At 45.7% G+C, this 72,089-nt stretch overlaps 1 protein-coding gene across 1 annotated transcript; it reads left to right on the top strand.

Annotated features, from left to right (window-relative positions):
• Window positions 1-15,446: 15,446 nt before the first annotated feature.
• On the top strand, window positions 15,447-41,425 carry MYCBP (MYC binding protein). Its single transcript, XM_069622674.1, has 5 exons — window positions 15,447-15,748; window positions 20,613-20,685; window positions 21,995-22,043; window positions 40,482-40,611; window positions 41,293-41,425. Exons 1-5 carry the CDS (start codon window positions 15,734-15,736, stop codon window positions 41,329-41,331), a joined length of 306 nt encoding a protein of 101 aa, XP_069478775.1. The 5' UTR covers window positions 15,447-15,733; the 3' UTR covers window positions 41,332-41,425.
• Window positions 41,426-72,089: the final 30,664 nt, after the last annotated feature.

Here is a 72,089-nt window from a genome sequence, read left to right as displayed (position 1 = left end):
CAGTTGCCGAACTAAGCTTTGCTCCACGGACTGCTTCTGCCTCACCCTCTTGTTCGAACTTTGGTCCTCTGGTTTACTTGACTTCGGCTTTGTCTCTGGATATTCTACGGATCACGTCTGTCTGCTTGGTAGCCTGGCCTCCGGCCTCCACTCTAGGTGTTTACCTATCCGTATTCCTAGCCTCCAGCAACTCCTGCTCCGGGGTGCAGCCTTTACTCACATCTGGGCCACCTCTTGTACAGATAGGTAAGCAGCACCAACTTACCTGTGTTTTAGTTGTCCTTCCTGTTCTGTGCATAACTGCCTAACCTTTTGCTTTACAGCGTTCAAGGGGTTCTTCCGGCTGTTCCCAAATCGGCTCGACGGACTTCCACCTGTGGCCTCAAAGACCGCACAGGCAGTATTTCTGGTGTTGTCTGTGTGGTACTTGGGGACGGAGGTATTTATACTCTGCACGACCATCAAGTCCATAACAGAGATACCTTCTGGTTTCTCATAGAGGGGATGAGAGGTTCTTACAGTTCTTCTAGATGCAATACATAGGCTAACTCGCAGAATTCATCTAAGCGCAATACACAGGCTGACCTTCACATTTCTTCTAGGTGCAATACATATACTAATCTGCACAATTCATCTAAGTGCAATACACAGTATTGTGACAGATTAACAGAGGCAGGCTATCAGTGTGGTAAGCTATCAGTGCGGTAGTCTAACATTGTGGTAAGCTAACCTGTAGGTATAATGGTCACAATGGCTTAACATCAAACATTTGCAAAGTACCATGTTGGCCCAGTATTGAGGTGGCAGAGACTCACAGGGGTGAGAATTTCATGTGTGTTATGTAGTCAGTCCCTGACATCATAACACCAGAATGTATACATGTAGAATGTGTAGAATGTAAGCACGTACTAGATTCCAATGATGTAGTTGTGGAATATTAAGAAGAGTATCTCCCGGCGGTGTTGTGCTTCGGGGGCCTATGAATAAAGCTCTTCTACAAAGCCTTTATAGAGTCTAGCAGTTTACTACAAATTGGCGACGATAGTAACTAAAGGTTAACGTAGGCCCCTGGAGCTCCCTTGAAAATCGCAGGACAAAGGAAGCCTCATGTTACAAGCTCCACAGCGGTCGTCTTTACAAATAAATATTGGGCTGTCTGCTAATGATTTCGAGCCCGGCACTAAAAAAGACATTGCCATGGGTGTTTCAAATTATACGAGGTAGGACAGAGGAACATTTTTCGATGAAAACGCTTACCGTTGTGAGCGCTTCATATGAACTGCAGAGTAACGGCAGTCACTGCATGTTCAAGGAAGGGACCTTAGGACGTAACGTTGTGTGTGGCCATTTTGTAAAACTGCATTCAGTTACTATAGCGACCATACTACGCTGATCGCTTCAGCTGCAACAGTATTGAACACAACGTTACGCTGCCTGTGGCCATCGCATGAAGCTGCATCCTATTAGCTTGGCAACCAGTCTATGCTAATCATACAGACTGGGATATATATATATTAACTGTGATGCCGTGTCAGTATCGAATTGGAAATTTACTTCAAAGTGACAGCCAATAAAGTGTGTAACTGTTGAAGTGGGGAAACCTATGTCACATACAGTATAAATCCAAACCGGATCAATACATAGCAGGCAGTAGAGAGTGGAGCAGGAACAGAATCTGTATCAGGGCAATGTACGGAGAAGCCATATGATACAGCCCAAGTAAAATATATTGACAATACAGACCACAAAATTACAAGTGAAAACATCACTTATACTACGGATTGAAGAAAAAGAAACAAATAAATGGGAACACAAAAAAATATATATTTTTTTGTATGTTTTAAAAGAGAAACATAAACTGGAAGTACATCATGCAGCATGTCACACCTCCATTGCAATTTCTTCTGTGTCCTGGGAATCCCACGTGTCCTTGGGAACAATGGAATGATGGCTTCCAGGTGTATTTAAGGGCTATTAGTGGGAACAAATTTAATGATGATCTCAAGGAGGCTACATTACTTAACTGTGTTCGGGCAGGGGCTCTAAGAATTTTCAGATCGCTCCCTGAATTGGATGATACAGAAGGTTGTTCTGGTGATGGTAACCACAAGTTTGAGAAGGTGTTGGGGAAACTTGCCAAACACTTTGGCAAGAAGACTAATGTTGTACTGGAGAGAGGTATAGGTTCTTCTCTAGGAAACAATTAAAATCTGAATCTATTGAGAACTATATGGCATCTCTTAGAGGACGCATGTCGACATGCAATTTCACTGGCGTTGGGGATGAATATTTAAGAGATCAGCTAGTGTTGAATGTAGCTGATTCGCGGATACAACAGAGATTGTGGCAAACTAAGAACCCATCATTGGAGCAGGCTATGGAGATAGCGAGGAGCATGGAACTGGGTGATCGCTGCATGAAGGAAACATTTGACCAGATGGAAAGTAAGGAGGTCAAAATGATTTGAGAGAAGCCTAAAGAAGAATTAGAAGAATCCTTGGTGGCAATGGTGAGGAGAATGTCAGCCAACAGTGCTAGAGCCAGTTCTAGGAGAGGTAGAGTTACTGGGTATGGTAATCAAAACCAGGGACGCTGCCAAAAATGTGGCTGGTACAAACATAATGACACTGACAAAGAATGCCCCGCTGCAGCTATTGAGTGTTACAGATGTGGTCATATATGACATTTTGCAAAAGTATGTAGGAATGTGCGTGGCAGAATGGGCAGATTCAACAAACAGACCTACAACAGAATGCTGGGAGGCACCGTAAGAAGTTTTGAAGAAAACCAAGGTCATGAGGATATGCTGACTGTCAACCATAGGAATGCACAAATACAAATACTTACGGTCTCATCATTACAACAATCCAAGGGACCATGGGTTGAAATGCAAATAAATGACATACGCCATGGTGGATGTCAAGACTTTCATTGGAGAATTGCCTGGCAAAATGCAGGACATACAGAGTACTGGAGTGAGAGCAACAGGATATGGGAAGACCCCCATAGATATCATTGGATGTGTTTGGGTCAAACTTAGATTCTGTGATAGAGAGACATACTGTAAACTCTACATAGCAAGGAATGGCTCATCTGTAGTAGGTTGGGAGGAACAAGCCGTTCTCCGGGTCAGAATTCACCTGGTAGAAGAAATTCCCATACTGAGCATATTCAAGGATAACAGTGATATTAAAGCTGCGCTGGCGAAACAATTCCCCAAAGTGTTTAGTGAAAAGATTGGACTTTTGGAGGGTTTTCAACATAGGATCGTTTTGAAGAAAGGTGCCGTACCCATATCACACAGAGTTCAAGGAGTTCCAATTGGTACAAAAGAGGCATTGAGGAAAGAGCTTACGCGCCTATGTGAACAAAACATCATAGAGCCCATAGAATGCTCAGAGTGGCTTGCCCTAATAGTGCTGGTAAAGAAACCTGACAACTCTATAAGAATGTGTGTAGACTTAAGGGACCTCAATAAGAACATTTGGGTTGACAGACATCCCTTTCCGAACATAAGTGAATTGTTAACAACTATGAAGCCTGCGAAGTTCTTCAGTACCTTAGATTTATCCTCGGCTTATCATAAAATTGCCTTAGAAGAAAGCTCGAGAAATCTCCCTTGTCACTCCCTTGGGTGCATTTATGTTCAAAAGAATGCCGTTTGCACTTGCATCGGCTGCCGCAGTGTTTCAAATGTTGATGCCACACTTGTTTGGGGGGGTTTGATGGCGTACACTGCTTCCAAGACAACGTCCTGATTTCAGCTGTCACAGAAGAAGAGCATGATGCAAAGCTGATGGGGGTTTTGCAGGTGTTTCTAAAGAGTGGTCCTACTCTAAAATTGGACAAATGCAAGATCAAATGTGACAGAGTATCATACCTTGGTCACTCAATAGATGATAAGGGGATTAGTCCTAAGAAAGAGTTAATGGACACTACATTGAGTACAGCTGAGCCAGAAAATAAGGATCAATTGAGGAGTTTCCTTGGTATGACGGAATATTACTCTAAGTTTATTGATGACTATGCCAATAGAACCAAGAACATCAGAAGTCTCATGAAAAAAACAGTTAAATATGTATGGTCTAAAGAGATTAATTTGGAAAAATAAAGAATGCCATCAACCAAGCGCCAGCATTGGGAAGGTTTGACTGCAAAGCCAGAACGATCATTTCAGTGGATGCCAGTAAAACTGGTTTGGGAGGAGTACTAGAACAACTACAGGACAAAAGCTTGGTGACAATTGCTTTCGCGTCAAGAGTCTTGAAAGGAGCGGAATTAAATTACTCCACTATAGAAAGGGAAGCTTTAGGAGTGAAGTGGATCCTACAACATTTTAGAAACCTGATTTGGGGTTTACCTGTCCTGCTTAAAACAGACCACAAACCGCTGCTGCATGTTCTCCAGTCTAAAACCCCTCATCTCATATCGCCAAGGATCAGACGGTGGATGCTTGACATCATGCAGTATAATCTTCATGTGAGTTATACGACAGGTGCGCAGAATCAAGTGGCTGATTGCTTTTCCAGGTTATCAACCAGCCAAGGTACCGAGATTGAATCCATGGAGGGAGACATCATTGCCACTGTGAACACGGCCATTGCTAAAGATGAATGGAAAAATATGACGGATTCTGACCCAGAACAGCAGGGTATTAGAAAAGCTGTGGCTAGTGACTGGAAGGAATGTGGACAGGACCTTGCAGATTTTTTTCAAATCAAGGAAAAAATATCCATGGATCAGGAACATATTTGTAGAGGTGATTGTGTAATTCATCCGGTGCAAGTTAGGAAGAATTTACTCAACTTGGCGCATGAGGGACACCTGGGAAGGAGTCTAACGAAAAACAGAATAAGAAGTAATTATTGGTGGCCAAACATGTGGACGGAGGGAGAAGAAATTGTCAAGAATTGCACCGCTTGTGCCACTAGTGACAAATCCACAGTTTTGAGGAAAACACCATTGCAACCAATAGAACCTCCAAAGAATGCGTGGTCCAAGTTGGCGATTGATGTCATGGGACCATTTGAGAATCTTGAAATGGTCAGGATATACATTATAGTACTTGTGGACTACACTTCGAAATGGGTGAATGGGGAGTATCAGAAGCTAATATCACCACTGAAAACATTACAAACTTTTTATCAAGTTTTCAGTAGAGAAGGTGACCCCAAGGAGTTAGTGTCAGATAATGGGTCTCAATTCACATCACTAGATTTCCAAAGATTCCTTAGAGATAGAGCAATTGAACATGTAACAATTTTGGTGTACCATCCTATTTCAAACTGACTTGTAGAGAGAATGAATAGGTTTGCGAAGAGTGTGATTCAATTGGCTACTGTCCACGCCATTCCATGGAGAGAGACATTTAAGGAAGCCCTCTGTGCATATAGGTCAACTCCGCACTCCACCACCAATGTTGAACCTTTCACCATGATGCATGGCAGAGTTGTATCCAATCGATTGAGACCTGCATGGATTTTTATGGACATGGGTGAAGCAAAATTGGATATGGATCAGATATTAAGAAATGTAAAAGAGAAACAAGTCAAATACAAAGATTATTATGACTCCAGGAATGGAGTGAAGGAAATGATAATCAAGGAAGGAGAGTGGGTGGGCATTAGAGAACCAAAAAAGACACTCAAAGGTGAATTCAGGTTCAGATCGCCAGAAAGTGTCAAGAGCTGTCATGCCAAGTCCGTAGTATTGGAGGATGGAAGAAGATGGTCTTGTGATGATCTTGTGAGAATAAAGAAAGACTGCAATAGTCCAAGCACGAGTAAGGACAAGGACATTAATCCAAGTATACCTAGTGAGGTGTACAAAGACAATTTAATGACTATGGGTACCAGAGTGGATGATGATCCAGGAGTGGCAGGAGTACCAGACCAGATGAACAAAGAGTCTGACAACAGTCCCTGTAATGCTAGTGGTGGAGTTTTAAGTGGGGAACTATCCAAGAGATACCGGAGAATTATTCGGAATTTCAATAATTACTACTTTTATTATTAGCAGTTTGAACCAACACATGTATCCTTTTCAGTTATTCAATGCTCAATAGAAATGCCTGTTTTCACATATTAGTTGAGATGTTGGTGCATAATTTTTTCACCTTTCTTTCTTCCTTTTCCTCTATTTTTCCCTTTCCTTTTCCCTTTCCTATTCTGTTTTCCCATTTTCCTATTGTTGTTTTATATAAAGAAGGGAGGTGTTATGTAGTCAGTGTCATGATGCCTACCCCCGGAGCACCAGGCCAGGTCCAGCACCCCCGGGAGCAGGCATCATGCCCCCGGGTAAAAGCCCAGCGGCCCCTTATAGGGGCTCTTTGGACTCTGTCCTGGCGCCTTTGGCGCCAGGCTCATGTTGGACATCAGTCTCATAAAGGAAGGTGTTTTGTGCACTTACCTGATGCAGACCATGCTGCAAGATTCAGGCCTCCCTGAGACCTGAAAGGGACTATTTTTTCATTGGGACTATTTTGCCACTCGGGCGTGGCAGGGAAGTATACTTACCTGGAACTACTTTGGGGGCTATTTAAGCCACGCCCAGACAGTAGCTCACGCTTCGCGTTGTTCTGCATCCAAGCAGCTGAACGCTCACCGTGTCTGCTCCTGCATCTGGTCTCCAGCCACGCCCGCCTCGATCCTGGAAAACCTGTAAGGAAAGAAGAGAAGAGAAAGGTGAAAACCAAGAATTTTATCAAACTTCTTACCTGCATCCGGAACCTTTACGCCAGCGTTCCTGAGAAAAGACTTTCATTTAAAAGCACTGCGTTGCTCGCTGCAGCGCCGCGCTTCACTCACATGTCCTCGGGAGTTCTTCTGGCTCCACCGCGACTGTCTGCACCGGTCGCCACATCTCTGCGCCTAGGGGAGAGAAGAAGAGACAAAAGGTGAGCAGAAGGAACATATGAGGAAAGCCTAATTTTCCACCATAACACTTACCGGTCTTCTGTTGGTGGATCATTCCTCATTTCGGGTCGGCGCCGCTGCGTTGGCAGGTACCGCACCCCGGCCCCTATGGGGAAAGGTCAAAAGACATTACTGGAGGAATATAAAGACATTAAGAGGGATCGTCCTCATCGCTAACTCACCTGAGTTTACCATCGGCAAGTCAATCCCTCAACGCATCGCCTTCATTCTGCACCTGAAATAAAGGACAGATCACAGGTTAGGAAGGCAACAGAAAAGGAGGCTCAACACTTGAACTTTTGTAATCTTCATACTTACGGCATTCCGCTCGAAAAAGTCAAGTCGATTTTGCCAGCGCCATTCTGAAAACCAGTGAAGTAACTGGACAAACACGCGCCCCTGCACCAGAAGCAGGATGGAGAGTTCATCCTTTCAAACCATAAGGTGAGCTTCAACCGGGGATTTCGGAGGAAGTTAGAGAAGAACGAAGGGGGCAAGGGGGGAGCAAACACACTATTCTGCAGACTGTTAATCCCCTTTCTCATCTGCAGAAGGATATTCCTACGGGCCAGACAAGCAAGATTTAAGGGTCCTGTTCAGTCGGTGTTCCGAGTTCTGCGCATCACGCTCGAAGAGGCCACAGCAACCCAGACTAGACCAGCGCCTCCGTGGGAGTCAGGTGAGCATTACAGAACGCGAAGCCTTCCTACAAATTCCCACCCAGGCGCTATGGAAACTTCTGAGACTGATCAGTTGGCCCAACTACTGGGGGAATTATGGGCCGAAGTACACGCCGCTCGTCAAGAGACTAATGCTCTCAGGAGGGAAGTGATTGTATCAAAGGAAAGAACTGATGACCTGGCTAGACAGTTTTTGCAAGGTCAAGCTGGACACACTCCTCAACCCGGTTCCGGGGGGAACCCCGCTCCTGTGGATCCCAGTAACCCTGTGCAGATTAATCTACCTGGAAACTTGCCGCTGGCCCCACCCGAACGCTTTGCTGGGGACCCCAAACGATTCGCCGTATTCATGAATCATTGTCGTTTGCACTTCCTATGCAGACCTGGGGCCTTCCCTAATGACCAGACCAAGGTAGCCTTTGTATTGTCATATCTCAGCGGCTGTGCTGCTGATTGGTCAGTTCCACTGGTTACTCAAGATGACCCGATTCTCCGTGATTTTCAAGGATTTCAAGCAAGCATGGAAAGGTTATTTTCTCGACACTCTCAGGGGCAGGCTCTGGATGACGAACTCCTATCCCTGCGACAGGGCAATCAGGACCTCCTATCCTACATTGCAACCTTTAATAGACTAATTGTGGAAACTGGGTGGCCAGAGGATAAAAGAATCACGTTATTTTATCGAGGTCTACGCGGAGAACTTAAAGATGTCCTGGCCCAAGTTGTAAATCCGCCCCAAGAATGCACAGAATATATAGATTTAGTGGTCCAATTGGATCACAGACTTCAAAACAGAAAAGCAGATCGGTCCAAGTTTGAGACCCGGGTGTTGGTCAAGACCCACGCTAACCCCAAGGGTGCTGATGTCTCTGAGCCTATGCAAATCGGAGGGGTTAAAGGTCCTTTAATTCTAAAAGAACGTGAAAGAAGACGGCAGATGCAATTATGTCTTTATTGTGGGTCCTCTGGACACTTTCTACGAGATTGCCCGGCAAAACCGCCCAAGAAGGTGGTATGAGCCGCTGATAAAAACCATGAAGACTCTGTTTCGGGAAACGACCACGCCCGACAAGCGTAGGGGTCCGCTTGTCGAGCTTGAAAACTAACTCTCAGACCTCGCATTTCATTGTGCCAATGGTCCTCGTAGATCCGGAACAGCCTAAGCGGTTGCATGCAATAAAGGCATACATCGATAGTGGGGCTATAGGAAATTATGTGGATCGTGAATTGGTCTCTAGGATTAACCTCCCTCTGCGTCCTAACACCAGCAAAGATGCCATCACCACAGTCGATGGAACCGAAATAGCCTCAGGAGCGGTAACACATTCCACTGCTGAGGTGACACTTATAGGTCCGGACGGCCATCGGGAGGCAGTTGTGTTTGATGTAATCAAGGCTCCACAGTTTCAGGTTATTCTCGGAATCCCTTGGTTAGAGACACATAATCCTCACATTGATTGGCGAGCGAAGAGAATAACCTTCCCGGATTGTGCACAAACCTGCTACCCAGAAAATCTGAAGATTAGTCTAGCGTCTGTAACCTCTGTCTCCATGCAACTACCTCCGGAATACCAAGACTTTCAGGACGTCTTCCAAAAGGAACAGGCCAACACGTTACCTCCCCACAGATCGTACGATTGCCAAATCGATCTGGTGCCCGGTGCACAACCCCCTTGTAGCAGGATTTATGCCCTTACTGAACCTGAGAATCTGCATTTGAGACAATATTTAGATCAATACCTAGCCAATGGTTTCATTCGCCTGTCAATGTCTCCGGCATCCTCGGCTTTGTTCTTCATGCCCAAAAAAGAAGGCGACCTTAGAACTTGTATCGACTACCGCGCATTGAACCAGATAACTGTTAAAAACCGTTACCCTCTGCCTCTGATCCCTGAACTCCTTGACCAGGTGAAGGACGCTTGCGTATACACCAAGTTAGATCTCCGGGGGGCTTATCATCTGGTGCGAGTAAAAGAAGGCGACGAATGGAAAACGGCCTTCCGTACAAAATATGGATTATTCGAATACCAGGTGATGCCTTTCAGGTTGTGCAACGCGCCTGCTGCCTTCCAATTCTTCATGAACGATGTCCTTCGGGAACTCATCAATGTTTGTGTTGTCGTATATATCGATGACATTCTTGTTTACTCCTCTTCGGAATCTGATCACAGAAAGCATGTCAGGGCCGTCCTTGAGAAATTGCGCCAGCACAAACTGTTTGCAAAGCTGGAAAAGTGCATTTTCCATACCACCGAGGTTGAGTTTCTTGGATTCATCCTGACACCTAAAGGGGTCCGAATGGACTCACGAAAAGTGGATGCCATCCTCAAATGGCCATCACCTAGTTCGGTGAAAGGTGTCCAAAGCATGCTTGGTTTTGCCAATTTTTATCGCAGATTTATCCCGGAATTTTCACGTGTGGTACAACCCATCACTGCATTCTTGCGGAAAAATAAACGCTTCGAATGGACCGAGGAAGCCGAACAGGCCTTTCAGGAATTGAAAGCTAAATTCACGTCCGCACCTATTTTGAAGCACCCGCGTCCCGATCTCCCATATATAGTCGAAACCGACGCGTCCAGCTTAGCCATGGGAGCTGTCCTGTCTCAGAGAGACCCTGAAACCAACCAACTGCACCCCGTAGCATTTTGGTCCAGAAAGTTCTCGCCGCCTGAGGTAAATTATGCAATCACCGACAAGGAATTATTAGCCATTAAGTCCGCCTTTAAGGCTTGACGGCATTATCTTCTTGGTGCCAGGCATACCATCACCGTGATCACTGATCACCGAAACTTGCAATATTTAAAAACTGACAAGGCTCAATCGTCACTTCAGCTCCGATGGGCTTTGTTCTTTGCTGAGTTCGGTTTTGTAATCACTTACCGCCCCGGCTGTAAGAATGGCAAAGCGGACGCGCTATCTCGAATAGGAATGGGAGAAATAGACACAAACTCAGACCCTGTGCCGATAATTCCCGAACAAAGAATTTTGGGGATAACCTCTTTACAAGCCCTTGAAGACATTCAAGCACGGGTAAAACAACTCCTGGACTCTACAGCCTTGCAGGATTGGATCCAAAGGGGGTCTTACTTTTCAGTCAACGATGGCCTACCTTACTTCCACGGACGCTTATTTCTGCCAGAAAAGGAATTGCAAGAACTGGTTATTTCCCGTCATCATGATACCCTGATGGAAGGACATCCTGGCATTGCCAAAACTGAGGAAAAAATTAAACGACAATTCTGGTGGCCTTCCTGGCGAAAGGATATTAAATCTTTCGTGATGTCCTGTTGAGTTTGCGCCCAAAACAAAGGCCAAAAGACAAAACCCGCCGGTCTTCTTCAGCCTTTAGACATTCCACCAGCACCTTGGCACACCTTGTCGCTAGATTTTATCACGGACCTGCCCCCTTGTAATGGATACAATACTATTCTGGTTGTGGTGGATTTATTTTCCAAGATGGCCCATTTTATTCCGTTGAAAGGATTACCTTCAGCTTCTGTCCTAGCCAAGGAATTCCTCGAAAATATCATCCGTCTGCATGGATTCCCGTCCATACTAGTCTCCGACCGGGGAAGCCGGTTTATTTCTCATTTTTGGAGGAAGTGTTGTCAACTGGCACAAATCGACGTAAGACTCTCAACCAGCCACCACCCACAGACCGATGGTCAGACGGAGAGAACGAACCAGACCCTTGAACAATACCTACGATGTATGTTGCACCAATCGGAGGGTAATTGGAAGGATATTTTATGGGTGGCCGAATATGCATACAATAACTCGGTACACTCTGGAACTGGAGAAAGCCCCTCTTATACCCTATATGGACATCACCCTCGTACTTCAGACCTGGACTCACCTCTGAGCCTTAAAATGCCCGCAGTGGACCATTTGCATTCCACGATAACTCAAGCCTTCAAGGATGCAACTGCACATTTGCAACAAGCGAAAGGGAAATACAAAAAGAATGCGGATCTGCATCGGAGTGAGGCGCCTCCATACCAAATAGGGGATCAAGTATGGTTGGCTACCAAACACTTATTGCTCAAGGGACCTCGAACTTTTAATCCAAGGTATTTGGGCCCTTACTCGATCAAAGCTATAATTAACCCAGTGGCAGTCAAGCTCGATCTACCAGCTAACATGCGGATTCACCCCGTTTTTCATGTGTCACTTTTGAAACCAGTGCAACCAGGAACCAGATTAATAAAGCCACCAGAACCAATCCAGATAGATGGGGAGCCTGAATTCGAGGTGAAGAACATTTTGGATTCTAAGATCTCAAAATCAAAACTTTTCTATCTAATTGATTGGAAAGGGTACGGGCCTCAGGAAAGGTCTTGGGAACCCAGCGACCACGTACATGCACCTCGGCTGGTAAAAAAATTCCATCGGAATTTCCCAAACAAACCAAAACCGCCAGAGGGAACAACCTTGGGAGGGGCCTTGGGGGGGAGTGCTGTCATGATGCCTACCCCCAGAGCACCAGGCCAGGCCCAGCACCCCCGGGAGCAGGCATCATGACCCCGGGTAAAAGCTCAGCGGCCCCTTATAGGGGCTCTTTGGACTCTGTCCTGGCGCCTTTGGCGCCAGGCTCATGTTGGACATCAGTCCTGGCGCCATAGGCGCCAGCCTCATAAAGGAAGGTGTTTTGTGCACTTACCTGATGCAGACCATGCTGCAAGATTCAGGCCTCCCTGAGACCTGAAAGGGACTATTTTTTCATTGGGACTATTTTGCCACTCGGGCGTGGCCAGGGAAGGATACTTACCTGGAACTACTTTGGGGGCTATTTAAGCCACGCCCAGACAGTAGCTCACGCTTCACGTTGTTCTGCATCCAAGCAGCTCAACGCTCACTGTGTCTGCTCCTGCATCTGGTCTCCAGCCACGCCCGCCTCGATCCTGGAAAACCTGTAAGGAAAGAAGAGAAGAGAAAGGTGAAAACCAGGAATTTTATCAAACTTCTTACCTGCATCCGGAACCTTCACGCCAGCGTTCCTGAGAAAAGACTTTCATTTAAAAGCACTGCGTTGCTCGCTGCAGCGCCGCGCTTCACTCACCTGTCCTCCGGAGTTCTTCTGGCTCCGCCGCGACTGTCTGCACCGGTCGCCACATCTCTGCGCCTAGGGGAGAGAAGAAGAGACAAAAGGTGAGCAGAAGGAACATATGAGGAAAGCCTAATTTTCCACCATAACACTTACCGGTCTTCTGTTGGTGGATCATTCCTCATTTCGGGTCGGCGCCGCTACGCTGGCAGGTACCGCACCCCGGCCCCTATGGGGAAAGGACAAAAGACATTACTGGAGGAATATAAAGACATTAAGAGGGATCGCCCCCATCGCTAACTCACCTGAGTTTACCATCGGCAAGTCAATCCCTCAACGCATCGCCTTCATTCTGCACCTGAAATAAAGGACAGATCATATGTTAGGAAGGCAACAGAAAAGGAGGCTCAACACTTGAACTTTTGTAATCTTCATACTTACGGCATTCCGCTTGGAAAAGTCAAGTCGATTTTGCCAGCGCCATTCTGAAAACCAGTGAAGTAACTGGACAAACACGCGCCCCTGCACCAGAAGCAGGATGGAGAGTTCATCCTTTCAAACCATAAGGTGAGCTTCAACCGGGGATTTCGGAGGAAGTTAGAGAAGAACGAAGGGGGCAAGGGGGGAGCAATCACACTATTCTGCAGACTGTTAATCCCCTTTCTCATCTGCAGAAGGATATTCCTACGGGCCAGACAAGCAAGATTTAAGGGTCCTGTTCAGTCGGTGTTCCGAGTTCTGCGCATCACGCTCGAAGAGGCCACAGCAACCCAGACTAGACCAGCGCCTCCGTGGGAGTCAGGTGAGCGTTACAGTCAGTCTCTGACATCATAACACCAGAATGTATACATTTAGAATGTGTAGAATGTAAGCATGTACTAGATTCCAATGATGTAGTTGTGCAATATTGAGAAGAGTATCTCCCGGCGGTGTTGTGCTTCAGGGGCCTATGAATAAAGCTCTTCTACAAAGCTTTATAGAGTCTAGCAGTTTACTACAATGTGTTAAACTGTCAGTGTTGCAGGCTAATTAACAGGCACAAAACCAGACTCGTAGCACAGTATTGAAAAAGATAATTTGGCATTTTTAAGGGACAAAAGACCCTACTAATGAATGTCTAATTGCTCCCTTTATTATGCTCAATGGACACAGAACATGTTAAGGTTTTGAAGAGCTGCTCTGAGCTCCAATTTTACACGAAAGTTTGAGAGAGAACTGGAAAGGCTTTGATCAGGCCCGAAGCAATATCAGGAGTTTTCCCGTTCCAGACAGGGTGTGTGCGGGAGGGAGGACACAACATGTGAATTTGATACAGACACGCAAAATACAGGGCAGGTGGCCACACAACCCCAACCATCTAGAATGCAGATCTTGGAGACTGCTTGGCTATGTAGCTCAGATGGTTTGCGCCTTGGAACGGTGTACTGGCAAGTCAAATTTTGCTGGAGCTGTGCGCTGTCTTGTTACAGCCCTATTCCTCCCTTGCGTGGAACTGAGTAATAAATAAGTAAATAAGTTTAGCCGTAATCTAAACAGAATTACCACCAAACTCCCTAATGAGTCTGTGCCTGCATCCACCTCAATATGTTCCCTGAGATCTATGACAGGAGGTGGCAGAGACTCAAAGGGGTGAGAAGTTCATGCGTTAAACTGTCAGTGTTACAGGCTAATTAACAGGCACAACATCACACGTGTAGTACAGTATTGAAAAAGATCATTGGCATTCTTTAGGGAAATAACCCCCACCCATCAATGTCTAATTCCTCCCATTATAATGCTCTATTGACACAGAACATGTTAAGGTTTTTTGAAGAGCTGCTCTGGGCTCCCAAAGTCCACACAAAAGTGTGAACGAGAACTGGAAAGGTTTTGATCAGGCCCAAAGCCATGTCAGGACTTTTCCCGTCCCAGTGAGGGTGTGTGCGGGAGGTAGGGCACAACCTGTGAATTGGATACAGTCCAGCAAAATACAAAGCAGATCTTGGGAGACTTCTTGGCTAGCTAGCTCAGATGGTTTGCACCTTGGAACGGTGTACTGGCATGTCAAATTACGCTGGAGCTGTGCGGTGTCTTGTTCCAGCCCTATTCCTCCCTTGCGTGAAACTGAGTAATAAATAAGTAAATAAGTTTAGCCGTAATCTAAACAGAATTACCACCAAACTCCCTAATGAGTCTGTGTCTGCATCCACCTCAATGTGTTCCCTGTCTGACCAAAAGCATGAGCTCAGAAATGTTTCCCCATATAACAGGATACCTCTTAACCTTGAGTCTCCACGGCGGTTGAAAACTGATCCCATTGAATTTTATGGATGGCTAAGGGCATAGGCAGGCGAGTGAACTGACTCTACAGCTGCACAAAAAGTGTGTGCGTCGAGTACGACAATGTTTGTTTAATGCTCTAATTAGCTCAACTTAAAGCATGGGGGAGTGTGGTTATCCCTTTAGCACTGCACCTGGGGCTGGCAGATATGCTATGAGCAAAGGGAGTATTTTAGTTCTACATTCGAACTACATAGGCGTCGGCATTATCCTTATTGAGAGGGAAGGTGTCATTAACATTATGCATCCTTACATTGCTAAACTTCACCTTCACCTTCGCCCGGCCTTTATTGTGCTCTATGGGACTGTCAAGCATTTTAAATGCTACAAACCCCATGATTCGCCTCCCGTGTAAATTCATAGTTTCAATAAAGACACAAAAAGGCCAACAATAGAAACCGGTGGGTTGAAGCAAACGGCACACACAATCTTTGAGAGCGCCGTACGCCAGAAAACATAATTAAAGGCACCAGCACAACACATGATGCGCAGCTTCCGAGGGTGGGGTCGACAGGTGCGGTTGTTAGCGTGGAACCAACGCGCATGCGTGACGTGGGCCGCGCGCGCAGGAGCAGGTGCGACGACACGCGCAAGCGCAGAGATTTCCGTAAGCCGACAGAAGCTGCGAGTGCGGAAGCTGCCTACGCATGCGCAGAGAGTGCGGCGACGCTGGTAGCTGAGGCGACGAGTTCAAACAAATAGCTAATAAGTCGGCAAGAGCGGTGGCGGCGTCAGCGGGAGCAGAGGCGGCGGCGGGCGGTGCAGGAGGCGGCATGGCGCACTATAAGGTGAGTTGACGCTGTAGGTATCATTCCCGGGCTTGCTAGCACTCGCTCAGTTGCCCTCCCGCCTCCGGATTGGGAACCCATACCTACCAGGCGGCCCCGTGTCACTTTGTAGAGCGTGTTCTGGCATTGTCATGCCGTAATGTGTGGTCTAATATTTGTAATGGGTGTAGGAAAATGCAAAGCCCAAAGTTAAAAGCCAACACTGGCCTTGCCATGGCGACACAGTGGGCAGACCACTCCTTCCTGGTGAAGGGAGTACCTTGCAGCAGTGTGTTCTCTATAGAGAGCGGATTGCCCTCGTAGAGCAGTGGCCTGGTGTTTCAGTAGCAGCGTGTGTAGTACAACGGAGGCCTCCGTTTTCTTTTGCTGCTTCTACATCACCCCTACGTTAATGGCATTTAATCCACTGCCATGTCTTTTCTTCTCGCAGTTCCTTTCTCTCTGCAGGCTAATATAATGGTATTTATTTGAAGAAAAATGGGCTATCCATTGCAATCAAAAATGGCTTGCAGGAACACATTTACTGGTGTAGGCATGCTTGTGAATTGTCTCTGTATAATAACACAAAGATGAGAGAAAGTGGTGACTTAAAAAGATTAACAGAAGTGCTTCAAACTAAAGAGTAGTATATACAAAATTACTGTAAGTGTAGCTGGAAGGAGTAGTTGGGGGCAGGTAGGCAGGATCAGGAGAGAAGGAAGGGCGGATTTAGCAAGTGGGTGAATTAAAGCTGTTTGAGGCAATACACAGTTCGGCTGGCTTTGATTGTTGTAGGCAGTGGGTTATGGCAGAGGTAGTGTGGAAGCAAGAGGAGGGTAAGAGGGACAGTGAAGTTGAATGTAGAGGAGGATCTAAGGGAACAAGGTGATCCGGCAGGGAGACTGTTACTTAGGAAGACTGTTTATGGCTTTGTGGATGAGAGAAGGAACTTTGCAAGAGAGCAGTGGTGCATGAAGAGCCGACCAGCATGCTGGTGTGTAGAAGCAGGGCAGGATCTGGGTAGGTTGTGGAGTGTGGTTTGCAAAGCTCAGGACTCTGTCTAGAGTTTTGGAGTAGGACAGCATCAAGGGGTCTAGTTTGCTGAGCATGATGGTGGACATTAGTTTTTGTAGTGGATATTAAGAAAAGGATGGGTTTTCCTAATGTTGAGGTCAATACGAGCAGCATGGACAGTGATGAGATTTTAGTCGAGGGATGCTATCGAAGAGCACCCTGAGATTAAATGAAGGAGCAAGGTCGTTGGGTGGGAAGAAGAGTGGAGGGGGGGCATTAGAATTTTGCAGAAGTTATTTCTGCTTTTGAAGAGGCAGGAGCCATCCAGTTACCAGATCAGTGAGTTTGTTGTAAATGCATTCCAAAATGACTGGGGTGAAGTAGGGAATGAAGAAAGATTGTCATCAGCAAAGAGATGATGGTGAAAGCCAGAGGTTAAGTTGTCATCCTAGTCCAGAGGCATAGAGGGTGCAGGGTTGCAGGGACTGTTCCTTGGGGGAGCCTTATGGGGAGTGGGCAAGGGGCATGCGTTTGCGAGTTTCAGGGGATTAGAAAAGATTGACCTTCCATGTAGGAGGCAATCCAGATGAGAGCATTTTTTTGCAAAACCCAAGGTTCTGCAATATGAGGAAGAGTGTTTGGTAGCGTTTAAAGCAGTAGAGGGGTCCAAAAGAACAAGACTGGAGTTTAGTATGGAAGCCAAATTGGGGTGGACTTAGGCCATTGGTGATCTGGTTGCAGCCCGCCTGCTCAAGGACCTTTTGAATAATGGGAGAGGTTGGAAACTGGGTGATATAGTTTGTTGGGATGTTTGGGTCAGCAAAGTGTTTCTTCAATAGGGTTTACATGTTTGCATATTTGAAGGAGGTAGTGGGCCAGAGAGGGAGGAGTTGGAGGTCACAGAGGTAAGCACAGATGATTGAGACTAAGTATTTGACTATTTGTGGACCAAAAGGGGCAATAGGATTGCAAGATAGAATGGGTGATAATTCAATAGGTTGGGTAGTGGGACAGAGTAGGAGAGGTGGGGGGCTTGTGGACAGAAGGTGGGTTGGAGAGAGGAAGTCTGTCGGTCAAGATGGGAATAGTAGTGAACAGTCATTAGACAGGAAGGAGGCGTTGGATATTGGCTTGGTAGGTGTGAGCAAAGCTTGGACGGTAGTGGAGTTTGGGGAGGAGATTATCTTTTGTGAAGTAGAGGGTTTGGCAGAGGTGTGGGCAGCAAGGGACATTTTTTAGGCTAGGGGTCTGTAATTTGCAATAGCACCATAACTGCTGCATGTTTGTTTTGACGGTCTTAATTTCAGTTCTGATCATGGCTGTGAAGGTGTGAATGTCAGAGCAGGATCACTAGTGTTGATGAAATGGATTCATAAGTGCCCAGTGAAGTCGCAAAAGACATCCTCAATGGAAGAGGTCCTTGAATCAAGATAAGGGAGAAAAAACGACCTGAATTTCCTTAGTCATTGAAGAGGGCAGAGGAGGAGCAGCAGGTGGAATGACCCAAGATGTGAAAGTGAACAATGGAATGATCAGCAGGAGATTGGCCTGAGGAGTGAATTGGCGAGAAAGGCGAGGGGTAAGCGAATTCCCACTGGAGTGGGTAGTCTGGTTGTAGAGGGAGTGGTCCGATAGTAGGGACTTCATTTCAAGGAAGGAGGCTGGCAAGGTTAATCACCCAGCATGAAAAGTCTATAGGAAGTGAATTGAGGAGAAGGTTCAGATAAGGGAAGAAGGAATTGAGGGTCACCCTGAACAGTGACAGTAGGAAGGAGTTGAATAGTGGCATATTCAAAAGAGGAAGAGGTGGTGTCAGACTGAGCAGTGTTGTGGGCCTCATGATGAGGAACGCCATCCTTTCCAACAGGTTGGGCTGAGTGGGAGAAGGTAGCAGTCAAGTGTCGAGAGCTGCGAGTGTAACAGTCGTGAGGGAAGATCTTCTGTGATTCAAGAAGTTGAGGATGATGTATGAAGACTTGTTGTAAGGGATATTGTACCTTGAGGCCAAATTGGGGTGGGCGAGATGTGCAGGTGTTGTAGACTAGGGGAGAGATGGGGAGGTTGGCGATAATTGGAGAACATAGGGTCTTGTTTGGTTGGTGGGGGGGGCGAGGTAGATTGGTGGGGAGAAGTGAGACCGAGTTGAGGCTGAATGGAAGGAAGTAGACATCATATTGGGAGGATAGCTTGGGGGCAACACGCTCACCTAGGAAGCAAGATGACGCATAGCAACAAAGGTTTGATCCCTGAGTCTGCGCTTAGAAACCTCTCGTTATAAGTAACCATTTACAATGATGGAGGATTGATGAAATCTGCGTGTGAAGGCACGAAGAAAGAATGCAGTCCAAGAGAGGGTAGATGGGTGAGCGTAACAAGAGGGGAGGGGAGGGGCTGGTTGGTTGAAAAAGCATGTGCAAGTTCTGAGTCTGGCTACAATGGGGCTACGGTTAACCAAAAGTGTTAACTGGTTCTAAAACAGGCGTTCCTTGGTTCTGTAAGGTAAGGCGAGCTCTATCGTGTATGTATAGTCCATGTGTGGAAGCAGTGCTCCAGATACAAAATTGAGTCTTTTAATACCTATGTTTTAAAGTTGGGAGTAAAATCATGTTTGGGGGCGTAACAATAGAAGTCCATTTCCCAGTGGGAGTATTTTATAAGCTAGCACAAACGTTTTAAACGGGAACACTGAAATGGTTGTAATGATTTCTTTACACTTAAGTTATTCGTGTGCATTAAAATGTGTACTTCTGATCAGGCAGTAATGGTCATTTCTTACTCTTGTACTACATGCACTTCTGGTCCAAAGGTATCAATGGAGTGGTTTGGTTGCAAGTGGGATCACATGCTCTACGTATCAGTTCCTATTTTATTTGTTGGTAGTATTTGTACTACTTATATTCATTGTTTGTGAATATTTAGGATGTGAAAGTGGCTGATCCACAGAGCCCTACAGGTAAGGGGTGTAAGTATCCCTACATATCAAAACGGGAATCTGGTCAACTGTGAGCTCAGCCACTGCCTGTGCACACAGTACTGCAGTAGCAAACTAATTTACACTTGCAACTAGGGTATTTGACTTTTGGCGATTAAGAAGTGGTGTGTATGTATAGAATTGAGGTGGCAAGTAACTTTTGCATAATTGGCTAGTAGCTTGAGATTTTACCCCACCCCCGAGCTCACAGCACTTAATCATACCCAGTTATGCTGCAGGGAATCTCTTGAAGTGGTTGTGGAATTAAGATTGGATGCATGCAAAAGAAGTGTACCTGGATTCAATCCCTCAGTCTATGGATTTACACCATGAGGTGTGAATGGACGTTTCCAGGAGAGATGAAAGCTGCCTTCCGTTTTGTTGTCAGAGCCTATGAGCAGCTTAAGTATATAGGAGGCTTGACTCTTGTGCACTGCCCCTCTCCTCCTCTTGCCCCACAATGAGAAACAGTTAAAGCACTGCAAGGTTTTGTATGTCAAAGCCACAACTGCTCTGACTTGATCCTGTTGTGTTCTCTGATCTAATAAACTCTAAAAAATGGTAAATATAAGATATGTCTGCTAGGATCACTGTAGCAGCCTAGCACCTGACTATGATTTTAGAAGTAAGCCCATAGGACTGCAGCTGATTGTGGGCCTTATTGTATGTTCAATTTAACGACACCAAAGTTGTAGAATATGCATGACAAAACACGTAGCTTTTCTTTGTTTTGTGCACTGATTCCCTGTACTTAAATTTATGTATATGAATTGTATTTTAATGGGTGTAGTTGCGCAAATATTTTCCATTATATTTTAATGGAATAGTGCCGAAGGCTTATACATTGCAATTTAATATTTGCTATAGTAATTGTGTGGGAACATTCAATGTTTTCTTTAGGCTGCTGACTCGAAGAGGGAGCAATTTAGGAGGTACCTTGAAAAAGCTGGTGTGCTTGATACCCTAACAAAAGGTAAGAAATGGTGTTTGAAGTGTATGCGCTCAACACTTGGACACATGATGGAAATGTTTTAATTGCACTGTCCTGTGTATGTGGAAGCAATTCGAAAAGAGTGATTTGGTGGGTGTTGTGATTTCTAGCAAATGCTTACTTGTATCACTTCTGTAAACCTAGTCTGTCATGTCCTCATTTGACAGATCTCGATGTGGCATGTTCAGGTTTCTTGGTGCTAGGTCATCCTCCTAAATTATTAGCTGAACTAAATCGGGGTGGGGAGGGAAAGCCAAGGCTTCTGCCCTAGTGTCCTTGCATACATGAACAATTGCAGTAATACTTTTGGACATATGTTTTTAGGAACAATGGCATATCGACGAACAAATGACCACAGGTAGGGATAATATTTTGTTTTACTTTTTTAGTAAATATTAAGAGGAACACATACGTACATGTAGACACTTTGCCTCCATTGAGAGAATCTGTGAAGTGGGCAACTTAGGAATCAAAAAACCTCATTGAGCAGTTTATTTTTAATCCCCCAAGCAAATGCCCACTCATGAAACAAGGTGAAATGTGATGCTAGTGGACTTCATCCAATAAGCATCCTTGCAGAGAATGCCCACTTGAAAGTTTAGGCCAATAGATTACAATTCGGTCCTCCACTACTCATCTGGTTGTCGTGGAGTCCTGTGTCAAATGTCCATCTTCAGCAGCCAAACAAGCCGTCTGTAGGAATGCTGTGGGTTTGAACATCCACAAAAATAAACTGCCTGTTTTGATTGGCACCATTTTAAGTTTGCTGACAGCTAGTGACGTGCCTGTATTCAAAGCCAGTAAGTCCTTTCTGTTCATCTTTGTGTATCTGTGTAACCTGCGCTCATCTCAGGGAAGAATTAGATAGTACCATATCCAAGCCCTTTACTTCGAGCCACGCTGCTCAATACCACTTCTGTCGATAGGATTTTGTGAAGAGAGGCTGCCACGCTGGCCGATACTCGACGACCCCGCCTACTATAGGGTACTTTGTGTGCCTTGATTTATTTTTCTTGAAGCTGTCGCAGGACCTACTTTCCCATGTCTTTGTGGGGGCAGTACATGTAAATCTCTCATTCTGTGCCAACGCTTTCTGAGCATTCGTAATGATGGAATCATTTTTGTAAATAGTCTTTTTAACCTACCCATTGATGTTTTACATTTCTTTGGAATGTTGGAAAGTATGACCAGGGCAATTTCATCCCTACCAACGATGACACAAATGTTATGAATGCAGCGCATTTGGTTATGTAAATGTACGCTTCTAAATCTATATATTTTTTGTTTACAGTATTGGTGGCCCTTTATGAAGAACCAGAGAAACCAAACAGCGCTCTAGAGTATCCTTTTTGTCCTTCTGTGTATTGTAAACATGATGAACTAAGCATTACCTTCATGCCTGTTAAACTGCTTTTGATTGCATTGTGTATTCTGATTAGGAAACTTGGTGGCATTGTTTCTAAAAGTAGACTTTGCTGGGCTAATTCAGGGTCTATGGGAATGTGTAGTCTTATAGGAACATGCCTCTGGACTGGAGTGGAAGACCCATGTTCTCAGAATGGTGAGATTCTGCAGCAATTGATGCTCACATTTTGTAATCTACACAGCCACTAGTACAAAGCCTGGCTCATTCTTCGTTTCTCCCCTTTTACATTGTCTCAAGTAGTGAGGACATGAGTACATTATTGGATTACTACTCTCGTCGGTGTCTGGCAGTAGTTTTTCCACAACTAGGCAACGGGGATGCCATTGCATCCACCCCACCGTCAGTGGTAAAAGGTGCTGCAGCAAATGCAGTCCACTCTGCAGGGGTGTGGGGAGGTTAATGGTATCTCAAACATAGTAAGGTAATGCCGTTAAAAGCATATCTTGGTATGGCCTCTAGATGACAGTGCTCCAGATGAATCGGTTAACTGGAAGTAAATCTGTGGTTGTTTGCCTTCCAAGCCTATTGGACAATTTGGTTTGGTGGGGGTGGGTGTGTGTGTTCTGGAGCAGCTCTGGGGTGTTTGTGTATTGTGAACAAAGGATTCTGCTTGCCTCTATAAAAGCCGCCTTCTGCTCTCTAAGAGGATATCACAGAGAGCTAATTATGTGCCTTGGAACTGGTGTTGTGGTAGAATCTTGCTTTACGCTAGGTCAGGGTCCATATGTGCCACATTGGATACGCCCCAATGTCTATAATCCCAACATGCTGGATGAAGTTTTTGGCTACATGCTCCATCCCTCCACAACAGGATTTATTCGATTTTGTAATTGTCATGTTCAATAATTGATAATTAGAACAATGATTCTCTATCCATTAATGTATATTTGGAGTTTATAAGCGTGACCCCACACGTGTGGCAGGCTTGAGACCCAAGCGCTGGTCTTGAAGTGCATTATTGTGAGCAGTTTGAACATATTGTCCATAAGAGTTGCTTAATGGCCTTCTTATGGTGGGACATGGATCTAGGAAAGGCCAAAGCTCAGGATGGTGCCTGAGCAATCGGGATAATGTCCATGGAGGGTGAGGATTTGCCGGAGAGAGCTGTCGGCAGCAGTCTATGGGAGCACCTGCCAAGCTGCTGAGTAATCGAGCATCAAAACAACCATTATAGGTCATTCTGGGAAGAGGGGGTCCCATTGCAGAGGCATCCTAAGATTCCTTTGTGAGTACTGTTGTGTTGCTTCTCCTTAGGGGAAGAGTTCTTCCTATATAAAAGAGTAATGCAAGAAGCCTCTAGTGTGAAAGGGCTATACATTATGATGTCATGGAATGTTGGTGCAGGTTTCCTGTTTTAGTTCGAGGTTTGTCAGTTGGAGGAGAGAGCTGAAGGGAAGGGAGCCCATGAGATGTGGGGTCTTCTCTTCTTATCTATAAACTTAATAAATCCATATTTCAAACTTACCTGCCTCTGTCGCATCTTCATAACAAGTACTTCGATATAGAGCAAATGTAGGAAATTGGAGGAGGTTGTAGGGAAACTGCATCAACACATTTTTCGGACATAAGGAGCAACTGCATTGCAGCCACAATGCACCCTGCCACTCCCTGCAGTGGTGGCAGACGTTTTACCCAATGCTGAGCCTCCAAATGGATATGTACATTTTGGCCCTTCACGTATGTTTTGGTTGGAGATAACGGAATCCCAGGCTCATATGTTCATGAATGACTTCACATCCATTTCCATGTGTGTATATTGAGCCAACAGCAGGAGACAGATTGTAGCCCCTTCTGAGTGCCTGTTATTGTACAGTACAGAACACTGGTGAGTAGCTGTATTGTGGGGGTACAAAGGATTGGCTCTTTTAAAATAAACACATGCTGTTACTGTAAATAATCCTGCATCTGTTTGCAGCCAATCATATTCTTTATGGTAACATCCCGTGCCATGCATTGCTCCTTGTTTAATAAGTCCAAATGCTATTTCACAATCTAACCCTATCCTGGGCCTCTGGTGATTGTCCCTTGTGTCTTGGATAACTTATCCTAATCCAAACCATTATGCAAACCCTAACTCAAACCAAAAAGCTATTCACTCCAAGCATGTCACCCAAATGTATTATAACCGTCGTATACGGCTTGCGACGTTTAGGGATCATGAACTCTTCAGTCTATAGGAAATTGTGTTCCAGCCTCTACAGGAAAAGGCGACTACTGGAAATGCACAAAAACATTGCTGGTAATGTCGCAATGGGTTTACAATAAGATGTCATAAAGATCGTGCGTAGTTACTTTTCTGGGTGTTCTAATCACAGCCCAGCCACCCATATTACACATCCTGGAAGCCACCTACTGCGATTTACTTCCTGTTGTCCAGAAACACATTTGCATTTCATGAATTGAATTTAAACTTGCAAATAACCATATCCCAAAATGCATAGTGTTTCACATTCATGCCTCCAGACTAGTTCCCCAAACAAATCTTACTTTAATATCTGTGCAATAGTCGCCAACCCCTCGCAACACCACCTTCTGTCAGCTCTGTAATTTCGCCCCTAATATTTTGAAGTGCATGGGTGTCTGGATCCTTTGTTTTGATCTGGATCCTTCTGACACGCTCGCAGCTTCGAACAGTTTTTTTTTTTTTTATGTGGGCATTATACTATCGCTAGAGGATGTTTTTGTGCACACGTCTCCTCTGTGCCCTCTTCTAAAACCTTGGCCTCTGACCTCAGTGGAGTGATGGCTGTTGCATTCATTTTTAGCCTCTCAATCTATTTGTTCATGTAGTTGTTCAAATCTGTTGACCGTCTTTTGGTAAGGGGGGGATTTTCGTTTTGGGCATTGAGGGAAGTAATTATGTGTTGCCCTAGATCCCTGATATTTCTCCCAAAAAATAAGCTTTTCTTGATCTTTGAGGTCCTGTAGTTCAGCTAACCCACCTACATCTCACTTAAGTATTCCTTTCCCATGCTCCTGCGAAATGGAGCCATTGCCAAAACTCCAGAAAGAGCAATGGTGTTCAGCAATTTAATATATATATCACACCTACCTTGGGTAAAAGGTGGAGACGCAAGGGTTTCCCATAACCCTGGTTGTTCTGCCACATCCAGTATCGTGACTAGAGGCACTAAGCTATTCAAAACCCTATAGTGGCATGACTAGGCCCTACACACGCTCTTAGTTATGTTGTTGATGGAATATGGAAAGGGGACCAGAAATGTAAAAAACTTAACACAATGTTATTGGACTTCCATCGCATCCCAACCACCGTCCTTTCATTCTCACCATGCTCCCCTTCACTTTCCTGCAGCCAAGCCACCTCATCTAGTCCAAGGCAGCATACAGCCCTTTAGTAATCCACATTACACCTTTACTGCTTTTCTTCTCATCTTATCTGTGACTTCAATCCAGCACTCCAACTAAGTCAATGCTTAGTATGGGATGCCCAATGGAAGCCCTTATTTATATATTTTTGTCAAAGTTCTTTAAATCTGGATGATGAACCCTTATATAACGCCCCTCTTGATACGATTTCAATCAAAAGATAATATGATTACTCTTTCCCCCTGTACTTCCCTCCCCTCTCCCCCCACTATGCAATATCAAGAGATGGAAATGAGGACACAGGTTTCAGGAATACAATCGATAATGCAGTTCAATCCCAGTTCCCCCAGCAAGCTTAGAGAAAACGGGTATGATTTTGAAACGGACAAAAATACTTTTGAATGTGATTGCAATGAAAGGGAAAATATGATTAAATTATTTTAATTCACCAAATGGATTCGGAATGAGTGAATTACTTTCGATTGGTCCAGGTCAACACTAGCAATGATTCACAAATGATTATCAGATTGAAAACGAAATTCAGCAATTGAAAACAAGAAACCGCTATTTTGACATGTGGTGAAAGGGAGCTAAATTGCAATTCGTGGCAACTTTTCTGCGTGTGATTACAGCAAAACTAGAAGCTTAGGATCTTGGCTTCAAAATGACAAATTTCGGTTCTAGGACGTGCGGTTCAAAAGTTAAGCAGTTTTTGTGAGAAGATTTTTCAGAAATAAAGTCAAGATTTCAAAAATGACAGATGCGCTTTAAAGATTAGAAAAAAAGATTTCTTAACACGAGTCTATGGAGCCGCAGAGGTGCCTCCGGATGTTTTCTGTCTGAACGAGACAATTGCCTTTCTCCAGAAAATAGACATTAGCATCAAGATGATTATTACTACAATTATCAACGATTATGTGGAGGAGAGAAGAATTTAGGATGGACAAGAGGTTCTATAATGCAGTTCTGGGCAGATTGAAATGGATGGAATGGGATTACTTAAACTAAGATTGGTAATGTACAGTTCTAGACTGGATACTCGGTCCTATGGCTTTGGAATGGAGTGGGCACCGTCAAAGATCGGTCAAGGGTTTGGCTGGGATTCTCTCTCGCCACCGGACAGGTCTCAGTTCTGCACTGCGGTCTGCGCGGCCTCTTGGACTGGATCTGACGGGTTCTGGGGTTACAGCTCTCTGGGTCTGGATCTTGGTTCTAGCACAGGGTTCTTAGCTAGAACAGCAAAACAGCTCAGCCAGGCTGTTGGATTTTGAGATGCCCCTTGGAAGTTTAGGGGTTAGAATCAGGTTGCTAGGTTCTACAGGCCTGCTGAGAAAGGTTCAGCTTTTGGGTTAGGCCTGTCTGCTTCAAAGTTCTAGAGTTGGGTTCTGGATCTATGTCTGGAGCTCTGTCTGGATCTTCTTGGAGGGTGCTACACCAAGAAATCAGTTGACTAGTGGAAAAGTGTCTTTGTCTGTCCTCGGCAGTCCCTATTTATGTATTTCCAAAGTGGGTGGGAGGCTGATTCTACAATTCCCAACCCTATAAGGATCTGATAGGTTAGAGATTCCCTGTCCCCTGATTGGAGAAAAGAGCAGCGTGTCATCTTTATGGCTTAGGGGAAAAACCTCTCCTTTGTCTCTGGACAGTATATCTTATTTTGCATAAAATACATATTTACAATATACACAGCTTGTTAATACTCTATAAATCGCATGACAGATTAACTAAGGTACATTTCTGTTCAACTCATCTTCCTAAGAGCTTTGGTTTAGAAATGACCACTTTTGGTGGGTTTCTCAATATTATTTCTGCACCAATTTCTTTTATCATGCATTCACATTATTTTATGTTCATAGCATAATCACAGTGGCTACAATATGAATACTTCCGGGGTTTGGTCTCAGAATATCGCACAGAGTCCAGCTTAGTCTTCAACTGTGAGCACATGTTTCTTTTTAACCATCTCAAAGTTTCCCATTTTTGTCAGTTCAGTGCAATTGTTATAAGCATTTTTCTAAAACATACATTTGCTGTGCTTTCTGAATCCACACAATGGTTTGTCTCCACCTCCAAGGTCTGGGCTGACTCAGAGGTCACATGTCTCTCCTTCCTATTCAGCCCAAGGATTCCTTTGTATGCACTGAGAGCAACAGGCCAGGGTGTCACTCCCAGTTCCTTTTGACACCAGCCTGTCAATCCCTTAGCCAGGGGCAGGGGGAAGTCTCCTTTGTCCAGGGAGAAGGTGTGGAATTCGATTGAACAGTGTGGGAAACTTAACTCTGAAACCCAATGCCTACAAATTGTCTTTTCTTAAAATATAACTCACATTTTTCACACATACATCAAACCATTTCTTCAAGCCTATTCAGAATATAGGTTTGAATTGTATCCATTTCTTAGGCTTCTGATAGCAAGTCTTTTCTTTGGCATAGTTCAATGTACAACTTTACAGAAAATGGTTTTTGAAAACGCCGGCTTCTGGTAGGTGAGTAACGGTATTACACCCATTTTTGACAGGTTTCTTCCAGCAAACAATCCTCAAAAGTATACTATATATATATATATATATATATATATATATATATATATATATATATATATATATATATATATATATATATATATATATACTTCTGTGGACCTTATATTTATGTAGATTCTTGCAGGAGAATGTTGATGACCACCCAGTGAGCCATGATTCTTGCAAATTTGTCACCAAATAAATTTTTGTAACCGGTTCTGTTTCTTTTGCAATGATTTTGCTCTGTGAGCAGCCTAATGATGGTTTTTGGCAGTGGTCTCTTGTGTTAGTGACATAGGCAAAAGTAAATGGTGGACTATTTCAGGTTTTCACTGTGCACTTTCTGGTGACTTCTGGTGAGCAGCATGCTTTCCGGCAGCTGTTATGTTTCTTCTGCCAGCAATGCACAGTGATGTTACAGGGCTTGGATTAGTGGGTTAAGACATCCCTGGGAATCGGTGAGTTATCGAGGTGCTGACCCCGTCATTGTTCTGGAGCACCAGGTCCAGAGTTTGGGGCATTCTGTGTCAGCATGCTCATCTGAGGGTTCTGCTGAGCCCTCAGCGTGCGACCCAGATCCTGTGCCATGTTTTGGACCTGGCGCTCTAACTGTGAAACCCACTCAGGCTGATAGGGGTTTGGTTTAATCCCCTGGGCTGATCCCGGGAAGGGTAGCTATAACTTCTCTGGTAGTACCCCGGGTTGGGAAGATTTGGGTACCCCTCCACCCTTGGCCTCCCCTCTCCCGGATTAGGTAGTCTGGGCTCAGGAAAGTGGGGAAAGAAGGGTGGATGATTTTGGGGTTGGAAGTTCTGTGGGTACCTGGGGGGGGGGGGGGGGGGGAACGTTCTGCCCAGGATTTGGGGAATTTCTGCCCTCCTGGGGGAAGTTAGGAGCGAAGTTCCCCGGGTTAGGTGCTTGGTTGGATTTCCCCCCCCCCCCCTTCCCTTGGGCTGGAGGAGTCCACACATAACCCAGGATGGGTCGGTTTCCCTTGTAGCGGGGACTTACATAGTCAGTGGAGCGAGGGATCCCATTTGTGGGACTACCTCTTTGACTCCCTGTCTGTGACTGGCCCGAGGGCATTCTGGGCTTGGAATTATTCGGTGCATGCAGGTTTTTAGGCCCCCCATCTCCAAATCTAAAATGGGGGCAACCTTTACCTCTGCCACCTTAGCAGCGGCAGGGGTGCTGGTCGGTTTGGGGCTTTTCTGAGCACTATTTTTATTTTCTATGGGCTTCTGCACCTCGTAGATTCGGGTGGCCTGTTCAATGACCCAGTCTAGTGATCTTTTCTCATGAAAATCTCACTAGCTGGGTCATGGTGTATTTGGGTAAGGCATGGAAAAACGTATTAACAAATTCTTTGCTGTCCATGCGCACCCTTTTGGTAGTCTGCGCAAAGGCACGCTTCAACTCCTGCACAAATTCTTGTGGGGCCTGATACTCCCCACATTGTAAATTGTAGGCTGCCTTAAGAGCCTCTTGGGGATTTCTGTGAACAGAAAAATGCTTTAGGATGGCATGTGGACCATCTTGAATGATTTTGGTCCTCCAGCCCTGCAAAGAAACTGGAGTATTCTGGGGAGAATGTCCATTTTACGTACTGAATGCAGCTACTGCTGTCTTTCAAATGGAAAGTCTCCATCATGTGCTCTAAGTGTTCCCACACAGAATACGTGGCGTTCTTGTGATAAGGTGTGATGATACTCCTTATTGCCTTATGGCTCCTTAAGCAAGGCCCTTTTTGCCTTATTGGCCTTCTTGGTTCGGGTAATTCTTGTCCATTCATCCTCTGACTCAGAGGCACTTTTCCCAGAGGTGCCCGTCTGATCTTCCAGATTTTCCCGGATTCTGTGAGCCTGGGAATGGCTGGCAGAACGTGGGGACCTAGTCTCCTGTGTCCTGGGACGCTCGGAGGAGTCTTCTGATTCCTCCTTGCTCCCAGGATTTGATCGGTATTCCCCCCCCCCCCTCCCCCCACTGACCTAACTGGGCAGAGGATTTCAGGATGCCCCTAGTGGGCCTACTCTCCTGGGGTTCCCCACTAAATTGCACTGTACTTGGGTGCCCATACCTGGATGCCCGCCCATCCATTCCTGGGATTTACTGGCCCATACTTCTGGTTGGATAGTATGCCATCCCCGTGGCCCTGGGCTCATGTGCGCCAGGGGACATGGGGGGGGGGGGGGGGGGGTGGCAGAGTCCAGGGACTGGGGGAGATGAAGGCCTCTGATACTAGGTCTCCTGAGGTTATGCTCGGGTGTTTCCCTTTCCCAGTGAACCCATCAGCCCCTGCTCCCTGTTGCCATGCAAGAGCCTGAGCTTTCAGTTCCTCAGTTAAGGCCTTACTAGACTCTATCAGTCTCTGGCATGGCTACCTGTCGCTGGAGCTTATCATTGTGCTGACAGAGAGCCTCATTTTCTCTCTGTGCCTCCTGGTTTGTCTTGGAGTACTGGGTCAGTCTTTACTGCTGGAGGGTTACCTCCTGAGCCCCGTCCCTACTGGCCTGTACCTTTCTTGCCAGGGCATCTTCCACCCTCCTTTTACTTTATTACCTTTTGTAAAGCGCAACCATAGACCCATAGGTGTGAGGGCGCAGACGAGACACAAAAAAGAATGAGTCGGTCGGGAAATCTAAGGAAAAGGAACCACAGATTTTCAATTCTGGTGTGCTCTAACAAGTTCTCATGCGCTCTTTGGATGTCACCCAGTCCCTGGAGGGCCAGGTGATTTTCTTCCAGCTTCCCTTTAAGTTAGACTTCCTGGCCTAAGGTCTCCCTTTCCTGAGCAAGAGCCTACCTCTGCGCCACACCTCGTCCCTCTGACTTTGAAGGGCACCAGCTTTCTGGCGCTCTTCCTCAAATTCTGCCAGGGTGTCCAGGTCTTTCAGAAATAATTAGCTCTCTGCCCTTTCTCTATCTAGGTGGCTTTGCAGGGTGACTACCTGCTCTGCGCATACCCTATTGAAATCCAGTTGTTGCTCCAGCTTTTTCTGGCTCTGCAGTAGGGAGTCCAAACCTTCTTGGTACTCCTTCTGCAAGGCCAGAATTCTGGTATCCTGGTCTGCCCTTTCCTGTTGCAGGATACCCATCTCCTCTTTGATTTGAACTAGATGTTGCCTATTGTTTTCTGGCTCTTCTGCAGCCTGTGCTCAGTAGAGTCCAGATCAGATTGGGCCTTCTCTAATGCCAACAGTTGCCTACTTGCCAGATCTTGGCCTTCAGCACATTTGTCCTGTATGGCTCCCATAGACAAATATAGGTATGCTGCTACCCTGGCAATCTTATTGTGCTCATCCTTGGCCTTATGAGCCATATATAGTTCACTCAGGGACACATGTAAGGGACCCTGATCTCTCTAGACATCTAACCCAGTTGCAGTGATCTGTTGTGTGATTGCCTGCAACCACACATTCTGGTCCTGCTCGGTCCATTCACCTCTCACAAATAGCTTATGTAAAAGGTGCTCTCTATCTTGATGTCTACCAAGTCGCCATTCTGGAAATTGAAGTTTTTTTATTTTATTTTGCAAAACCGTTTCCTGGGAGCGTTCCTTTTTGAGGGGTGCTTTTACAGCGTGGTAGCCCAACAGGATTTATATATCTTATTAGTTGGCACACTGTATTAAGCTGCACAAGTGGTAGATCTAATCCAGAAGTCCCGCTACGAGCCCCCAATCTGTAAGTGACTTCAATCCAGCACTCAAGTCAATGCTTAGTATGGGATGCCCAATGGAAGCCCTTATTACAATGGAAGCCCTTATTTATATATTTTTATGTCAAAGTTCTTTAAATCTGGATGATGATCCCTTATATAACGCCCCTCTCTTGAATCTTTAAAGGTTTATTTGGAGAATTGAACAATATATATCACTTTTATGAACAGAATATCTGAATAGCACACTTATGAATATGTACAGTGGGCAGCAATGGGTAATATTACAATATCAACAATCTCTTTAATCAGTTAGGAGTAGGAATAGAAAGGATAAAGTAGCAGAGAATACTTGGTATGGTTCAAGGAAATGCAATAATAGGAAAGAATGCAGCACCGAAATAAAACTGATATGATTTCAATAAAAAAATGATTTTCCCCCTGTTAATACTGCCCCCCCCCCCCCCCCCCCCACTATGCAATCTCAAGAGATGGAAATGAGGGCACACAGGTTTCAGGAATGCAATCGATAATGCAGTTCAATTCCAGTTCCCCCAGCAAGCTTAGAGAAAACAGGTATGACTTTTGAAACGGGCAAAAATACTTTTGAATGTGATTGCAATGAAAGGGAAAATATGCTAAAATGATTTTCATTCACTAAATGGATTCGAAATGAGTAAGTTACTTTGGATTGGTTCAGGTCAACACTAGCAATGATTCATGAATGATTATCAGATTGAAAACGAAATTCAGCAGTTGAAAACAAGAAATGGCTATTTTGACATGTGGTGAAATGGAGCTAAATTGCAATTCGCGCCAACTTTTGCGCGTGTGGGAAACGCGATTACAGCAAAACTAAGGAATTGGAATGTCAATGAAAGCTTAGGATCTTCGATTCAAAATGACAAATATCAGTTCTAGGACGTGCGGTTCAAGTTGGAGGTTTTTGTGAAGAGATTTTTCAGAGATTTTTCAGAAATAAAGTCAAGATTTCAAAAATGACAGATGCGCTTTAAAGATTAGAAACAAAGATTTATTAACACTAAAGAGTCTATGGAGCCACACACGACAGCCCAGCCACCTATCCAGAGGCGCCTCTGGATGGTTTCGGTCTGAATAAAACTATTGCCTTTCTCCAGAAAATATATATATATATATAGCGCCAAGATTATTACTACAATTATCAAAGATTATGTGGAGGACAGAAGAATTTAGGGTAGACAAGAGGTTCTATAATGCAGTTCTGGGCAGATTGAAATGGGTGGAATGGGATTACTTAAACTAAGAGATTGGTTATGTACAGTTTTAGACTGTATACTCGCTCCTATGGCTTTGGAATGGTGTAGGCCCCGTCAAAGATCTGGTCGAGGGTTTGGCTGGGATTCTCTCTCGCCACCGGACAGGTCTCAGTTCTACTCTCAGCTCTGCACTGCGGTCTGCGTGACCTCTTGGACTGGTTCTGGGTTACAGCTCTGCGGGTCTGGATCTTGGTTCTAGCACAGGGTTCTTAGCTAGAACAGCAAAACAGCTCAGCCAGGCTGTTGGATTTTGAGATGCCCCTTGTAAGTTTAGGGGTTAGAATCAGGTTGCTAGGTTCTGCAGGCCTTCTGAGAAAGGTTCAGCTTTTGGGTTGGGCCTGTCTGCTTCAAAGTTCTATAGTTGGATTCTGGATCTATGTCTGGAGCTCTGTCTGGATCTTCTTGCAGGGTGCTACGCCAAGAAATCAGTTGAGTAGTGGAAAAGTGTTTGTCTGTCCTCAGCAGTCCCTATTTATGTATTTCCAAAGTGGGTGGGTAGGCTGATTCTACAATGCCCAACCCTCTAAGGATCTGATAGGTTAGAGGATTCCCTGTCTCCTGATTGGAGAAAGGATCAGTGTGTCATATTTATGGCTTAGGGGAAAAAACCTCCCCTTTGTCTCTGGACAGTATCTTATTTTTCATAAAACACATATTTACAATATACACAACTTGTTAATACTATATAAATCACATGGCAGATTAACATCTTCCTAAGAGCTTTGGTTCAGAAATACCACTTTTTGCGCTTTTGGTGGTTTTCTCAATATTTCTGCATCCATTTTTATCCATGCATTCCCACCCCATCTGGGCACATTTCTGTATTTTTTTTATGTTCATAGCATAAACACAGTGGCTACAATATGAATAATTCCGGGGTTTGGTCTCAGAATATCGCACAGTCCAGCTTAGTCTTCAACTGTCAGTTCAGTGCAATTTGTTATAAGCATTTTTCTTAAACATACATTTGCTGTGCTTTCTGAATCCACACAATGGTTTGTCTCCGCCTTCAAGGTCTGGGTTGACTCCGAGGTCACATGTCTCTCCTTCCTGCTAGCAGTTTGTCAGTCACACCCGAATTAGTATTTTCTATTCAGCCCAAGGATTCCTTTGTCTGCACTGAGAGCAACAGGCCAGGGTGCCACTCCAGTTCCTTTTGACACCAGCCTGTCAATCTCTTAGCCAAGGGCAGGGGGAAGTCTCCTTTGTCCATGGAGAAGGTGTGGAATTCGATTGAACACAGTGTGGGAAAATTAACTCTGAAACCCAATGTCTGCAAAATGTCTCTTCTTAAAATATAACTCACATTTTTCACAAATACATCAAACCATTTCTTACTTCAAGCCTATTCAGAATATAGTTTTGAATTGTATCCTCCTCTTGGGCTTCTGATAGAAAGTCTTTCTTTGGCATAGTTTGGGCTCCAATGTACAACTTTACAGAAAATGCTTTTAAAACGCCAGCTTCTGGTAGAGGTAACGATATTTTCACCCATGTTTGACAGGTTTCTTCCAGCAAGCAATCCTCAAAAGTATACTTTGTTCAGATATATATATATATATATATATACACCCAGGCGTTAAGGGTTAACGCCGTCGTTAACCCTTAACGCCTATTCTGATTTTAACGGCTGCTTTTAGCAGCCGTTAAAATCCATGGCGCTAACCTGCCATGATGCTAATTACGCCACCGTAATTTACGGTGGCGTAATTAGCGCCTTCCCCACTCCCATTATGCCCTATGGGGCAAAAATGGGAATGGGGAAGGGAAAATGGGAAATGGGGATTTACTGCCCCACTCACTTTGGAATGGGGCGGTAAATCCGCCATCCACCATGGTGTAAACGTAGTTTACACCATGGTGGTAAAGTTGGCGCAATTAGCGCCTGTGTTGTAATGACCCCTATATATATACTTCTGTGGACCTTTATATTTATGTAGATTCTTGCAGGAGAATGATGTTGACCATCCAACAAGGAGGTTGGATCTTTTTGGGTGGTTTGTGAGCCATGATTCTTGCAAATTTGACACCAAATAAAAACAGATTTTTGAAACTAGCTTTGTTTCTTTTGCAATGATTTTGCTCTGTGAGCAGCCAAATGATGGGTTTTGGCAGTGGTCTGCTGTGTTACCACTGACGTAGGCAAAAGTAGATGGTGGCCTATTTTTCAGGTTTTCACTGCGCACTTTCTGGTGATTTCTGGCGAGTGGCATGCTTTCCGGCGGCCATTATGTTTCTGCTGCCAGCAATGCACAGTGATGTTGCAGAGCTTGGATTAGTGGGTTAAGACCTCCCACATATTGTCTTGAATCCTCCTGCAAGTTTGCAACGTCTTCTGAAAATGGTTATGGAGCGGCTTGAGCACTAGGGGGTTGCGAGTGAGTATTTTCCTTTTGGTTGGCCAGTGGCTGAGTATGAGGCTTGTGGGGATACACTGGAGTATCCTTGGGGAGAATCTACCAGGGATTCAGTGTCTGATAAATGCTATTAGTTGCCCTGATCAGGTCGGAGGGGCGGGGGGGGGCTCTCACTGACCACACAAGCTGAGCAAGGTGGCGAGATTTTACTTGCCTGCCAAACATATTATAGAAGGTGGAGCTGCTGGGTTTTTCATATCTCTGGTGGCATTTTCGCTGAGCCAAAAGCTCATCTCCTGTAGCCCTTAACAGACCCTCCACTGGCAATTCCGGGATCTTTGTTGCAAATTAGGCACAATGTGTCTGTTAGTGTGAGGGGGAAACGGGCACAGTGAGATTGGGGGGGGGGGGGTGGGCAGGTGAATGGGAGCTGTTTTTTTTTTTTTTCATAGACCTATCGCAGTAGGATACGCCAAGTTGTTTTGCCTTTTTTACCTGTGTTTCATTAACTTGTCATGCTTTTGTATGCTGTGCTATGCCATATTATGATCTTGTACATGTGGCTTCAAGATATATTGTGCCCATAGCCAACTTGCCAGTTTCTCTCCTGCACTATATGTTCAAAACCATGAACACAATATGCAAAGATACCAAGCGCCCACTCGTGGCAACCGAACAGCTCTCGCGGCATACATCGGAACAGTGCATCTGTACAATGAATTTGAATGCCACCACACCGACAGTACATCCTAACACCAGTCAAGCACCCCCCCCCCTCCCCCAACCTCCTTTGGAAACAAATGCCCCTCTGTACTCGAGACAGGACACCTAGGAACCAATCTGCTCGCCCTACTGTGTACTTCCAGTCTGCATGCATCAGCATAATCCTCTCACCCATTAACCCAACCCACCTTTATATTGCCTAGTGTGTCTAGGCACCATGCAAATGGTAGCAGCACATCCTAATTCTACAATTGGCTGTTTTTATTTGCGTGATTATTAATGGTCCCAGATAGCCTTCTGCATGTGCTAGAAATGAATCCCTCTTAAGTTGCAAGTCAGTACATTAGTACAACTTGCAGACCCTGCCTCCTAGATTTTCTGAGGGTGAGGGGCTACATCGCCACCTGAATGTATCATATTATTTTTGGTGACCGCTTGCACACACCTTGCTTTCACATAACTCACAGCTTCTGTTTGTGTCTGGCAGGATGTCCTTGGAATCGTAAAGCCCTGTAAGGATTTGTTTTGGCTCAATTTCTATGCATTTAAATGTCAGCAGTATGTATGCAGGAGACCCGCCCCTCTTCTCTCTGATTCTTAGTTTATAACGCATCACCTTCCAGAAGGGGTGGCTCCTGCGGATTTTCTTCCCTTTGATAGTCCACTAATCCAGCTCCTTAAGTTTAGCATTTTATGATCATAGGCTATAGAGTGAATCTGCAGCCAACTTCGGTCATCTGGACCTTCTACGGTACAGCACAGGCCATTAAGGACTGCCTACTGATATGAAAGCAGTGGTTGTTATGGGTGTTGAGTAAAAAATCTCTCCCACCCCCTGAGCGTTTTGCTACTTTGAAACCTTACTATTTGTATTGCTCAGTGAGGTCCCATCCAGGTCACGCTGAGAGCGCATCTTACCTCCTTGACCACCTTTATGGCCCACAAAGTGGAGGCGATTGTTAAGATGTCACTTAGTCACTCTGGGCTAAATGAACTTTCCCTGATGGCATGCCCGGGTGATGGTTGTGGTATATAGCATCGGAGAAGTAACATTCAAGGTCATTGCTGATGTAAGCTCACAACATTGTTCTGGTTGTGTTGACCAGGTGGTGCGAAGATGTCCAACTCCTCCAGAATTTGTCCCAGAGTTTTTCCACTAGGTTCACTGTAGTATGAATGGGGAATGTGGCTGTCGGCCAAATGTTTGTTCCTGCAACCCCACCTCCTGTTTAGGGATAAAGGCCAAAACACTCCACCAGTACTTGGTCAAATGCTGAGATTTGATCCAGAATCACTTGGAAGGGGGGGCAGGGGACCAGCTAGAAGACAGTGATGGCTCTGCACCAGCATCTCCTGCTCTTTTGGGTGGTGGCTCTGCTTCTCCTACGACCAGAGACCAGGGGGAACAGACTACAGAGCTCTCCCCTTGAATAGACCAGTCTGATCATTTCCCCTTCCTCTAGGCTTTTTGTTCTCCCTTGCCTTCTGTGTTGCTTGTTCCAGAAGGAGCACAGTGTTCTCATGACACCCAGTGTGGCTATAGTCGTTTAGACTATCATGCAGGGCCCTTTCTCTGTTCCTCTGGCATGGCTTTCAATGCAGCTTTGGTCGAGGCAACTTATCCTGCGTAGCAATGGCATTATGTTGGCTTCTCTTCTGCTGTCAAGCATCTCGTCTTTGGATCGCCTGTGGGGTCCTCCTGAGCTTAGATCCTATTTCCATCCCTCTAACTGGGTGGACGTCAGTGGGAGAACCTAAACTTCTGTGGATGAACCATGACCTCTTTGGCTACAGGTCCAGAAGCTCTTAACTGCAATGCGGTTGTCTTCAAATATTATTCTTTGGGGTCCATGGACTCCACATGGGGTATTTGGTTGACTGCCACTGGGTTTTTCAGATGTAATCGTGCTGACTTGGCTTTGAACGGACATTCCGGCAGCAGTTCTAGCAATTCCGCTCTGCATTATCGATCCATGCTTCATCCCCAGTATTTTGGGTTTTCTCGCGCCCGCTTTGGGGTCTTGGTTCCGGTTTGGAGTTCCCAATACCTCTGGCTGTGAACTGCGACTTGACTTATCTAGCTGCTCGCGTTGGAGTTCCACTCTGGAATTTCACTCTGTGCCTAATGCGACTAGTCTTTAAGTGACTGGATATTTTCTTCATTTGGGTCCCCTCCACTTCTTCATGGTCTTAATCTCCTACTGCATGGAGCTCAGATTGCAGACCCTAAGTCTCCTTCAGCTTAACATTGGCTTGCGACGAAGCAGTGATCGGTGCTTTAAAATCACTCTTGGGCTTGATTATAAAGGGAATAACTATTGCAATTCAGTGGTCTTGAATCTATCGGGACCTGTGCGTCTCCCCAAAAGCCCTCTAGGACTTATCAAGATTTTTGAACACCTGCGCCCCTGTTAAGTCAACCTTTTAGAGACAATTTTTTTTGGAAAGTTATTTACTTTTATGGTCCTTTTGCTCAACTTTATCTATGGTGTGGGCTATCCCTGAGGACTACGGCTTTTTTAAAAAAAAATCGTTTGTACAAGCATTTAACCACCTTTTTAGTATTTGCTTTGTGTGCTCAGCTAGACTACCGATGGGTGAAGTCTGAAAAAGGTACCAAGTCAATTTACCGAAAATCAGAGTGGTACATTTCTTTGAAAACATTAAATATATAAAGGGTAAGGGGTTAAAATGGGTCGGGGTGACGTTATGAGGATAGAAAATGAGTTCGGAGGGAACCCTCAAATAAAATAGTAAAATTCCGTTTTTTGGGTGGTTTGGTTGCGATGAAATGTAGCCAGAAAAACTTTGAAAGCACTTTGTAAGCCAAGTAGGTTGATGTAAGTGGGTTCTCTATTGCAGTCTGCCCATGCATCCCACACCAGGGTTGTGCACTTCATAGCAAGCTTTTTATGCAACACTTTGTATGCAGGATTGTTAGCTTCGAAAAGCTTTTATTTTTGGTTAATGAAAAGGTATTGAGCAAGAAACAGACCATGCATTTATTTAAAGGCATACTCTAGTAAAAAAAATGTATTTCAAAAATAGATAGGCCACATAAAAAAAATAATACAAGCATCCTCCGTTTTAAAACTTCCTATGTAAAATTTTGAGCTATTAAAGCTCAAAATTCGAAAAAGCAAGCACAGTGGGGCCGCCATTTTGTGAAATGGAGGCCCTCCTGTGCTGGCTTTTGCTTTTGCGGCATTAATTAAGGAAAAGCCAGCCAGCTGTAGTAAAAGTCTACCGCTGGGTGGCTTTCCCTTCATTAGTGCCGGGACTCGGAGGACGCGGACCGGAGACCAGAGCAGGAAAGCTGCAGCTGAATATCGGTAAGTGCTATTTATTTTTGTTACAAAAAATAAGCACTAGCTGTGGGTTTTTTTCTAAGTTTTCCGGGCTGGAGGAGCCCGGAAAACTTAGAAATAAAACCGCAGCTTTAAAAAGTTGTATTTATGTTTGCGGTCGCTTTTGAAGCGACCGCAAACATAAATACGTTATTGTGTTGGAAAACGCTGCGGTTTTAGAACACAACCGTGTTGTGTTTACATGCCGCGTAGTGTTTCTACCTGCAGCTGATTTCCCATTTGGGGCTCTCGGGCTCCCCACGGGGAGCCCGAGAGCCCCAAATGGGAAATCAGCTGCAGGTAGAAACACTATGCGGCATGTAAACACAACCGCGTGTGTTTCTGCCTGCTGTGGCTATCACTTTGGGTCTCCGGTGCTCCCCTAGGAGCACCGGAGACCCAAAGTGATAGCCACAGCAGGCAGAAACACACGTTGTTGTGTTGGAAAACGCTGCAGTTTTTCTTTCCAAGTTTCTCAGGCTCCTCCGAGCCGGAGGAGCCTGAGAAACTTGGAACGAAAAAACGCAGCGTTTTCCAACACAATAACGTTATGTTTACGGTCGCTTCAAAAGCGACCGCAAACATAAATACGTTTTTAAAGCTGCGGTTTTATTTCTAAGTTTTCCGGGCTCCTCCAGCACGGAAAACTTAGAAACAAAAACGCAGCTAGTGATTATTTTTTGTAAAAAAAAATAAATAGCACTTACCGAGATTCAGCTGCAGCTTTCCTGCTCTGGTCCGCGTCCTCCGAGTCCCGGCACTAATGAAGGGAAAGTCACCCAGCGGTAGACTTTGTTTACTACAGCTGGCTGGCTTTTCCTTCATTAGTGCCGCAAAAGCCAGCACAGGAGGGCCTCCATTTCACAAAATGGCGGCCCCCCTGTGCTTGCTTTTTCGAATTTTGAGCTTGAATAGCTCAAAATTTTACATAGGAAGTTTTAAAACGGAGGATGCTAGTATTTTCTTTTTTTTTTTAATGTGGCCTATCTATTTTTGAAATAAAATGTTTTACTAGAGTTTCCCTTTAATGGTTAATCGTAGGCAATATGTGCTTTTTAAGGAACATTTCCGTAACTTTTGCTCTGCTCTCGCCACTCTCTGAAATTTCTTAACTATTCATAGCTTTCTCAAACAACATTTATGTGCCGCTGGACCTGAAACCGCAGATGTTGAGACCCTCCGTCTAGAGTTAGCCGAACTTAAACAAAAATATGAAGCTTTACAGGAAGAATTCAAAGACTATAAAGCAAAGGTATGTAAATTGCGATAAGATGCGATATCAATGTAATTGGCTTTGCTTTGGTAAGAACTGCTTTGCTTCTTATTTTAAGGCATATTAAATCGGTCTTAGAATCGAATTGCGACTTGCAGTCCTGCACTACTGGGTCTGATCAAGTAAATGGTCTGCAACGCAAATGGTTTAGTTCATCAAATGCATTCTAGAAAACAGCTGGAGAGGTTTCATTGCGCCGAAAAATGTAAATGGGCTGACATTAGCTTTGCTTGTATGCAATAGGGAAATTACCCATTGCCTGTCTGTCTTCCTGTGCTTTGCAGTAGTGTAAGGGAAATTGTCTGCACACCCTGAAATGGGACGCGTGTAAGTTGTTTGTATTTTTTTTTATCCACCTTTAAATGCACTGTTAAAACCCCTTTCCAGGAATAGGAGTGTCCTGAAACTGCATAGCTGGTAGTCCTGTAGCACCGCAGCATTAATGTCTATTTCATGTGTAGCTCATAACCTGCTGGTATGTGTGTTTTTTTTTTTTTTTTTTTTTTTTTTTTTTGTTCATTCGGAAATTGACTGCATAATAACTCATAACCTCACAATCACTTCTGCCACTCTGCATTTAATATTTTGCTAGTACTGCTAACCACTTTGTTGTACTACTATTTGGAAATAATTGCTGTTTATTATACCTCAACTCTGCAGCATGGCGATCCACCCCAAGAAGAAAAACGTCCAGAATAGTGCCTTTTCCATGAGTGGACAATCGATCTCCCTGAATTGTACAGCTTTTTCTTCCCTCTTGTATTCGGAATACAAATAAACATTAGTGATAGTTGCAGGTGTTTTTGTCTTATTTTGTGATTTGGCAGGGTTCATATTTACTTGCTGTAAAGAGAATGTGATGTTATCACTTGCTAAAGTTATGCAAGTAACAACATTTCTAGGGAAAGCTGGGGAAGATTTCCTCACTTGTGACCTGATCTGGTTAAACTTTGCCTGCATTATTGGTTTTCAGCTCCCATTAGATTTGCTTTAAACGTTTTAATTATGGCATAGAACGCAATACAGTGCTTGTGATGTGCAATGAAACCTGCATATAGATCCTGTTCTTAATCAAATGGAACAAACTAGAATTGGTTGTGGCAACGGTTCAAACAAGTGCGTTCATCCAGATATCCTTCGATATGAAATCCTTTGTAGTACAATTCATGGGTGTTCTTCATACTTGCAAATCCTAACCAAGAAGTGGAGAATCCTCAAAACTCGGGAAACCTCGTTAAGGAGGTGGTATGAAGGACACTGTAGATAAAGGACAACTTGTTTTCTTGGTCAAGGACGTCATTACATTGAAAATGGAAGCACAGATCCGAAAATGGACCAGCTCACCTGCCTCAGGCAGGGGTTATCCTCGATTTTCTGTATAACGAGGAGTCCTTTTGGTTTAATCAAATGAATTTGCAATAATGTATAGATCTTTAAATATATAGCACATTAATGCTATGTGCCAGGCTTCCATCTAATACAATGTTTTCCCATTGGATGCCTATTCCATGCAAGCTCTGGGAGGCTTTAAAAGGTATTTGTGGTGAGACTCCCTCAACACATGCCGTTTGATGTCAATCCTAAAATGAACCCCTGTCTTGTAAGCCGCCACCCACTGAAGCCCTTGTGTAAAAAGACAATATCAGGGTCCAAAATTGAGGAGCTCAGAGCCATTTAGCTCCTACGCATAGCATAGAAGAGCCTGGTTAGCTTAACACCAACAGTTACCAGGAGATACTTTTGGCTGCCCAGACCAGCTGATGCCTTACAAACACAACTATTTTAATTCGTGTGCATTTGGGGCAATTTATAAACCAACACTGGGACACGTCTATATGGTATTTGAACCATAAGGGGGGTCATACATGATGGATATAATTGTGATTTTTTTAAATTTCTTTATGAGGAGGCTAGATTTATCTAACGCTACATACTAGCTCCTCATTCCCCAGTGGTAGCTCCTGGTTACTGTTTAATACCCAGGAGCTGCTTATACCTCCTGCTTATTCAATCCTGATTTCGTACCCTGCCATATTACACAACGCTCAGTGTATTTCCAAATTTTGGACTATGATGGCAATTAAAAACCTGTTTACTTTGATATGATATGGCATTTATAACGCGCCTACCTATACACAAGTGTTTCAAGGCGCACCGAGGCAAGGGAGGGGGGAACGGGGAGACAGATAACGATCCTACTAGGCCAGGTGTCATTCAGATCACAAGTGCATGGGAAGGGGAAATGTGAGGGTGCATGGAGAGGGGAAAGTGCAGTACATGGGATAGGATAAGAATAAATAAACGGCCAGTAAGTAAAGGTAGGGGGACTGTAGGGATACAGAAACAGTCTTCAAGTGCAGGGTTGCCAGGGAGGCAGTCCAGGTGAGCAACTGGCAGGAGAGAGGGTGGCCATGTAACCAGTGCAGTTTCAGCCAGGAATCGGCAGGGGATAGGAAGAGAGAAAGCAGAAGCAAAGAAGGTTTTGAGGTGCTTCCGGAACCAGAGATGGTTCTCAAGTTTCAGGGAGGCAGAAAGGTTGTTCTGAGGGAGACCCCTGCCAAAGAGAGATCTACCACCAACTCGTTGCTTGGAGAAGCGACTGACCCTGAGGGAGTTGGAGGCAGAAGAGCGAAGAGATCAGGAAGGAAGATATTTAGGAAGAGGGAGTTGAAGGTATTTCGGTTCCAGCTCCCAGAAGGCCTTGTTGACGATGCACAGGGTTTTGAATGTAATCCTTGTAGCCACTGGGAGCCAGTGCAGAGATTTCAGTCCTGGAGAGAGACGATCCCTGGGCTTGAGGCCAAGGACAAATCTAGCAGTCCTGTTCTGGATAAGTTGCAGAGGGTGGAGAGTAGAGGCAGGCAATGTAGATAGACGCTGTTACAATAGTTCAGCATAGAGAGAACCAGGGGCTCTGGAGACACTGAGCTTCTGGGGGAAGGTGAGGAAAGGAAGAATACCTCTGAGGGGGTGCAGATAGTAGGGAGACTTCTTAGAGACGTCATAGATGTGAGGACAGGAGTGTGTGGAGTCGAAGATGACCCAAGGTTTTTTGCCTTGCAGGTGGCAGCAGGAAGAGGGCCATGACAGGCAGGCCAGAGCTGCAGGGAAGGAGGGAGTGGGTGTGCCGATGAGTAGAATCTCAGTCTTACTGGCATTAAGGCAGAGGTATCGGCTGCACACCACACCTGGATAGCAGACAATCACAGATGAGGGAAGGAGAGGAGGAGGCCGAGGGTAGCCTGAAAATGAGCTGGGTATCCGCACAGCACTGAAAATTGGGGCAGAGGGTGGCGATGCGGTGGGCAAGGAGTGCCAGGTATTGGTTGAACAGCCAGGGAGAGGTTAGATCCCTGGGGGACACAGCAGGTAGAGCAAAAGATATCATAGGATAAGGCAAAGACCCAGCACAACTTCGTAGGAAGGGCTAACCTGTGTAGGGGAAAAATGTCCCCTAAGCTCACAGCACTACCAAAGCTGGGACATTTGAAAAGATTGGTGTAGTAATCTCTGGCGAGTGGGACAGCTTCCCGTGTGCCCTGCATTGTGCTGGGGAGAGCGGTCCATGAATCAAATGTATACACAGTTTCTAGCGGCATTGCGACTGCAAACTAGGTGCAACCGGAGCAGACCCTGTTACTCGTTGCTAATAAAATAAATGTGTTCACTTAATGGTGTCGGAGTATGTGTCGCTACATGAATTGTATATTTAAGTTGATATGGGAAGCAGCATGAACCCTAGGCTCTCCACTCCTCTGCAGTCTCATGTCTTTGTGGGCCCAGAATTTGGTTCTCTAATTTACTGATGGGGGGGGGGGGGGGGGGGAAATGGACCAACAAGTATGCCTGGCACTACACTGGGTAAGATCTTGACTCTGGTGTAATGGCATGCTGACTGCCTATTGGTTGGTAGGTCAAAAACCTCTGAGTGCTACACCACTGTATATGTCTGCTTGACTACTGTGTGGGAGTAACTGTTACTTGGCGACACGAGTCTGCAGTGGACTGAGGTCCTCGGACTAGATGGGTAAGCTGTGGCTTTTTGTTCGATAAGTGGACCAACCATGCTGGGCGTATTTTAGTTGAGTGGTAAAATAACTTAATAGAGGAGTTTTAAGATTGTCTCAGAATCCCCCTGTTGGTCTGCTGCATCAATCTCCCCTCCCCGTTATTCTGCTAGATGGAAGATCAGCTACCACCTATGCCAAAATCTCCATACTGAGCAACCAGTAAAGGGTTGCATTATTGTGTGCGGCGAGGGGAAGTTTTGCTGCATAATGTAGTGGGAACTCTAAAGCCATGTTTTTGCAGCTCCTTTAATGCATTTGAAGTGCCTGCTGCACAATATCCGAATAGTCATCCATACAGGAAAGGTCCATCTAAGCACAAAGACATAAAAAAAATGTGGCAGAGTGATTAGTAGGTTTCAGAGTAACTACTCAAGGTGGCTGCTGAAGTGGAGAGTAGTCCTCATGGTAACATTACGTTAAAGGCGATGGTGGCAGACGTAAGTATGTAATAAGAGGAGGAGAGCAGGTGTTGTGAACTTGCAGATCTCTGAGGTTCATCCTAAACTGTGAGGATGACTTATCAAGATACCAGTCCCGCTTTGAGTAAAAAATGGGCATGCGTTGTGATTCAGAATCGAGAGGAAGTTGCCTGAATGCTGACGGTGACGTTTATCCCAAGTCCAGTAATCCACTGTTGGACTGCCACCATCCAGTATTTCCTTGCAAGTGAATTGATTTTGACGACACTTGGACTACTCGCCCTTCGTGGTCACATTTGTCATATAGGACGTGCCGGATTGCACCCCTTGCAAATCGCTAATGGAATATTGGTCTAATTTAATTGTACTCTGATAAGCTGTGACTGCAAGTTAAGCCCATAGCTGATGTGATAACTGAGCTTCCTCAATAGCACTAGCTCTTCATCTCGCTTTAGCTTGAGTATTCCTTAGGACCAAAACATTCTTCTGTCTTTTGAACTTTTTTGAAATGTATGGTGTTTATGGCTCACTTTATCAAAGGAGCTCTAAGTACTGTTGGTTGGCAACCTTTCTACGTTTGACCCATTACTCCTACTCCGAGGTCATTTGGGCTGTTTGTTCTTGTTAAGCAATAGCAGCTACCTCTCAATTGTATACCTCATTAACATTTTTGTGTCCCCAACTGCTGGAAGCAGATCTGTGAAATCTCTCTCTGCGGCTGTTATCAGTAATGTACAATCCCTTTGCCCTGCAGAACAGACACGTCTTAGTCGCTTTATAGATGCCTGCCATAAAACGAAGCTACCAGACTGCTCACCGGCTCTAATCACAAGACGAGTGATGCAATCTCCTGACCGTCCATTTTGGAAAAGCCAGATGGGGTCGAAACGAACGGATTCTTCAAGCATACAAAACACCTCCTGTATAGTCAGGGGTAGCAGGCAGTTGTAACCCTCGTTGCTGCTGCTTTCCACCTCTTTAAACCCATACTTTTGCTGGCCTCTGAGTCCAAGTTTACTGATCGGGGTCTAATTATTTATAGCAGTCAAGTATTATGTTGCTAACCCCTAGAATGTGTGCGGTTGCAACTTTTTTGATTTTTCCATCTATACATGCAAGCTGATAAAGACCGTATGCCCTTTAGTAGGGTAGGGTTGATTTAATTTGACGGTGACCTGTTGGGCTGGGCAGTGTCTTAGCAACGTAATTTTCTTGCTTGGAAAGACACTTAACTAAAGTTTGTTTGGGAATTTTAGATAAAAACTATTTGACTCTATAAATGAATCCTACGGTAATGAGAAAAGCTCCTACATAGAGCATTTTCAGTCCTAACCATGAAACTTCATTAAGCTCCCACGTCTAGATTTCCCCAATTCCAAGAGCTGGCAGAACCTTCGGTCTACCTCCCCAAAGTGCCTAATTTCCTTCAAAGTGCAAACATAATATTGAGTTCTAAGACTTATATGCCAAGACAACTCGCAGGTACAGTACATTTTCAAGCTTTGCATGTTCTATTTTTTTGTGAAACTACTAATACATTTTCGCACAATGTGTGCACAATTTTCACTCGGAAATCACCATTTGCTAGTCCTTTTTGACTCAAATGGTGTGCTGTGTGTATGTATAACATTGAGGTGGCAAGTAACTTATTATGGCTGGCTAATAGCTTGCAACTTGCGTGTTTTGCCCCTGATTGGAGCATCTGTTTTCTTGCAATAGTGGTAGCAGCGATTGTTCCCTTTTATGATGTGGAATTTGGGCCAGAAAAGTAAATGGCTGATGGTCACGATTGCCCCCATATTACAAGGGGCGTCTATCTGAAACATTGGTGTGGGCCAAATTACCCAAATATGAATGCTTTGTTTGGTAATTCATAACATTCTTTAAAAAACTGAAGGGCAATCTGCCTGCTTCTGCAATATTCAAGAGTTTAGCTACAAATGACGTACCATTTTAGGAGATGAGGGTCATTTTGGACTGCGAAAGTTTTGGCTTGTGGGAGACTGCACGGTAGATCCTGGGAGAAACTAGCAGGGATTCTGGCCCCTGACTAACGCCTTCCCTGCTCCGACAGGCCCAGCCTGGGACTATGGAGAACAGCACCTGAGCATTTTAGAGTAGGGTTTTAGGATCTCGCTGTGGCCCTCAAATTTCAAGCGGTCCTTGATCTGAACCAAAGGTTTTTGCCTTCCATAACCTTTAGCAGGTAGCTTGTGGTAATGTCTAGTGTTTTCAGACTGCCCCTTTCCCTCGTCTGTTAACTCGCTGATGCTTGTTTTTGTAAGTCATGGGATAATGTGCATCTATTTGAGACGGGGTGAAAAGGGATTGACTGGTGGCATCGTGAGATATGGAAATGGGAACTGTCTGCAAATGGCCATGAGCAGGAGTGCAGGGTTACAAGTTGTTTCCCTTGAAAGGCTTACTCCCCGACTGGCAAGCTTAGATGTTAGTGCTTTACACTACACTGCTTTCTTTCTCTCCTTCTCCACCACCATTGGCTGACTTGCACTCTGACACAGCCCTCTCTGACCTTTATCTCTCGCTCTCTCTAGCACTCTTGATGTCCTTTCCCCATGTCATGATCTTCTCGAAGCCCACTTCCAAGTGCAACTCTTGATTCTGACCTCGCCACTCTTAAACGCAAGTGTATGGCGGCTGAGAGGAAGTGGAGGATATCTGCCGCACACACTGACTGGCCTGCTGACTGTACAGGAAATAAGTAATGGGCCTAGATATAAATGAGGCTAGCGAAAATAGTTTAACAATTGCAAACCTTTCTTGCAATAGAAAATGTATTTTATTTTCACATAATTTTTACGTTCTTAACTCAGAATGTATTTACAAAACATAAATTCTTTGACATCACTCTTCTTTCATACTTTCACTCATACGCTATCTTTTTCTCTTTCTCAGAATAGTGAAACCTAAGTAATCACCAGGTGCTTGCAGCCCCATTTGCCTGCCTCTTCTGCCACTGGTCCCATCAGGTGATGCAAATCTCGTGTGTATGTGCTCCATTTTGTTTGCCTATGTGGCCCTTGTTTTCTGCCATCCCCGTTGTGGTTTGTGTTTCCTCCCTCCCTGCCGCCTATTGGTCCGTGTGCCCTCTTGATGTGCGTTTTGGCTAGGAAAAGTAAAAAAAAAGTGCACCAGAGCATGTGACAGATTAAATGCATGGGAGAGATGGAATGCATCTGACGGTTAGAGTGGGTGGAACGGATAAGATCGACCGAAACACATGTAGATCTAAGAGAAAGGAATTATAACTACTCTGTGAACATCCAATGTGTATTGAGATACAGAAAGAACAATACTGCACAAGCATTCCCATGCCTTACAGGTTGGGCACAGATAGCAGCAGTTGCTCAATCTAATGAGCTAACATTCCAGATGTGTTACTCTCATTTACCCTATTTTCCTTGCCTCACCCTCTGATGTCCTTCACTTGCTTCTCATCTTCAATGCACTTCACACCCATTGCCTTACAACTTTTGAACCTCTGTTCTCTATTTGCTTCATCTCTTAACTCAACCCCCACACTCCATGCCCATATTGCTAAGTAACATTCCTTGCAACTCGACCCTTTTATTGTCCATGACGACAAGCTAATTCCTTGCCTCGACTGCCATGTAACTGGTAAACCACTGTGATTTGCTAGTCAGCCTCTGCCAAACACAAGGAGATGGGGCTGGGTATTGTTGCACTGGAGTCTGCACTTGGACAAAGCAGAGCAAAAATACACCAAGTGGGAGGTCCTGGCTTTCACTGTACTGCTAAATTGCACTTTCTTGGAAAGTCCGATGTGAACTTCAGTAGCTGAAGGCAGAGGAGACTCTCAGGGGAGTCTGCGTGGGAGCTGGTGATGGAGAGGGGAGTAAGGTTGAGCTATTATATTTGTGTTTTCAAGGAAGGTGGTAGTTCTGTGTAAAGTATACATAGGAGGATGTATCTGTGCGTTCATGCAACTGTTTATCTTTTGTTGCTCACATATTTGTTATGGCCAGGACAATGAGAAACTGTTACAAACTCGCCATGTAGGACACTGTTGAAGCCCCTTTGGTCCAGGCCTGTGGAAAGGAGGATACAGAGATGTGCTGCTTATCGACTCAACTTTATTTTCTGACTAACTTCCTTTTCCATTGCTCCTCCTCTTCACCCCCCCCCCCCCCCTGCATTTGCTCTTTAGATGGGCTTGTGCTGCAACCTCCTCTTGCCCACAACTCCTGCCCCTCACCTATCCCCTTACTTCCATCTATCTCCTCAATGAGTCTGGTTGGCCTCTTGATGAGTCTCTGTGGCCGACCACTGCGCTTGCCTCCTTCCTCTTGCGATCTGGCTCTTCCAACCAACCCACTCTTTCCATCTCGTCGGTTGTCTGACTTCCTTGCTCTGATCTGTTCCTCTGCTCGGCTGTCACCTCTGAGTCGGAGATAAGGTGTCTGTAATACGACACATTCCGGCTTGCCTCCTTTTTCTTGCTCTGGGCAGTCACCATAGCCCCCCCTTCACCTCTGTCACTCTCAGTGGCACCGTCTTGTATCGGGAGTCGGTCTTCTGCATCCTTTGTTTGACAAGGACTTCATCACCTTCATCAAAAACCTTTGTTTTTGTCCCATGTTTCCGGTCGGTCCATTCTTTTGCTTGTTCTTTCCCCAGTGTGTCTCGCTCCCATACACCCACTTCTTTCACCTCCAGTTCTCCGTCGTCTTGCTCTGCCATTGTGCTGGGGAGCCTTGTTGCACTGTAAGCTCTCAGCAGGTCTCCCAGAGGTACCAATGTGGTGCTGTGGGGTGTGTTTGTATATTGTTGCAGCATCCTGCATAGAGCATGCTGTATCAGCATCTTCTCGACCATGGCCTTTTGTATTGTTCCTTTTATGGATGCTATGAAGCGTTCTGCCATGCCATTGGCCAGGGTCATAGTGGGGTTATCTGATGCACACACCCTAGGTGTTTTGCAAACTTGTGAAATTCATGGCCATTTAAAAGAAGCCCGTTATCTGTTTTCACAGTGTGAGGGATGCCCCATTCTGAAGATGTCATCAATCGCACTGGCCAGTTGGACGAATGCTGTGGAGATGGTTCTCTTTACGATCAGGAACCTTGGGAACTCGTCCATGAGCACTAGCAGGTACTCTCCCAATTCCAGCGGCCCATAAAAGTCCATTGCAACCCTTCACTGGCACGGGAAGCACTTCCTGACCACTTCTTCACCATATTGTCCATGATTGGGAACCATGTGAACTGTAGGAGTACCTTATTGGTGGCATCTCTGTCTCTGAGCTTCATGTGCCATTGGCACCATGCTCTTCCTGAACGTGGCACGGATGACCAGGTGGCACCCCTTAGCAGGATTCCTTGATCGGACACCACCAGCTCCATGCTGATCTTGGCCAACCTTGCCATCTCCCTCTTGTCAGTGCTCTTGTGTCACTGTAGCTGCCTCTGGTATACATTCCATATGTCTGTGCTGGTCCGTTCCATGGCGATAGATGGGTCTTCTTGGAATGACTGTACTAGCTCCTCTATCGTTGGCTCTGGTGATAGCGCATGCTCAATGACATAGCATATAGTATTCTGTATCGCTCTCACTTGGGGCCTGCTGCCGTTGATCTTGGTGATGTGAGATGTAATCAGCCAGGTTTGTCACATCCCACCCTGTGGACAATACCTTAGTCATATTCCTGGAGAGAATGCCCCATCTCTCAATCTGCAGTGGCATCTTCATCCTTGGGTTGCCAAACGGTGACAAGAGCACTTGGTGGTCTCTGGCAAGCATGAATTTCTTTCTCAGTCTGAGAGTATGCTCACTTTGTGTGGGACAGTACACAACTGGCATAGCCCACAATGTAGCTTGCCGGCACATCTAGGTGCTCACTCTGGGCTAATACGCCCCCCAGCCCAACAGAACTGTTATCAAAGACAATCGCTGTGTGCCACGCCGGGTTGAAGTAGGCCAGATGTGTTGCATTCGCTAGCTCTTCCTTAATGTCTTGTGACCACTGGAACTATACGTCCTTCCACAGTAGTCTTCTCAGAGGCTCCATGGTGATGGCATATTTCGGGTGATATCTGGCGCAGTACCCCACCATACCCAGAAATGACTATGTTGGACACTTGCCTGGGCACTGGCAGCTCGCTGATGATGTGCTCTTTCTCTGCGTCAGGTTACATCCCATGGCCTGAGATGATATGGCCATACAACCGCAGTTTGTCCTTTTTGATGTTACACTTCTCGAAGTTTAATGTCAAGCCTGCTCACATCCGAATTTAACATACGGCCATGAGAGCCTGATCATGCTCCTCTTGGGTCATCCCATACACCGGGATGTCATCAGAGTAGTTAAATGCCAACCTGGCAGGGAGAAGCAGCTGCCAGGTGGCTTCCTGGAAAATTTCTGCGGAAGAGGAGTTTCCCAAATGTACACGTTTGTAACTGAACAGCCCATCGTAGGTGGAAAACGTGATCTGCCTTGAGTCAGGGTGTAACTCTAGCTGATGATACCCCTGGTTGAGGTCTAATTTTGTGAATTTGGTGGCCCAATTCAACTGGACATTCATGTCCTCTACTTTTGAAGTGGGGTCTCTCTCTGTATTGCGTGTTGCCCACCCTCATGTCGATGCAGTCTTATTTTGTTGCTGTCTTTTGGTACAACCACCAGGGGTAAATCAGTGGCATGGGACCCGCTGCTTTGTCTATCATTCTGTTGTCCATTCTCTTCTGTACCTCCTGGGACACCACCTGCTGCAGGTGAAAGCCCACCCTCATGGGGTGTTGGGGTACAGGCCATACCCTCTCATCAATGTGTAGTCGGACCACTGTTCCTCACAGATTTCCTAGCCCATGGAACAGTTCCAGAAAAAATGTCTGCTTGATGATGTCCTTGCTCATGGTCATCCCAGCCATGCGGAAAATGCTCTGCCTGCCAGCAGGGCCCTCACTGCATCGGACCATGTCATTGTCTTGGTAGTGAACATCGATAAGTACCAGCTCTTTTGCTGTCCTATATCTGAGTAAACACTTTCCACTGACTGGACTTCGGAGGACGTGCATGTGGTGGTCTCATCCACCCTTTGTGTGACAGTGTCCACTGGAGCTTCCCAATGGACGGTAGTGGTGTATTAGCTCCCGATGGGAATATGCACATATTCGATTGGGCTAGCTCGCTTCTGTTCCCCATCTGTAGAAACTCTTGCTCTCCCCATAATGTTAAAGGTGGAACCTGTGTTAATTAGGAAACGGTGCGTCTCCTCTTCCATCTGGACCATTCCCTTTGGGGCTTACAACCCCTCCTGCTCACAGGTTGACAAATTAATTTGTGCACTCCAGGTACAAATCCTGTGCATACTCCTTGTAGTACTGATACGCGTCAACCGTGTATTCATACTGGCCAGGGCAGAACAACTCTTGTTTCTGTTCGTCTTGTGGCTCCCAATAGTCCAGCCCTTGTTACATGGTTCTTCTCATTCTCCATGGCATCTGTGAATACATGACCTCCATGGAGCCTGGTGGTCTGGCTATCGGTTGCCTCCCTGTCTGGCATGGCCTCCTTTCTCTGCACAGTGTGAAAGTGGCTGGCCCTGCCACACTTAGCACACCTTTGGCTGATGGCTGGGCATGTACCTGCATGTGGGAAGGCCTGGCCACACCTGAAGCATGACCCCTGGGCCTGGGGTCCTGGCCTTGCCTGTAGGTAACCTTCTGTTGGTGGGCCTCTTGTACCAGGGGTGTGAACGGCTCTTCTGAATGCTTCCCTGGCCTCCCCAAGTGCTGATAGTTTCATCTTTCTCTCTTCTTTTTCGGCATCTCCATGGCATTTGCTTGAATTTCCATTTGTTCCTGAACTCTCGCCAGCTCGATCACCTCGTCAATTGCCAGCAGTTTCTTCAGTAGCTGCTTCCGAAATGCTGACGATACACATCCCTCAATAACCCACAGTGGAATGGCCTCATCGTCCGAGAACTGTGGAAACTGGCAGTTGATCAGCTTCTGTCTGAGGCGGTTGATGAACTCCTCCACGGTCTTGTGAGGGGACTGCGAATATTGGGTGAAAGGAATCAGTCTCTGTTCAGCTGCATCACTAATTGTTTGTTCAGGGCATTCATGAGTTATTCATCGGTGACTTGCCTCTGTCAGATGGTCTTTATTATACCTTTCCCCGCCAGGTTCGTGAAGATGTCCTTTATGACCAGTGACTTCCTCTCTTATGTAGTCATCGAATTCCTCGACCCACTCAATCCATTATAGCCCTTTGTCCTGTTGTGGCTGTAATGCAAATGGGCTTGGCTTCTGCAAGAACAAGGTTGGCGCTAGCTCCCTGATCCTCCATGATGGCACCTTGATGTTAGTGTGAACTCCTCCTGGGCAGACATGTCAAAATATCCTGTTCCGTCCAGCAATGCCCTACACTTCTAGCTGCGGTAGTGTGGCACGTGTAGCACTGAATGGCTTTGCAGGCCACCCAGCCCTGGTCTGTCAAACAGCTGACTTCCACGTTTTGCACAGTTTCAGGGGGTCTTGTGCCACTCACCCTTGGTGTGGGCACAAGTGTTGATTTTCGCCTGGGCATAGGTGGCACCGGCTCTCAGCAGATGGTGTGGGCAGCGGTCCTCAGTGACTCCAGACCACTCATTAACGCATGTCAGCAGGAAGTGTTGGCAGCCATGCCTGAGCATCAAGCTCCTTTCCCATGATCAACATAGCGTACTACAGTGCCACCAGGGCTGCACGTGCACTGCCTTAACTGATCTTCGTGTCAGTCTTGCTTGTAGCTGGCACTGGCACCATGATTTCCAGAGCGCTCTGCACTCAAAGTGAAGTTAGGCATCGGGACGCGCATAAATGATGTGCAGGACGGAATGCCAGTCCGTGGTGGGATGGATGCTGCAGTGCAGCGGGAGCCTCAAGGACACTACCCTGTAGCGAAGGACACTGCAACAGTGGTAGGACGGCCTGGGTATGAGCCGTTCAGATGCTGCAGGCAACAGCGAGAGCACTGCGGGCAGGATGTGTCAATGGACGCCGGACACTACGTCGTAGTGAAGGACACAGCTGTTAGCAGTAGGATGGCCTGGGCATGGGCTGTCTACCCCTTTCGCCATTTGTTGAGGCCCCTTTGGGCAAGGACACAGAGAAATGCTGCTGATCAACTAAACCTTTTTTTCTTCTAACTTCCTTTTCCGTTGCTCCTCCTCTTCCTCCACTGCATGTGCTCCCTCTAGAGGGGCTCGTGCTGCAACCTGCTCATGCCTACAATAGGCACCAATAAGGAATACTTGAAATGTATATCTTTCTGCATACGTTTGCCAACCGTGCCCCAAACTCAGCACTTTAAACAATCCAACATCTATTACTATAACCACCATATAGTAACATATATGTAGGTGCTATTAAACACTTTTCATAATGAACCCAGCAGTGATCAAGAAATTCACCAATGCATAGGGGAAGACTTCTTACAAGGTGACAAACTCTGAAAAGATATGTATACTCACTACTTCTGCAAGAATGAATCACGATGAGCTGCAGAGGATCACTGCAGGTGTCAGAATTCGCTCAAGAATCACTGTCTCAGAGGGGTTCACAGGTCTTTTTGAGTTTTGTGGGGCTTATGGTCATGCCTCCTTTATTTTTGGATCTCCTCCATAACCCTGGCATCCGTAATCCTGGTTAATTCTACTAAAGGTTAACCCTATTGTCTGAAACGGTCTTGTACTAAGGATGATGGTCTAAAAGCAGGCTGTCTCTACTACTGCAGGGATTACACAACTGTTGCTACACTATCCAGTTGTTAATAATCAGTGCCTTGCAATTACTCTGTTGGACCCAGGCCAGTACCAACCTGCCCACTCTCACCATATTCTTTCTACTCTTACTACTTCACCCCTCCTCCTGACTCATCCCACCATTCTGCTGTCTCAATGATGTTGCACTCCTCCTAGCTCTCATCTCCAAACTTTGATGTTACTCATCCTCCACGCTACACCCGCCTCCCCACTTCTCCCACCTTCACACTACTCCCTCCTCTGCACTACTACTCCCAGCTTCACACTACTCCCTCCTCTCCATTACTTCTCCCATCTTCACACTACTTCCTCCTCCACTACTACTTTCCTCCGCACTGCTACTCCCACCTTCTCACTACTCCCACCTCCCCACTACTACCCCTTTCTCCACACCACTACTCTGTTCTCCATACTACACCCTCGTACCTACTGCCTACACATTTTCCACACTCACACTGAAGTACCACTTAAACTCTCTAATCAATATCTCACCTGCTTCACAATCCACCTCCATGGTCCGCTGTGCCTCCCTCCTGCTAGTCTTTTGGTCGTCCTTTTCCTCCAAATCTCACCTCACTCTGGGAACCCCCCTTCCTGCTCGCTACTTTAAGACCTCCTTCTCTCCCATGACTGGGCATCTCTCCCTGGCCAATATGGCCTTGTCTGTACCCTCCCAGAGCACGTGTTTGTGCAATGAGAAGTCATAAGGGGGCTAAGCTCAGCCCACAGAGGCCTGGCTGCATTCCAAAGATGGCACCCGTAGAAGTCCAATGTTCCGGTTTGTTTACCGGGACCCGTTGCTGTCAGGTCTCTTGGTAAGTCTGTTGGGAGAGGTTGGTTCCTTCACCACTTGTGTTCCTGGTGGTCATAGGGGACCTACTGCTGGTTGCACAAGCTCCTTTCCCTTACTTGGGAGCTCGGCGGTGGTGCTGTGTATGGTTACTGTGTCTCCCTCACCCCCTCTGGTGGCTACTGGGTGTGCACCTGTAGTACCGTAGTTTTCGGTATTTCCCAGAGGCAGTGTTCTTACTCTCCCTCAGGGCCTGACTCTGCGTCTCTCTTCAATGACATGCATTCTGCTGTTTTCTCTCGCTACCTGCTGCAGGTGCGATGCAGCAAAAAGGAATCGGAGAAGACCGGTGAGCATCTTGCAGAGACGCGGCATACGTTTGCAGTAGTCTGCACACAAACATTTCGGCACAAGGGGTGAGTGAACAGAAATTGGGGCTCTCTTGGTTGAGTTTGACTTCAGAGCTAGGGCAGGCTCTGGATTCCTCTCTACCATTCTAACCTCCTAATAAAAAGGGCTTCCCATCCCCCTCTGAAAGGGCCAGGGTATGTGTCTTGTCACATAGAGCATTGAATGTAAGGGCCACACTGGTACCACCATTACCATCCCGGGTCACACAGTGTCATTCCATTGCCTGGGGATAGTACATTACCTCACTCACTGTATAGACCCGCGTGCTGGTGCTGCAAAAGTACATTTGCAAAATTGTTCAAATCTACACAAGTGCTTCTCTCTGTAGCAGAGTCGTGGTATCACAAGTAGACACAGACACAATAGGTACAATTTGTAAAACCTTTTCTTGAAGTTTCTGGGGTTGGAAAACTCCTACTGTGCCCTTAAGATGGGTGTAGTCTCGGCCATCAAATAATAAACAAAACGGTCCTAGTAGAGTCCGTCAAATTAAAATGGCCTCTGCTAATAAAACCTAATGCCTGCCCTATCGCTTGTACAATAAAGTGTATAGGGGGGAAATGTATGCAAAGGAAAATCGGCTTTCAACTTCATACAAGGTAGCTAAATCAGCTCTCCTAACCATGTGAGACCACATAGTGTAAGGCAGTCCTTGTAGGCAGGATGACGCACTCTGGCTCGGATTTTCAGTATACTAAACAGTTCGAAAACGTGGGTTGAGGCCCGTCTGGACTTCCACGTTAAAGTCTCTCATTCAGACCTCCAGATAATATTTCAACACAAAGTTCATGTAGGGCCCCCTCTGTTGAGCTCGGATCCCTTTAAATACAAAGTTCACGGAGATCCCCATTTGTCAGGCTCAGACCTCTTTAGCACAAAGTTCAGCAAAACTTACAAAACGGCTCCCTTCCCCAAGTTTATTACATTTTGGGTCTCCCTAAACCAGGCTCAGACCACACCACTTTCGGGTGTCGAAGACTTTCGAATGTGTGGCTTTCTTTGCAGTCCTCCGCAGGACTACTTCAACTAAAAGTTTAACTTCCACTCTCCCCTTCTCTAGGAGGTAATTCTGCTTATTTGGCTTTTTCACTTCATTCACTTTATCCTTACAAACAATGCACCTTTCACAGAGACTTTCAAGTGGGCTATTTCCTTTCGACGGACCACACCGTTACTTGATATCGCTGATTCCACAGCTGTCTTTTACTTCAAAGTTCATTCACAGGTCTGCCTTTCCTTGCGTCTCAGTCACACACATGCAGCCTTCATTTGCGATATAATATTGCCACTTCAAACTTTCTTTAACACACACTGGTCTCTCAGGTCGCTTGCCAACTCACTGTCTGTGTGTGTTTCTTTCTTAGTTTTATGATTTCCAATTCACGAGTCAAGGTTAGTACCACAGGCTTGGGATTGCCTCCTCAACTCTGCTGTTCATCCAGCAGGGTTACTGGCGTCCTTGAAACACAATGCTGTCTTCACTTGCGGGATCTGGCCTTCTCCACATGTCTGTTGCAGCCTGTCAGAGGTAACAACCTCAAGTAGGGAACTCTTAGGGTTTTTGACCCACTGCTCTAGTTCTTTTGTCCGTTGCTCTGCTCCAGTAGTTTTGCTTTCTCTCTGCAAGTCCTGCTCGAGTTCTGTCTTGCTCGGAGTGTGTCTTCGGGAGTTGCCTTTTATCTGTGCGAGGAGAGAACATTGGTATTAGGTGTATGCACTTGAAGTCAAGTGCTGACTTCACCTGACCCGATTAATGGGACATGTCCAGTATGATGTATGAGAGTTCCTTTGTTACTCTTCGTCACCCTCTTCCTCGACCCAATGTTTGTGTAAAAAAGGGGACGGGGGTGAGACCTCAGAGAATCCTCCAAAATAGGAAGGGGCAGATGAACAAAAAAGGGGGGAATACCATGCCTCACCATCGGCTGTCTCACCCCAACCCCCGAAGACCCCTCACCCAGGTGATCCTCCCGCACTGGTCTACCACCAGGGTCTGGATCCAAAGGTGATGGCCGTGACCTGTACACCTGAGAGAGAGATCCCTGGGGACTAGCTGGTGAGACACCCTCTGGTTTCTCGCATCTCCCAATCTACACAGGAGCCAAACATGCCTTGCAGCACTCTGTTCTTGCAGGCAGGATGCATTCTAAAGGATTTACACTTTTATTTTCTCCAGAAACCATCTAAATATTGCAGCCCTGGCCCATGGAGCAAGAGCCCTGCCAGCCTGGGAGACAATTGCCCCCTTGCCATCCTGCCCCTGGATTGTGCACATACCTAATTAATGTAAATCCTGAAGTATAAACATGTATCAAATGACATGCAGAAAGTTACGAAGAACTCTTGTTTGGCGTATTGTTGTCACTTAATGCCATTCAATGTTTCATTTGAGGTGGCCTTTAGGATGGCTTGCCATTTCCAGAGTTTATGGCCCTCCTACCTGCAACCTCCGCTTACCGCTTCCGCCGCCCGATATTCCCTGTAGTACTGGAATATTACGGGCGGCGGAACAGCAAGTTCCCAGGACTCCACAGGAATGGGAACACTGAAGCACCGTTGTTAACTGGTGCTTCAGTGAATTATCTGCCGGTAGGGGCCTGAACTAACGGCAGGTCAGGCCTGCTGGTAGTTCACAGCGCCTACCGGCAGACGCTAAGTGAGCTGGCCCGGAAAATGTGGCGGTAACGTTGTTACCAGCACCTTATTTCCAGACCGGCTCACTCATAGTGGGGGCCTATGTAAGGTAGTGGAATTTTTGATATATAAAGGCATGGGTCTCCATGATGATTGGGTGTTTGGGAGCAGAGGTGGCTGTTTACCTTTCCTGTTGTTCCGCGTATAGCGCAGTATTTTTTCTCCTCACAGCTGAGCGATTGCTATAGGGGGGAAAAAAAGGGGGTTGCATACAGATTTGCTGAATTGCTTTAATCTTATTGCAGTCTCATGTTGATTTATTTTCATGATATTCATTTCCATATAGTTCTTTGTTCCCAGTTTGATGGCATAATTATGCAAGGATAAAATGTGCAACCTTCTTCAGGAGCCAACCCAGCTGAGAAAACACTTTATTTCGAATCCTAGAGAAGAAAGATTGCAGCAGGCACCTAATGCACACATCTGGTTTTCGCAGGAATGTTCATGAGGGGGGATCAATGTCTGCACGCCTTGGCAACATGGCATGACTGTCACGCGGGTGCTGATCATGTGGCTGCCCTCGTGTGCTGTTCCATTCGGTGCTGGATTCTTTGGCCTCCATGGAAAGGGGTAGCTTGTGCTTGGTTTCTTTAGTACTGTGGTTGCCACGGGTGAAATGCTTCTTATGGCTTTTTCAGATGCAATTGGATGTCTTATTAACTGTATTTTTAAGAAACATAATAGTTATTTAATGTTTGTATTGGTAATTTTTTAGAATATTAGGGTTTAGGTTGTTTTCTTAAGATATGTGCACTGTTCTATAATGAAATGTCAGATTGTGTTTATTTTATATTGTACATGTTTCTTGTGAAGCGCTCTGATGGTCCTGTTAACCATGTTTGTGCTATAGAAAAAGTTTTTTAAAAAATACAATGCTTTGCTTGAAAGGAGGTGCCAGCCTCGTTGCACACTGCGAAAATCGGTTATGGAATCAGTTCTGTCAATTTATCGGAAACACATTCAACTTGATCAGTTAAACACTGATAAAATCGGGAATTGGCTCTGGGATAACTGTCTGAGAGACTGCCCAAACCAAGCCCACTCGACTGCCTACGCCAACTGCCTCTGTATACAAGTGGGCCAAAGCCAGAGGCTCCAGCTTTCCCATTTCTGTGGCCGCTCTGTGGAACGCCACATCTCCCCCCCCCCCCCCTGCCACCCCACCTTGAGATCAGAGCCCTCCTATACTGTGTTCCATAAGAAACTGAAAACCTTCCTATTTCACTAGCAGAACTCTTCCTGCTCTGTGTCTGTAACATTCTAAGCTTCCTGCTAACTATCTGTAACTTACTAAGATGCAACAAGCGCCTAGATGCCCAAGAGTTAAGCGCGCTATATAAATGTAAAAATAAATAAAACGGAGATGTCGCCCTACTAGAGAAGAACAACAAACATGATGAAATGAGGCTGCTGTGGGCTGGTTGATCTGAAATTCGCTTAATAGGTAACGTCTGAAATGTATTGTAGCATCACTATAGGTGGGCGGTTATGGTTAGTTAATGCAAACACAGAAACCTGCCCCACCTGCCGCCCTCCTCCACACCTCCGGGACCGAGACGTTTGGTGCTACTCTGAGATCACCCAACATATATATTCCAGTGCTTTAGGTGGACAGAGAACATTTATGGTTGGCAGGGCACAAGTCGAAGGAACACAGGGGTGAGTGGCATCCACCCACTTTTTTTTTTTTTTTTTCCAGAGGGCTGGCATCCCGTGTGTTTTCAATGAATAAAAACAAAACAATACTGGCCCCTCTTGAAGTAAACACTGCTATAGGAAGCCCTGAGACCAGACACTCAGCCACAAGACCAAAGGAATCTCTTTGCATGAAGCTCTAAAATCTCTCATATTGACATTCTGCTATTCAAGACGGTTGTATACTAATTGACCTCGGGAGAATTGACCTAATTTAGGTCAATTAGGACATATATGCGGGGCAAACCCCCGTAACCTCCCACCCAATCCACAACCCCCTGATACCCCCCACCCAATCCCCTTATTTATAATCCAAAACTAACCCAATACATATATAAAATAACTAAAATAATATAAAGGTGAATTGTGCGGAAGGCCAATTAGGGCCACTATAATTGGGTCAATGAGGACAAAAATGGTCAATTGTAAAAGGTCAATTTGGGTAATGCCATTCAAGACATGTGTTCGTACAGATTCTTAGACATAAAAGGTGCACACCTTTCATACAATGCCAGCAATGTTACAGGGACATCTGTTCTCTTGCTAAATGCTTATTTGTACTGTGCACTTTCTTCACTTGCGAAATGCAAAATTAATACAATTTGCATAATTCACTTTAGGATATGATCACTGTATGTGATGTCCAGTGCTTTAAATGGAGAAAAAGTAGTGGAGGTACTCGCCCAGCTACAAAGCCGGACATTCCGGGCTAGCGCTTTCGGTGCCAGACGTTTTCTGCACGCCACCTTGAGCACGGGTCCCTTTTAGGCACTCCCTGTTTGCAGGCAATGCCCAATGAGGTTAGATAATGTGCCAAGGAGACACCTTAGTAAAGCAGTGTATCTGAGATCCTTTCACAAAAACATCCAGTTTGTTGTTATGCACTGTATTAAAGTTTGAATATCTACCTTAAATGACTTTCTTTTTTGAACATCAAACTAGCAGATATCATAGCTGTAAACTAAGGTTTAGAAGGGCAGTTGTATTATTGCTCGCTTTCATTAGAGGTGGGCGTGCCTGGTGAGGCCCGGGCTCCAACTGGCGATCCAGCCCGACCCTCCTCTCGGGCCGGTTCCCCGGGAGGCCACGACCCCACCATGGCTGCCCAGTGCACAGGACAAAACAAAAATGGGCATTTCTTTCCATTTTTCCTGAGCCACGCGGGCAAAATGGAAAGTAATTGGGATTTCTTTCTTTCCATATCTGACCACGCAGGCAATGAAATGCCCATATATATATATATGAAAAAAATAAATGATAATATAAAGAAATGCTAATTTTTTCTTCACATTTGACCATTTCATTTTGCCTGTGTCGTGTGGGCAAAATGGAAAGAAATGGGAATTTTTTTTTATATAGGAATTTCTTTCCAGGGAAAGAAATTACCATATATAAAAATTACATAAACGTGGCCTTTATGGTGGCCAGGGCCGCGTTTAATTTCTTTTCCTTTTTTCTGGGGGAACTAGGGATTTCATGGGCTCGGCCCGTTGTGGGCTCCTAGAGCCTGGGATGACCCCCAGGCTCGGCCTTGGCTCCGCCCTACCCATGAAATCCCTGTCTCCCCAGCGCTAGCTTTCATTGCATAATAAGGAATTTGGTAGGCAACTGGAGCTGTGTTTGAGTTTTCAGTCGAACATTCCAACACAACTCCAATTAATTAAACATTTACATATTATAATAGGCACTGCTAATAACAAAGAACCATCTAAGTAATTTCCCAGGCTTTTCCAAATCAATCCCTGCTTCATGAAAGGACACCAGTGAACACATATGCAAAGCAGTGTTCCGCAGCTCTTGTGCTGTTTGTCTCTCCTTTTGTTGTGCAGTGTGGACCCTGAAGGAGACATTAAGGTCATTGCAGATGGTGGAGAGAGGAGAAGGGAGGTGCTCTGCTTTCCCCCGCAAAGTGTGCAGAATCGCAGACCTTTGCGTTGCAATAAAGTGAAATGAAAAGCTTTCTTTTTCACCTCCAAAATAGTTGAGTACCGGTACTCCCTTTCAGGTGTTGAGAAGTGCAGGTACTCAAATGGTAAAAGATAAGAGGTGCAGGTATTGAGGGTTTGGTAGGACTGGCCCATTTAAAGCACTTGTGATGGCACTTCTCATTGGGTATGTCGGGGGTGCTCTATGTAATATCATCGAAAGTCGTTTTTACGACGGGTGTTCATCGACATTTTACATTTATTTATTTTGGAGGTTTCCCCTCACCAAACCCTGCTACCCCCCCCCCCCCACCTATGTTTTACTGTTCCCGACACCCCCAACCCTTTATCTGCCCTCCCCCTGTCGCCCACCCACACCAACAAAACGTTTCGATGAGTTTTTCCGGCACAGTGTTATAGTAAATACACCCGTCAAAAAAATGACTGTCGATGAAACGACATCGTGCCATGTCAGGGTATCCCCACATTCTTTTAAGGACTTGAGCTCTGATGTTGGTGCCTATTGTGAAGACCATAAAACTCCATGTGGGAACAGACCTGTGCAATATGAGATTGCCACTTCCCTTGAGGTCCTGCCCGCTGATTACTTTGAAAAGCCCCAAGGACTTCTGTGTTTGTTCTGTTCATTTGTACCATACACCCCTGCCCAACATCACTGTGTCCTGCAGATTGTGCATGTTCGGGCAGTCGGAGAGAGAAGCAGGGTTCAGGGCTGTCACAGGCTTTGGTGAGGCATGGGGCATTTGGTAAGGCTCCCCTTGATATTTTGTGCACTGCATAAGCAGCACCACAAATAGGAGACTCCCTTTGAGTTATCGTGTTGGGCCTAGGTAGGCTGATGAGAACCTCTGGCTGCAGCTTGGCTAAGCTATAAGATGGGCTGTAGGTCCATTGCACTTGGCATCAAAACGATGTGTAGGGTATATCTTGAGACTGAACACAAATATCATGTCATTGTCGCCAACATATGTCATCTTCCACCAGTATCTAGGGTCATGAACCATAAGATCTTCACTCTAGTCAGATGAACTCTGCGTGTACTGCTGCTAATGTGAATTGCAGTATGACATTTCCATCACAATACCCCCTGCCAGAAGTCCTCCTTACTTCGTTCGTTTTCACTAGTATGCTAAAGTCTCAAAGGTACAACTTGAGAGGATTGTTTCTCCATTTAGGCCAGCAGACTGGATGCCTCATGCCCAGTGTTTCGTATTTAGAGTCAACTTGATTATTTATGTTTCTGAGGCCTTTCATTTTGTGTAGGAATACTCCATATTTTGATGTCACAGTGGCCTGGCTTTTCCTGTACCCAAGAATAATGGCATCCTATTTGTATGTATAGTGTCTCATATCTGAATCCTCCTGATTCTAAGCACTGTGATGATAGGTGTCATTACTAGCAAATGTTACGATAGTTAATTTAGAAGTGTGAACAGCTGGCTCCACGTGGCTGCAAGGGTCAAATTCCAGACCCTCTGCATAGTGCACAAGGCTTTCTGGTGCCTGGGACCTACTTACCTTCAATGTTGCCTTCCTAAATACTGTCCCTCCCAAGGTTTTTGCTCATCTACCTCCAACCTTCCTCGAGTGAGCAGGTTCTCCAAGCAGAGATTTGGAGAGAGATCCCTTTCATCAGCAGGCACCTCCCTCTGAAACAGCCTCTCTGCCACACACCGTCTTGACCCTGATATTCTTAAGTCCTGGAAACTCCTCAAGACCTTCCTCTTGTCCTCTTCCTTCTCTCTCACCCTACCACGCTAACCTAGCTCTCTGCTCTTCTTTCTCTTCCCTCCTTACCATACAGTTACTGACTGGCCGACTGGTGTACCTCAGAGTCTCACAGGTTGCAGGCACCCCTGCCAGTCCTTCTGACTTGCCTCAGGGCCCTGCACCCCCCCCCCACTCACTGCACTTGCAATAAATCCTTGAGAGCTTCTCTCTCCGCACTTTCCCAGTCTCTACCGACTGGGTGCACTTGGTCCCCTGCCCCTCCCTTGTTCTGCCTGCACTTGCATGATTTGTATACAGCCCTGCCTGAAGATCGTTCTGTCTGTTCTTCCTTATCTCACCCCTTAATGTGCACTTGGAAAAAGAACACAGATTCGCCGTCGGGCCTATTTGCTGTCTCTAAACTGTATTTGTTTTTTAACTAGTTTATTTGAGTTTTAAAAATAGTATATACACACAATAATTTCAACAAAAACAATTGGAACAATCTTAGAATAAACCTGAATACAATGTCCAATCTTAAAATCTGAATAAAAAGTTGAAAGGGGAAAAAGAGAAAGTAAAAAGAGAAGAACAAATAAAAAAGGGAATACATACATACATACATACATACATACATGTTACATTTCAACCTATGAGATTCAAGTTATATATATACAAACATAAGCATTCCATCCAAAAAATAGAATAACCGAAATGTACTTATCTTTCTTGTCAACTTCTTCTGTGACAAAATCTCATTCCATGTCCAAGCTCAAAAAGGCCCCCCAATTTTTCTGAAATAGGGCGTCTTTCTTCTGCATTCTAAAAACAAACTTCTCAACATTGCATATTTAATACATTTCTTCTACCCACAAGTTCCATGTTAAAAAATCTGTCAACTTCCAGTTACGCAAGATTTGTTTTTTGGCCACTAAAGCTCCTTTTAGAATACAGGTCACTTGATGAGGATTTAAATCCTCCAATAAGCTTTCTTCTCCTAGAATCAATCTCTTGAAATTATAATCCAACTCTTCCTTCACCACTCTATTCATCATGCTGGTAATCCCTCTCCAAAAGTCTCTAACCTTGTAACAATCCCAGAACATATGTTCCAATGTACCACGGGCATGACCACAACCCCAACAGGTGTCTGACATGATCAAACCTTGCTTATACATTCCAGCCGGAGTCCAAAACACCCTGTTCAGGATTTTTACTTGATGTGCTCTTTCACCTACATTTAAAGACATCCTCTTGATGTTCCTGCACATAGCTCCCCATCTCCCTTGTGTCATCTCCTCCTTTAGGCATGCCGACCTTGTCTCCATGATCTTCTTATTCCCATCTGAATTGTTCTCTTGTCTTCTCAGTTTCTTAATAGTACTCATTAAATCTGAATCGACCAAGTTTGGAATTTTGACAGCTCTTTTTAAACCCCCATATTCTCCATAAGTGGATTCAGTTAAGTCATACTCTACTTTTAACTCTTGGTATGTCTTCCATCGCTCACCTTCAAATAGATCTTTGATTTGTTTTATTCCTGCTGCAAACCAATTTATCCAGAATATGGTTTTGTTCTTTATCTTTATTGCTGTATCTAAACTGTTAAATGTACCATATATACTTAATCTACCTGTGCAGATCGCCATCGCTTGAGAAATTCAAGGGCTCTGAGCGACTGTTGTTTTTTCCCTGTGTTCTCACCCTCCTTGAGCGACCTGAAACACTTGACTGTGTATAGGCGCTTTATAAATAAACATTACCATACCAATCATTACCATTCAGCCCTGCTGAAATATGTACTTGGAAAGTGCAGGCTAGCAGATGTTGCAGATGAGCTTTTAACTCGCTCAGCTATCCAACTGAGACACAAGTATGCCGTTAAATCAACTGTGCAGTTAAAAGAAACATTTATTAGGATATCTTCCCACTACCCTCAATTGACCCTTCCACCCTTTTTAATAGAAAATATAACATTACTATTGTCACGTTTACTAATGGGCCATGAAAAATTCCTTCTATTTCGAAGCACTGTAATAATAAGTGTTATATTAATAGGAAATGTAACGCTCCGAGCCAATGCATTACCAAATGCTATCATATGTGTGTTGAAGGAGAAATGGCTGGTCTGAATGCTCTGGGGTTAAGTGGTCACTGCTGGAATTAATGTATGATCTGAAAGCCACTGGTTTGAATCTTAGTAATGTCTGCTCAACCTTTTTTCCTTATGAGGTCAGCAAATGAGTATTCATTTCGATTGCCGCTAAAAACACATTTTATATGGTATTTTGTATAAAGTGCTTTCATGAGAGCGGTACATAAGTAATTGATTATTATAAATGCCTTGATGTTAGCATCAATCAATCCAAGCACAGGCTCAGAATCTCGCCATAGTCTGAAATGAGTGTCGCTTTAAGAGTGATTTCTGTGACTCTTATACATACCCGTATAAATCTCATATCCTAGTGTTGCTTTGAATGTGGGTTGTTTGTTCGTGCCACATTTGTTCGCGGCCAAAGTGCCCACAGCCTAATTGCTCGGGCCCTGTTTCTTTCTTTTACTTATTTTTTGTCCCCTGCCGCCATTGCTATGGAAGCGGGGAACACCGCTGCACCCGCGAAACTCCAAAATACCGAACATGGGGAGCAGGTGACACCCCAGCCGCTCCCGCTCTTCATGTTCAGTTATTTTGGTCTCGAACCAATTGGTAACGCCCAATTCGATCAAAACGTCCATACGGGCAGTTTTTTTTTCAATCAAATTAGGTGTTACCATTGTTTTGCTTCCTTGAGATGTGCTACCTTTATTTTATACTGGCATGTCTAAAGCAGAATGTGACTGCGTTATAAATGCATTGGCAGTGAGATGGTGACGCCTTCACATGCCATTCTATAAATTGTTATGCATATATATCAGGCTTAGTTCATGTTATCAGCAACTGTCATGAGCAACGCCCCCCCCCCCCCCCCACCCCACGCCGCCCTGATATAACTACAGGGCACAACACTGTTCTGCCTCCCAACCCATCAAGTGGCCATGAACCACATGGGGGAAATACCTACAAAGTAACACCCTTGGGCCCACTACCGGCTGAAACTGGAGAAGGTCGTTGAGGGTCCCAGACAGGAAAAGGGGCAGTGGTCATGCAGGAAGCAGGCCTTCCAGGGGTTCAAGAAAGCTGCAGGGAACCCAGGTGGAAGGGCGTTGAGAATAGCAATCAATGTGCGCATAGTAATAGCACCCCTGTGGGGAGCGCCCTGCCTATGCAGTCTGGCTGTAGAATCGCTTATGCCACTGAGGTTGGAGAGAATCTCCAGGCTGTGAAATCAGCAGGGCCTGGGGCCTTTGGAAAGGAAGGGTGAGATGATGCCAAGTGCCTTCGGCCTCTGATGCCGCCAGCAGCCCTTGGATGATTCAATGCCAGCCTTGTGATAACTCAATGCCAGGGCATCTGTTTTGCGGAACTGCTTTCCGCGCAGTCCTGGAATGTGACGAAAGGTTGAACGATGTGTGCCGACTAAAGGGACCTCTACTTTCGGAGCCAAGAGGTGCACAAGTAAGCTACGGGTCAGCATACAGAATTTGGGAGCCACGTTTTTTTTTTTTTTTTCTCCGTCCAACTGTAGACTCCAGTCGCCTGTTCCAGCTTTTGTTGACTGTGTAATCGTTTTTTAGAGACTGAGAGAATAAGAGGGGCTTATGACATAACCCTTGCTCAAAGGGGCTAGGGGTGGAGGTCAGAGTCTCAAAGGGGCATTGATATTTGTTGTGGATGTATATTTTCCAATATTTGATTCCTTTAAAGTTGAAGAGAGAGAAAGGGGTTAGGCAAAAGGGCGTTTAAGGACAGTCACTGTTGTTAATCATTCTAAATGAGGGTTTGGTAAAAGAGCCAGCTACTTTATTAAACATATGAACGTGCATGGAAAGGAGGCGGGTAGTAGTACATTCTTACATGGGAGAGAGCACGGAGTAAAGTTACTAATAAGATGCAACCACTTATGGCTTAAAACCACCCCACTGTGTTTATTTATGTAGCGCAAAATACTAACGTTTCATTTGTTTGCAGGAGTCTCCTGGGATTTGCTTCTAACATCCCAGGCGGAGGCAGTCTTCTATGCCCATTATTACATACTTCAAGACTCCACCCGTCTTCTCAGGGGAATTCCCAAAAAGATTGTGTTCGGCATATTGTCCGCTTTACCTCACAAGTTTCCCAATCACTCTAGCAACTTGAGGGTTGCCCGTTCTGCAATTGGCACACTTGTGCTCTGCTCACTGCAGCACTGCCTTCCCGTCCAACTTCATCTTTACAAGCCCAGGCTGTTGTGGCTCTCCGGTTGCAGCCGGCACTCCTGTGAGCCTCCTCCCGCACGCAGAGCCACACAACACGCTGCTGTACAATTTGGGCTCCCCGGTCGCTCTGCGGTAGCCGGGAACGCCCCGTTTATTTATACTACACGCGGCGGAGTGAAATGTCACTCTGCCACGTGTGTACGCCCTTAAAGGGGCAGCCACCACACTCCTTTTTCATAACAAAAACAAAAAAGGTCAAATACACACAAGGCATAATAACACCACTGCACACAAAACAGATGACCCCTTTAATCACTGCCGCCCCTAGCCCCATGAGTCACTTCCAGTCCAGAGGCTGGTTCCGCCAGTTCAGGGGTCCAAAACATAGTCACTCAGGTGGGCAGGCTTCCCCCTCCCGACCCTCTGGGGATAACTCCTGCCCACCTCCCAGACCGGGCCCTCCTCACCTGTGTTCCCACGTCCTGGGGAACTCGTCCGGTACATCGTTAAAGTCTCTTTTCTGCAACACCTCCGACCTGGCTTCCCCAACCTTCTTGAAGAAGATAGCATTGCGGGTGACAGACGCAGTCCCATCTGAAGCTGTTACCATGGAGCCATGCACCGCCACCACGTCCATCGGCCCAGGATTGTACGTCAATGACAGCTTTCCTTGAGGGTGTCGATTCTTCACCAGCACCTCATCCCCGGGGCAAACTGCTGGGGCCGGAGTCCTCTTATGTTTTCTTGCTCCATCCTGATGCTCCTCTCTCTTTCCACCTGCGCGTTGTCGATGACAGCCGACTCTCTTTCGACCACTTCCGAAATCAGTCCCCTAGGACATCGCCTGAACATGGCCTCAGCCAGGGCCACTCCAGTAGATGTGTGTGGGGTGCCCCGTAATTCCATCAGGAATTGGTGAAGTGCCCTCTGCAAGCTATGTCCCCGGCCATGAGCGATGTGGAATACCTTGTTCAGCGTTCTCATAAAATGTTCCGCTTTGCCGTTTGCCCGAGGCCAAAGAGGAGTTACCTTGCAATGGCGAATGCCATACTCCTCCATCAGCTGTGCAAAACTTTCACTTTGGAAGGGTGGACCATTATCCGAACATAGAGTCTGGGGCAGGCCATGGGTAGCAAAAATCATCTCCATCGCTACGCCCACCTTGTCGAATGACACAGACTCGATGAATTCCACCTCCGGATACCTGACCCATTCATCCACCACCACCAGAAAGTGTGTCCCGGCCTGTGGACCCAAAGTCGGCATGGACGATCTCCCAGGGCTTTTTTCCTCTTGGTATCATGTCAAGTACGGGCTCCCTCTGGGCTGGGGGTGCCTCCTGGCACCATACACAGGCCACTATGAACTCATCGACCTGCCGCTCCAGGTCCGGAAACCACACCTTCTGTCGCAGGCAAGCCTTGGTCTTGACGTTTCATTGGTGCACTTGGTACGCAAATTCAATCACCTGGGTGACCTTACACTGTGGAATCATGATCCGGTCCCCTCAGAGCAATAGGCCCGACTACACGAACGCCAGCTTGTCCTTGACCCTCGATAGTTGTTCCAGTGTCGATTTCGCTTCTTGGGTCCTCAGAGCCAACGTCTCCACAACCGACTTCCATGAGCCCTGTTGCAGGGCTGCCTTCAAGATTTTAAAACATTCGCCGTCGGCCGCTGCTTGTTCTAGCTTGTGGATAGGTACTGAGTTATGGTGGCCACCTCCACCACCAGTCGGACATGCTTGTCAGCCTCCTCCGCACTGATATTGTTTTGTCCCTTCGGATCACATTGCTGGTGTCTGGACAGATAGTCAGCCGCATTGTTGCTGCCAGACCGGTATACCAGGGAGACCCCATACTCAAGCAGCGCCAACATCCTTCTTTCAATGCAAGCCGGATGCTTGGATGATGCCCCGCCAGTCCAGTCGTCCCAGCACGTAGAGACAGAAATTATGACAACCCCACAGGACCGCCAGGGCCTCCCTTTCTATCTGGGAGTACCGCTGCTCCGTCTCCGAAAGCGCCTTGCTGGCATAGGCCCGTTGGCATCTGTCTGCGTGAGCACCGCTCCCAGACCAAATTGGCTGGCATCCACTCCGATTTCTGACTGTAGAGCCGGGTCGAAGAAGGCCATGGTGTCTTCTGCTGTTAAAGCTCCCTTCACATCTTCGAATGCGGCCTGTTCAAGGGGTCTGCAGTGTCTTTCTTAGTCAACGCCCTCCAAAAGTTTTGACCGGAATGCGAGGTTCCTAATGAATCGGTCACAGTAGGTGACCATTCGTAAGAAACTTCGGACTTTGACACATTCTCTGGGGTCCGTGCCTCCACAATGTCCTTTACTTTCCAAGGATCCTGTGACACGCCCCCTCCATTGAACACAAGCCAAAGAACTCAATAGTCTTCTTCAGGAATTCACATTTGTCTCTATGCAATGTTAAGCCCAGAGTCTGCAGTCGTTGAAGCGTTTTAGCCAACATGCGCATGTGCGCCGCCTCTGACCTTGCATACACCAGGATGTCGTTGCTGATATTTAAGACGTCATCCAGATCCGCGAGGGCCCCGTGAATAATGCTTTGAAAAACGAATGCCGACGATCACACTCCAAAGCTCAGATGCTTGTAACGGTAAAGGCCATGATGCGTGGTGAAAGTTGTTATATATCGCAAGTCCGGGTGTAATACCACCTGATGGTATCTGGCCTGTAGGTCCAGCTTAGAGAAGAACCGAGCCCCTTGTAGCTCAGCAATGATGTTGTCTATTGTGGGCGTGATGTGACGCTCCCGCTTAATTGCCTTATTTGGGAGCTGCATGTCCACACATGTACGCACCAAGTCCGGTTGTTTAGGTTTCCTGACGATGGGGGAGACCCACGGTGTTGGGCCCTCAACTTTCTCGATGATATCTAACTCAAACAGGCTTTCAAGCTCTTTGTCTACCAGGTCCCACATATGGAATGGAACCCAGCAGTGTTTTAGGGCGATAGGTTGGATAGAGTCATCAATGTGAAGCCTCACTGGATCACCTGCCATGCCACCGATGCCTTCAAACAGTGAACTGTACTTCGTCAGGCGCACCTGCACATCCTCCATGTTCACTGCATATGCAAAGCACACAATGCACAAAGCCTCCGCTGCTGCACAACTCAAGAGGGTGTTACGGCTGACAGTTGTAACATAGAATCAGGGCCTGATGGACGACCCTCCATGTTCCACCTTGGCCACAAATGCCCCAGAAAGCGGGATGGATTGTTCACCTCCAAACATGAAGATACATGCTTTTGGTTTCTGCAGCATAGGCGGCACTATCACGGCATCGTACTGTACTTTCACCATGATGTTGACAGAGGCCCCTGTATCCACCAGTCCGGGACCGTGGACTTGTTAACCTTTACTAGCATTGTGGTTGTCTTCTGTTGTGCCGCAAAGCACCGACGCTTGAAATGAAGATGTACTCTTCCTCATCATCGTCCTCAGGAGGGGAACTTTCTTCACCTTTTCGACCTGGGCGACATTAGGTGTGTGCTGGTGTCTGAAAAACCCTGATCTTACTGGCCCCTTGGGACCACCACCGGCGTTGGAGCTCTGAACATTTGGGTGTAATGGTCCAGTGCCCTGCAGAGTCCACACGAGTTGCCTT

The sequence above is a fragment of the Ambystoma mexicanum genome, chromosome 11, assembly GCF_040938575.1.
Source record: "Ambystoma mexicanum isolate Mex_15411 chromosome 11, UKY_AmexF1_1, whole genome shotgun sequence".
Lineage (NCBI taxonomy): Eukaryota > Metazoa > Chordata > Amphibia > Caudata > Ambystomatidae > Ambystoma > Ambystoma mexicanum.
This window is presented reverse-complemented; position numbering and strand designations above follow the sequence as displayed.

Bases quoted from the DNA above. Each gene is read 5' to 3' on its own strand.
- MYCBP (XM_069622674.1), top strand. The intron at 20,686-21,994 runs GTAAGAAATGGT...TTTTGTTTACAG, and splicing joins GCTTGATACCCTAACAAAAG to TATTGGTGGCCCTTTATGAA. The intron at 40,612-41,292 runs GTATGTAAATTG...TCAACTCTGCAG, and splicing joins TCAAAGACTATAAAGCAAAG to CATGGCGATCCACCCCAAGA.